Below are 71157 nucleotides of genomic sequence, written 5' to 3' on the forward strand. Positions count from 1 at the left end.
ACTTCCCCAGTGCCCGCAGAAAGCCTGCTCCGGGAACCATCTGATGAATGAATGGCTGGATGAATGAATAACTGAATGAATGAATGGCTAGACGAATAAATGAATGAATGCATGTTCTTGGGTGTGCGGATGGGGCTGAGGGCCACAAGCATAAGCCAGTTGAACCACTTAGAGGAAAATGAGAAATAAATCACCTCGGACATCATACAGCTTCACTCCCATTTCACAGAGGGGGAAACTGAGGCTCTGAGGGGTCAGGAAGCTGCCCACAGCCACTCGGCTCACAGATTCCAGCCGAAGCCTCGACTGCCGTCCTTGGTCCTTCCCCTTCAGCCTCAAACCCCGGGACAACGTCCAGTGACTGTGATTTCAGTGACCGGGGCGGGCTGTTGGCAAGTTGACCACTGACTGCGCCATTTTCCCAACACCGCGGTTCCAAAGGAGGCCCGGGGTGGAGTGACAGCCGCAGCCCCGGCCCCCTTATTATTCCTCTCAGTGTAATAAATGCATTTTAAGAGAAACAGATGCCGGAACAGTTGGACAGGAAGGGCCCGGGCATGGGAAGAGGAATCTGGTCTGTGAAAATCTGTCTATTTGCCAGACGGTGAGCAATATGGTGCAGCCAGCCAGGTCTGGGCCCGGCTGCCAGGCGGGCCGATGGGGCCTCCTCGCTGTGTCCTGCTGGTCCTCCCAGGCCACCCTCCTTGGGCGCCCAGAACAGCATCCGGCTATCATTCCTGCCAAAAACAGGCCCAGGATGCTGACAGCCACTCCTGAACAACTCTCCCACTGTGGCGGGGAGGGGCCCCTCCTCTTGGGAGCTCCAGCAGCTCCTGTAGCGGGTGGCGGGGCTGGGAAGGCGTCTTCTGACTCAGACCCAGCCCTTCTGGATGGTGTTTCTTACCAGTGAGCAGCTCCCTTGCCACCTGACCCTGCAGAAACGTCACTCTCGCTGTACCCCCCTCCCCAAGGGGGAAAAGAAAGGCTGGCGTCTTTGCAGAAGCTGCCTTGGCTGCTGCGGGGAGTGGGGTCCAGCTTCAACGAGGCAGAGGGGCTCCCAGCAGCCTTTTGTCCACTGGATCGACACCCACGCACCCTCTCCCTCAGCCTGAGCTCAGGGTCCCTCTGGATTTTGCCAGGAAGACGTGGCCCCCTGGGCAGAGGCAGGAAAATGGGACATTCAGTGTCTGGCCTGGCTTTTTGTCCTCACAGCAGGCGAGAGATGATCCCCCCATTTTGCAGATGAGAAAGTGGGGGCTCCAGGAGGGACCACGACCAGCCCAAGGTCATGCAGCTCAGAGGAGTCAGCGCTGGGTGGGCCCCGGGCGGCCGACTCTGATGTCTCTCCTCTTTCTACTGACCCGGCTGCCTCCCGAGGAACAGACTCCTGCGTGTCCTCCATTCTGCCAAAGTGCTGGGCGACACCTTGTGCCCTCCCCGAGCTGACCTACAGAGGGGGAGGAACCACATAATAGGCCTTCCTTCCAACAGAAGAGACTCCACATATTCTTTTCCATTGTCTCCAAAAAGATTAAAAAAAAAAAAAAAAGGAAGTCCTGGAAATTCAAGAATCCTGCATCCAAATTATATTTCTTCAAGGATTCCTCGCTCCCGGAAGTCATGTGAAGATATTTTCTGTGGTTGTGTAACTTGATTATTTTTTTGGACCGGGGGCACCCATCTTTTCTAAACCAGAGATGCTAACCGTCCCGCTGTCTATCGCTTCTTGAGGATTGAAGATCTTCCAGGCTCTGCACGAAGCACAGTATGCACATCCTCCTATGTAACCCTCTCAGCGCCCCCGTGAGACCGGCCCGCATTATCATGTCACAGGGACCATACGGGACCCAGAATTAGAAAGTGGCAGAGCCAGGACCTGGCTCCAGGTTTCCTGACTACGCGCTGGGCCCTCGGGGCAGCTTCACTGAGCTCCATCCCACCTCCTTGAGCTCAGAGAGGCCGAGACCAAGGACGGTATCTCTGGACTTCCTCGCAGCCAGATTCCGGATGCACATTTGTTCCTGCTCACGGGGGGCACGGAGGTGAGCGTCGGGGGCCCTGCTCCATGCTCCTGCGTCTGGGCTCTGGAGGCAGTGGTGTCCGATGTGTGCAGCGTCCTGTGTCCAGCGTAATTCCAGCGGTTGCTCTCCAGGCGCCTCTGTTCGGTGTTTTCTGGGAGTTATTCCAAGAGGCTCAGTCTCGAGCTTGCTCCTTCTGGCCTTCCAGAGCTTCTGTTTGCATCTAAATCCCTGTGTTAAGACCCTTCCTGCTTAAAATACCTAGACTGGGTTTGGCTTCCTGCATGAGCCTGAGCTGGTGTGCTGTGTGACAACAGGGACACCTATTCTGGGTCGCAAGCCTCATTTCCCTCATCTGTACAGTTCACGGGTCACAGAAGGGCCATAAAGAGGAAATGGAAGCAAGAGGACTTTCCCACCATAAAAGGTTCTGCCGACATTGCAGCCCCATTGAAATGTCCTCTCTCTAATGGGGAATGGGGGCCATGGTGTCCCCAGGAACTGGCCCCCACCCGCCCTTTACTCTCAAACCCTTTACAGAACCAGGTACCCGATGGGCTCGCAGAGGACGTGGAGGCAGCTGGGGGAGGGAGCCGGGCGAGGCCTGGCTTGTTGCTCAGGTTTCTCAGGAGCCCCCTCACCTGTAACTGTGTCACCTGTGCCCTGTCACCTGGGACCCTTATGCTGACAGGGCAGGAGAAGCTGCTCCTAGGAGCTGCACGGTCCTTGTCTTTCTGTCTTATGGGGGATAACGGCAGGAGGCTCAAGGAACAGGCTCCACCGTCTCTTTTCTCAAGATGTCACAGCCTCCAGAAGCCAACGATGTCGATCAGGGTCATGAGAGGAGAACCCTGTGTCTGCCAGACTGAGTTCTGTGTGAGAGAAGCTAGATGCCGGGGAGACTGAGAGGGTAGGGAAGCCCGTGGGTCCAGTCCATCATTCAGTGAACATTTTTGGACCACCTACTATGTTCCAGGCTGTGTGCTTACACCGAGAATTCAACAGGAAAGAAACCAGGCACAGTGTCAGCCCGCGCAGGCTGACAACCTGTCAGGGCAGAGAAGCCAAGGGGCATTTATACACAAGTGTGGTTAGTGCTGAGTTGAGGGAGCAGTGGGAGCCCAGGGAAGCCACATGACCCAGCTGGGGCAATCAGGGAAGGCTGCCCGGAGGAGGTGACATCTATGCTGAGATCTGAAGAGCATAGGGGAATTTTTCAGGCACGAGGAGATGGCAGAGTCGGGAGGGATGAAAATGCTCTTAGCAGAGAAAAAGCTCAAGCAAAGACTCGGGACTGAGGATGAGTTCATTAAGGACTCAGAGCTGTTCAGAGGGGCTGAGGAGCGTAGCTTTCTTATGAGGACCCTGGGAAAGCACAGGAGGATTTTAGGCAAGAAAATGTCCTCTAGTTATCTGTGGCTGCATAGTCACCTCCAAATTGACCGGCTTGAAATCACACTCCTTTTCGTGTTACCTCTCTCTGTTCTGGGCTCAGCCAGGTGGCTCCTGGGTGGGGCTTGGGTTCGAGTTGTCCTGAAGCTTTTTCACACCTTTATCAATGCTCCCTGTCGCCTGGGACCTCAGCTCAGGTTCCCGGTTGGAACGCCTACCTGGGGCTTCTCCACACTGTCCGGGCTTCCTCACAGTGTGGCAGCTGGGGCCCAAGGGCCAGTGTCCCCTCGTAGAGCCCAGCTTCAGAAGTCACACGGTCTCTCCTATGTGAACAACGACCCTGCCTCTCCCCAGGAGCCATGTCCGCATCCCGCCGTCAGGAAGACGGTGAGATGGGAGCGCTTGCTGGAGTCAGCTCGGAAAACCGCCATCAAAGGCAGATTCAGACTTTGCGAAACTAGTCTGAGCTGGGAGCGGGGGGAGGGGAGGCCGGTCCGGAGGCTGCGCTGGGTCTCGGGAGAGAGGATGCCATGCACACCAGGGGACAGCGGCAGGTGGAGGGAAAGAAAAGGTCGCAGGATTCTGTGTCCAAGACCCAGAGGCATCTTTAAGATCCTAAAAACACATCCCAACTGCCATTTCTACCGATGCCCACCTTCTGGGGTCAAAACCCAAATATGTGAATTAAAATCTGTCTCTTAACAGCAAACAACTGCTAGATTTCAGAGCTGGGGGGAGCCTTGGGAAAGGCTGGGTCGATTTTCTTCCTTGAAAATATGGGGAACTGAGGTCCAGGGTGGGTTAGGGGTTGAGCCAGGGTCAGACACGGAGGGAGGACCAGGCAGGAGCAGGTGGCAGTCCGCTCACTGCTGCCCGGGGCTCTCTTCCTGGTCTCCGTCTCAACGCACGAGTCCAGGACAGTCCGTTCTGCTCTAACGCTTGCTTTGAAACGATGAATTTGTTCCAACACCATTGAGGTATCAGGGAACAGTTTGAGCGTGACACAAATTTCACATTTGCGTGCGTGCAATTCTATTCGGGAGAAATACCACGTGAAGGCAGAAAACCGTGCCCCGTTGAACTTTGCTGCTAAGGAATACACGAAACAATCCCCCCCCACACACACACACACCCTCCAACAGCTACCTGCTACCTCAGTTTACCCTGTGTGCTACGAGCCACGCTCCTCACTCAATTTCAGATGCTGCTCCTTCCATCCGTCACCAGAGCTCGAGCAAATCCTCTGACACCCACTTGCACCGCCCACTTCAGGTCTTTTTCAAGGTGCAGTGTCAGATTTACTGGATTATTTAGGAGGTCTAAACCATTTAATGTGTAAAACCAGGCTACGGATTTTATTAGTTTCTTCTCTATTTTTTTTTTTTATGTGTTGCTGACGAAGATTTTGAATCCCGGCCCCCGGCCCCGTTTTCCCTGTAAGGCCCGTGGTTTTTATGGCATGACTTTGCATGGGCACCCAGTGGTGTTTAGGAATGTCTGTGTCACGCTAGAGTGGAAGTGACCATGTGGCCCACTTGGTACAACAGTGGCCAGAAAAGCATAAGAGAGATAGCATTGGGATTGGTCCCAGAGCCCTGTGAGGGCTGGTGGCCATGTTACCCTGATGGTGGTAACAGAGGATGTGTCCATTTTATCCCATCCATCAGCCAACCTCCCACAATGCTTTGGGGGAAGCCCTACAATGAGTATTAGGGAATTATCTCTCTGGCTCCGTAGGGCTGACCTAGATCCACAAGGTTAAGGCTACGAGGAGGCCAACTTCAGCTCCAACACCTCACAGCCTTCTGAAAATAAAAAGGGCGAGTCTGTGAGGTAGTGAGCCTCCCGTCCTGAGAGGCATACAAGCACGCTGGCTGTATGCTCAGTGCAGGGGGATGCTGTCCACAAGATTTCTGCTTCCTGTAGGCTTAGATTAAATTACAATTTCCAAGTTGAAGGAGTTGTATGTGTGTTTTTTTAAAACAGATTATTCTTTAGAGCAGTTTTAAGTTCGCAGCGACATTGAGCTGCAAGTACAACGAGTTCTCACATAGCCCCTGCCCACCCACACAGCCTCCCCATCATCAACATCCCGCTCCAGTAAGGCGCGTTGCTACAGTCAATGAACCCACAGGGACCTGTCATCGTCACCACAGTCCATAGCTGACATCAGGGTGCCCTCTTGGTGTCGTCCATTCTATGGGTTTTGGCAAACCTATAACAACACATACCCACCATTAGATCATAGAGAATAATTTCACTGCCCCAAAAATCGCCTGTGCCCCCACTGAGCCTTTTAAAGTAAGGATCGTGCAATCTCCCCTCAGACTGATGGAACCGGGATCCTTGAAGATGGGGCCCAGGACCCTGCATTTTAAGGTCCCCCCGTCCCCCCGCCCCAACCCACCTCCCTGCACAGGGTCAGACCTAGGCAGCCAACCCAGCCTGGTGTGTGTACAGAAACTTCCGGACGATCGAATAGCTTAGGCCGCTTCTCTTAAAGTTGTAGGACGCTTTGCCTTTGGCTGGAAATCCACTTCCCGCCGACTTTAGGCAAAACCGAGCAGGGGCCTCTGCACCCAGGGGCCTGGGTGAGTGAGCAGTGGTGAGAATGGTCTCCCTCGCTCTACGGGGCTTTTCTGCCCGCAGGTGGGGATCTGGGTTCTCGGACACCAGACTTTCCTGGGGGCACACTCAGCCGGACCCTTCCAGGGGAAAATGGGTGTGCGACCCCCAAGTTTAGAAACAAAATGGAGGGAAAGAGTAAAAAATATATATTTTCTGCAGTTCGGACTCTCCGTCTTTGCTTTAGTAATCAACCTTCCCAAAGTGCTTGGAACAGCTGAAGAAAGCCCATCGTATGCGTTAATGTGTGTGGTTCTCGCCTTGGCTAGAGTGGGAAAAACTACGGCCTGGATTAAAGATTGAAGACTCTCATGCACTTAAGCTCCTTAGAGGCCAGAGGTTTCATTATTTGTTTCTGCATCTGTAGAGCCTAGGAAGGTGCAGTGTCCAGGGAATGGCTTCGTGAGTGTTTGTTGAATGACTACATGAAATAGTTTAAATAGTAAATAGGAGAGTCTGCTCCAATGCCTGGAGCATAGTAGGTACTCAACGTAATGACACAGTCTTATTGTGTGCCCGCGATCAGGAGTCAGGAGTTGGGATCACTGGCCCAGCTTTACCTTTAACATGCTGTGAAATACTGGGACAAACTCTTTCCCTCTCTAAACCTCAGTTTTCCCACTTGCAAAATAAAGGTCCTTCCAGTTCAGTTTACGAAAAATATGAGAATCCGGCTCTGACTGAAAAAATAACAGTGGTTGGTGCACACAGTGGAGCACTACGACACACATCCAAGAACGGCTAAGCTTTAAAATACCGACAACAGCAAGTGTTGACGAGGATGTGGAGCGACAGGAACTCTCATCCAACTGGTGGGAAATTAAAATGGCATAACCGCTTTGGGGAAAAATCTTAAGTTTCTTGTAAAACTCAACATACCCCTCCCTCATGACCCAGAAATTCAGCTCTTTAAGTATTTACCATGAGAAATGAAACACGTTCACAAAAAAACTAGTTTTTGTCTAGTTTTGCTATAAATAAAGGTCTCCTATGGGCATTCTTATACAAGTCTTCTTTTTTTTAACTTTTTTGTCTTTGACATTTTTTTACAATAAAATGTCGGTGAAAAAGGAAGATCTGGAACCCACTGAAGTTTAGTACAAAATCCATCAGCTTCTTCAATCTCTCTTGATCTTTTTAGATCAATGACATGAAAGCTGAATTAATCTTAGGACCTCCAAGGGTACCTATAGACTCATCTCTTACGTAGATTTTTGTGTCTCTGAACTCCTGGAAAAGGATACTGATGACCTGGTAAATGATTCCTAAATCCTATAAGCTTACTAATCACTAAAGACCCCTGACTCTTAACACAAGCTCCCCAGACCAGCACGATTGGAATTTGGCAAACGGTCACTGAGCTGAACCACGTGCCGGGCACGGTGCCCCATGGCTCTTCAGTTTCATCTTCAAAACGACTCAACAGAGAGTAGACACTTGGTGATCTTTTCACAGACCTCAGACTGAACTCAGAGGTGTTAGAAATTTACACAAGGTCACAGAGCCACTGAAATGGCCTTTAGTGACTATATCTCTGTCGCCAGAAAATGCACCTGCTTTTGCGATCTTAAGATAAAAATCCTTATGACGTAACCACAGCCGGCCCTTTGGATCAGCAGTTCATCTGAAGGATGGACACAGGATGGTGATAGGCCGTCCCAGAGGCCTGGGGTTTTCTAAGCTGACGTGGTAAAAGGACAGCCAGCTCTTTCCTATAAATCTCAGGCTGTGAGCTCATAGGCTGGAGGATAGTAAGGGCGTCATGAGTCCTCGATGCGAAGAATACTCTATGCCAGGAACTCTCTGTGGACCATCCCATTCAAACCCCCCAGCAGCCCTATGAGATGAGAACTTTGCTTTCCCCATCTTACAGAGGAGGAGACCGAAAATCAGAGAGGCTAATTCAGTTTCCCAAGGGAACACAGCTAAGATTCAAAACCAGGCTTAGTCCCCATCTGATATGCCCAGAGTACTCCTGCACGGGTGGATGGGGTCTGCCTGGAGCTGCCAAGGCCCCCTCCCATCCGGAACGTCACTGGTCTGAGCTATCCACCTGCCCCCAACTGGGACCCTCAGGTTCACAGGGCCAAGCAATTGCTTCTCTCCCAGGAACCAGAGCATCCCAGCTGGAGGCCTCTGAGGGGGCCACCTGGTTCTCAAGCGCTGGATAACACAGCCTGCTCAACAGCTTCCCTTCCGGTGCAAACAGACGCGGAGCTCGAGACGGGGCTGCTGTTGTGGGGAAGCCAAGGGACGAACCCTCTGGCCATTGAAGATGCCCCCTCATTTCTGGGGTGTCTTTTTCTTACGCAGCCTCTCAGATGTCGGTGGATGACAGTGAACTGTGGACAGAAGACGTGGCAAGAACTGGCTTTGGGAGCTGGACCCTAGATCAGAACCCAGGCTAGACGGGGCCTGCTTCTCCCATCACTGGACCCCTAGAGGCAGATAACAGGAGCCTCGTTGCACCGATGAGGATGCTGAGGTCAGAAAATGCTTTTTAAACTAGTCTACAGGAATCCTGACTCCGCACCCGATGCAGCGCGAGGCTCTCCACGCGCTCTCCTCATGGACTTCCGATAACAGCCCCGGATTGCCACTACCCATCATTCCCATTTCACAGACGACAAAACTGAGGTTTGGAGACAACGGGACTCAGCCCGCAGAGGCAGGATTTGAACCGATGATGCTGGAGCCTGGGCGTCCGACAGCGGCTCAGCTTTCCAGGCTCAGCCCTGCTGGTCCCTCAGGATGAAGGGATGGACCACGGACGGCGCCGCAGGGCGTGCAATTGACTCCGTTATTGACATCTCAAAATCCGGCCTGTTTTTGTGTTTTAAAAGGCTGAGAAGTTCTGTGCTGCCTTCAGAAAAAAGGAAGAGAAGGTGATTAGGGCCGTCTCCTGGTCCGCCCCTCTTCTAACACCCGCCTGTTATGAAGCCCCCCGATGCACCCACAGGCGTGAGCTCGGGGCTTCCCGGCAGCCTCGAGAGCTGGGGTGCAGCCATCGCAGGCCACCGGGCGCTCATAACACCACAGAGTTCACGGGAAAGGAGGGAGGAAGCCTGTGAAAGCGACGTTTGCCAGCACTCTCCAAACGGCCCCGCCCGCTAAGTCTTACTGTGTAGACAGTGCCAGATCAGATTAGAGCCGCAGTTGCCACGTTATCCTGTCTGGACTTCACTCACGCTCATTAAGCTCCGAAAATCCCTTGGACGGTGTTTAGGACACCTCTGGAGGAGTTTGCTGTGTAAATATTATCCCACCATTAAATCCTGCAACAAGGCCTCCGTCAACAAGTGGGATTCACGACGGTTTTGCCGAGGGGGCCGCGCTGGGCGCCTGTGAAGTGCAGCCAAGGGGCTCAGCCGAGAGGCCAGCGCAGCCTCGAGGGCTCTCGTCCTCCCACAGAAGCCGCCTGCCCCTGGGCGTGGTGAGGCGCACGGCCACCGGGCGCAGTGTGGGCTGGGGACCAGCGCGGGGAGCCACGTGGGGCAAGGGCCTGCGGGCCAGCTGGTGCTCACGGAGCGGCTTCATCTGGAGGGGAGACCTCTGGGCTGAGGCCGGGGCTGCCCGCCCTCCCTCCCGCCTCGCAGCAGGTGTGGGCATCCTGGAGGCAACTCTTCCCAGCCGGAGGCGTCCTTGTCCTGGCCGTCCTGTCGTCCCCATGCCCACATCCTTCCTTTCTTTCTTTTCTTTTGTTTTCTTTCTTTCTTCCTTCCTTCCTTTCATTCTTTTTCTTTCTTCCTTTCTTTTCCTTTCTTTCCTTTCCTTCCTTCCTTCCTTTCTTTCTTTCTTTATTTTTTCTCTCCCTCCCTCCCTTTCCTTCCTTTCCTTCCTTTCCTTCTTCCCTTCCCTTCCCTTCCTTTCTTTATTTCCTTTCTTTCCAACATTGGCCCCTGTGCTAACCACTGTGGCCAATCTTCTTCTTTTTACTTTTCTGCTTTTTCTCCCCAAATCGCCCCAGTACATAGTTGTATATTTTAGTTGTGGGTCCTTCTAGTGGTGGCATGTGGGACGCGGCCTCAGCATGATCTGATGAGCAGTGCCATGTCCGCGCCCAGGATCGGAACCAGCAAACCCTGAGCTCCCGAAGCAGAGGGCGTGAACTGAACCACTCAGGCACGGGGCCGGCCCCTCTTTCTTTATCAGCTTCTGTATTTGGAGGAGGGAACTCGCGGGCGATGGGCCATCGATTGTCATGGACGGATAACCTATCTGACTCAGCAGATGCTGCTGCCGCTGGGGCTGGCGCGATGTCACTGCTTTTTGCTTTTCTTTTTCTTTCTTTCTTTAAAAAATTTCATTAATTTATTTTTAAGCTGATTTGCACGTTGTGCTCCTGGGATATGGTGACAGAAGGTGGACGATTTGAACATAGAAGCTCAAGACACAGCGCCTGGCCCGGCTGAGGGTGGGCAGTCATTGTGCGATAAATGCTTCTGGAATGTTCTGCTCTGTGCTAAGTGCTGCTCCAGGTGTAGGGACTGGCCTGGTCCCTGCCTCAGGAGCTCACAGGCTAGTGCTCTGGCCTTGCAGAATCCGGCCCTCTGGACACCAGGGGATGTGACCAGGCAGTGTTGGCAGGTCCTGGCGCACAGCGGGTGCCCAGTTAAGAGGGACTGAGGCAACGCATGCAGAGCCCCTGGTACACAGTAGTTGCTCAGTTAATGCTAACCATCTCTTTTCATCTCTCTTCAGGGATTCAAGTCCCATCTGAGTCATTTTTGTAGCTGTGTGACGTTGAGGTAACCGCTTTCCCTCTCTGAGCTTCAGTTTCCACATCTGTAAAATGGGGCTTATGGTAACATCTGCAAAATGCAGCTGTTGAAAAACGTCATTCAGCCACACATGGGCTTCTGTGACATGCAGTTATTGAGCCCCTACTGTGTGCTGGGCGCTGAGGGTTTAGAGATGAGCGAGACCCAGTGCCTGCCTCAAATCGCTCAGAGCCCCCTGAGGAGTGAACGAGTACATTGGATGGCCTGGTTGGTGCTGGGACAGGGTGGCTCAGGGGTGCTGTGGAAGCCTCCATGAAGGGCCCTTAGTGTGGCCTGGCTGGGGGTCAGGGGACAAACCCTCCTGGAGCAGCAGCCACCAACTGCCGGCCAGCCCACTGTCTGATTTTGTACAGTTCACAAGCTGAGACTGTGCTCTGCATTGTTTAAGTGATTTTTTTAAAAGTCAAAATAACATGTCACACAACGTGAAAATTATATGAAATTCAAATTTCAACGTCCACAGATGGAGTGTATTGAAACGCAGCCATGCCTTTTTGTGTATGGCTTGCCCACGGCCACTTTCCGTGCTACAACGGCAATTTACTAAGCATTTATTAGGTCCACTGCTGTTCCCCTAACAGTCTCATGTTCAGCCACCAAATGGATCCGAGAGACGAGATGATTAAGCCACTTCACAGCTGAGGCATCGGGAGCTCAGAGAGGTCAAGACGCCCGGCCAAGGTCACACAGCAAAATGCAGATCCGAACCCCACGCTGCCGTATTCCAAAATCCATGCTCCAAACCCACACCAACAAACCCAGGCATTTGACTGCCCATATTCTGCAATTTTTTTTAAAGCTATGCGTTGGTGAAAAGAAAGGAAAAAAATTTAAATGAAACTGGGCTAGAATCCAAAGTAGGATTTGGGCAACTGCTCCCTGTCCCCCACACTCACACATTCTGGATGTTGTTTTTTCCAGTTCCCCTCATCTCAGGCTCTGCTGAAATCCAGCCACATCGCAAGGAAGGAGAACGGGGGGGAAAGCCTGGCTTTCCAGAAAGAGCCAGCAGAGAGCTCTGTGAACTGGGTGGAGAGACGCGTCCTGAAGCCGTGGCGGAGCTGGCAGCCCCGAGCATGGCAGCTGTTGGCTGCGCTCAGAATACACACAGGCGGGCCGATGGGTTCGGGCTGGGGAGCCACCTCACCTCACAGGCTTCAGGCAAAACCGAGAGGCGCCGGTGACAGGTCTGCCAGCTGACGGGAACTGACTCAGGTGCGGGTTTGTGCTTTTCTCTGTTTGGCACAAACACGGGCCGTGGCGAGAGAGCTGGGTGGCTCCGGTGGCACTTCCTGTCTGTGCCACCTTAGCCGAGAGCCGTCACCCATCTGGGCCTCAGTGTCGTCATCCGTAAGTGGAAATAACGGCACCTACCTTTGGGGACATTTGTGCAGTGGACACCATGGGACACCGCCTAGATCCCCCTTCCAGGAAGGCCCAGTTGCCCCGGCGTCTGGGAGCAGCGTCATTGACAGCCTCAGCTGTCAGCCCCTTCAGGGTCGACCCGGCTCCAGAGACCCACCCGGCCCAGGGTCACGTGCAGTGACTGACCTCTGCACCATGTAAAGGCCTGGACTGACAACTCTGCGGCGTCAGCCTTGCTCTGGGGCTGTTGATCGAGGTTGTTGCCCTGCCCGCACCCCAGTTCGACTTCTCCCTCCGCCCCCTGTCCCTGTTCCCTCCCCCACACAGGGGTCGTCCCCGAGACTCTTGCTGATGAGTGACCTGCATCCTCTCTGCATCCTGGGCACCACGGTGGGGCCATTTGCTTGAGAAATTATTTGTGGAAAGGACCCACGGGACAGCGGGGCCTCGGTACCTGCACACGAGCAAAGGAAGATGCACGTTACAGAAACAACGTACTTCGATGTTTCCAAACCCCTCTCGATTTCAAAGACGAAGAACAAAGTGGGTCAGCAGAGCTTGTGTCCTCTTCTCCGGCTTGGTGGTGGGCGGAGACCTTGGCTCTGCTCGATTGCGCCCCATACCGAGGCCCAGCCGCCCGCTGGGCTCGTGCAAACAGCAAAGCTCATCATTCCCATTTGACAGATGTGAAGACAGAGGCCGAGAGCAGCAAAGCACCGTATCCGCAGCTCGGCGGAGAGCCCTGTGTTATCATCTTGTGCGTCCATTCGGAGAATACTGAGTGGGGGGCTCTGGGACCCCTCACAAAGCTCAGAGCGAAGGAGGGAGACAGGTAATGAGCCGGCAATGACAGTGACAACCGTCTGAGACGGCTGATGGCGGGCAAGTGCAGGGAGTGACCGGGGGAACCCAGGGCGGCCCCGGTGAGCCCAGAGCAGGGCTGGAATCCCGTTCTTCCCACTCTGCGCCCACAGCCGCCCCTCAAACCTCTCTTTCAAGGCAGGTCGGTTGGAGAGGCTGGGTCCTCAGCCTGGTTTTTCCCGACTCTGGCCTTAAGCGCCAGCCTAGAGGCCCCGACGCCCCACCCTCTCTGCAACCCAGGACCCCAAAGGCCCTTGCCCAGCTTCTCGTCCGGCTGTCCGGGTTTGAGCAGACCCCGTTGCTCCTGAGGCCAGATGACCAAGTTTGGAAGAGGCTGCGAGGCCTCGCTTCCCTGTGAGTCTCCTTCTGGGATCTGAGCCAAAGGGGTCTCCATTTTTCTCCTCTCTCGGGGTCTGGAGCGGCTGCTGCCTGCAGAAGCCCCGTCCTGCTGTCTGAAGCCCCACCCGGCTCTCTTTCCTGGCAGCACCAGGAGCTTTCCCAGCCTGGGGAGGAGCCTGGGAGGGTCACGGCTCAGGGGCGGCTGTTGGGTTCCTGGAAGAAGTCAGGTTCAGAGAGAGGGAGCCAGAGAGAGGACTGGCAGCCGCCCACGCGCTGTGCTGGGCGCAGGGGACAGGGCTGCCCCATCTCTGAAGCTGCAGCCTGGGAGGGCTCTCCCCGAGGCCGCCCGGGGCACCGGGGCTCGCAGGCCAACTGCACAGCTCCCAGGATGCCTGGCCCTGCCCAGCCCTGCCACCTCCGAGCCCACTGCTCTCTGTGACCCTCCCAGGCTGCTCTCCACTGTCCCTTCTGTCTGAAACATGGCTCCTCTGCAGGCCAGCTCCATGCGTTCTTCCAGTTTTAGCTCAAACGGTACCTCCTCCAAGAAGCATTCCCGGCCAACCCCAGGGTTTCACCGCCTCTCCCATGGGCCTTTCTCCATGTCACAGAGCTTGTCACACTGAATTCTAATTGGGGGTCAGCCCGTCTCTGTCCCCCATCAGCCTTGGAGCTGTTTGAAAGCTGGGACCACCGCCTTCCCGTCGTGCTGGATCGCCAGAAGCTCACTCAGAGCCTGGCACATGCTGGGTGCTCTATCACCCCGATCCACGAGGGCCCCCTCTGTCGCCCTCTCTTCAAACAGACCCCGAGTGGTGGCTGGTATGGCCACCAGCCTCCCTGAACTCCTCTCCCTCTTGCCTAGCAGCCCACCAGGAGGACAAATTCCAGAGAAGGTTCTCATTGGTCCAAACGGGGTCCTGTGCTTCTCCTGGAAACATTACACAGCCCAGAAAAAGGACGGCATTGATGGGCCAGGCCAGGTCACTTGTGGCTCCCGTGCCTGGGAATGAGGTCAGCCACATCAGCACCAGGAAGGATAGATTTCCCACCAAAGGGAGGGGGGCTGTGGCTAGTTGGGGTGTGGGGTGTTAGACCCCCAATAGCTCCCCTCTTGGTGTGAGACCAAGAGAAACCACAGGTCTCCACTATGAGCAAGGCAGCGGAATCTTAGGGGAAAAAATCTGTTTGAAAACTATCTGACTGTTTTGTGGAGTAACCGGTGGTTTTCCCCAGAAGGAGAGATTCAGAAAGTGCTCATCATCAGAGCCGCGGTGGGGTTATACCGCACCCAGCGGACCGTCAACAATTACTCCTGCGTGAGGCTGGCGGGATGGGCAGGGGCACGAGAGGCCTTGAATGACACTGTGCGAGGCCGGACCCCGTAACTCAGCGCGCTCTAGCCCTCAGGCCGGCCATCTGCATTTGTAAATAAAGTTTATTGTAACGCAGCCGCGAGCATCTTGCCTGTGACTGATTTCGCGCGACTGACACTCGCAGAGGTGAGCAGCCGTAAGAGAGACAACGTGGCCCGCAAAGCCAAAAATATCTAAAAGCCGGCCCTTTACAAAAAGTTTGCTGGTGCCTGGGGGAGAGAGAGAATTGGGGCTTTTATGCGCAGGAGGGTCATAATCGGCTTTACGTTTTAGGAAGACAGATTCCACACTCTGGGAGCAGTGAGGAGAGGTTTCAAAGATAGAGTCGATGGGTGTGTATATCGGGGGGCTCCTCAGGAGCAGACTCTGAGACGAGAATCTGTGCAAGGAGTCAATGAGGGGGCGACCTCAGGGATCATCATTGGGGAGGACAGGCTGTGAGGCAAGGAAGGGAGGGGACCTTCAGGCGGCCTCTATGGGCAGGTTACCGTTCGGGGTGACCAGAGCTACGCCCACTGAGGGGCTCTGTAGATCTCGTGCCTGGGAGGGAGCAGAAGCCGGGGTATCTACACTCCAGGTCCCCCAGAGCTTGGCTGTGCTGCACCCAGGGCGGTGCCAGCCCCCCAGCACCTGCACCCTCCCCTTTGGTGGGTCGAGCAGGGCTGCAGGCCGAGGAAACCAGTGGGAAGCCAGCGCTGGCCGCTGTGCCCCGCGCCCCACTCCCGGGACCAAGAAACCGGCTGCAGATGTTGTTTCTCAAGGCTGGTGTTCTCCGGCTTCAGATGGAGCTGGCTTTGAGGACAGTTTGGGGGATCCCTAGGGAGAGATAGGAAAGGCGGATCCCACTTTTGCCCTCCTGGGTCCCACAGGTGTTTCCAGAACAGCTACTGTGTGCTGATAAACCTGCTGGCCCATCCGTGGGAGGCAGAGGCCGTCCTGTGCTCGGTGCCGGCCGTGGGCCCGGGGCCACTTCCCACATCTCTGAGCCTCAGTTTCTTCGTCTAAAATAAGGCAGCATCATTAGCCTGACTCGAGGCTGGTTCCACCACGCGGTGAGCCCTCAGTTTTCACGAATGGGGTGCCGCTCAGCCATCACCCATGTTTCTAGGTTTCCCTCTGCCACCCAAACCGTCCACCCGGGGTCAGGCCTCCGCCAGGCGGATTTGGAATACGTGTGGACCTGGAGCCACAGAACCAACCCCCCATGTGGAACCTGAGAAGGCCGCTGCCCCCCTCCGGCCTCAGTTTCCCGCTCACGTGGGACTCGAGGATGTTATCCTTCCCGCTGCAAAGACGTTGGGTCTGAAGACGGAATGAGATCATTCCGCGTGTTCAAAGTGGGCTGTCAACTGTACGAGGCTGGATTTATTTTTTGTTTGTATAGATTTTCGTTTGTATATTTATTTTATCTAAGTGTTTCCCTCTCTAGATGGTGAGCTCCTTAGGTCCCAAGTAGCCAGCTCCTGCCACACAGGAAATGATTGTTTAATAAACGATTATGCTGGGTGCACGGGAGGCCTTACCACGTGCTCACTGAATGAACAAATGGACGACATGCATCAGGGAGTCAGTGAGCAAGCAAGACGGGAAGTGAATGGAGAGAGGGCGGAGGAAGACCCACTGAGGACTAAGATTCCTGGCTTGGGACCTAGTCTTTGCCTGTTTCCAGCTGTGGGGCCTTAAGGAAGTCCTTTTCCTGCCTGGGACTCAGTTTCTCTATCTGTAAAATGGGACAGTTCTCAGAATCCTCACAGCTCTGAGAATCCAGGACGTGTTCGCCTCCTCCCGTGCCCGGGCCTGACTGTAGGGCGACTCTGGCGACGTTGGCTTGTCTCCTCCGCCCTCCGGCCCCAGCCCCCATGTTCCTTTTCCCTCAGGATGTTCACAGCGTGTTCCCTGACTCGCCTTCCTGTCCAGTGTCTGGGCTTTCCTCCTCGAGCTGGAATTAACCCCATGGTGCATGTCTGGTTATGCGTCAGCGTCCGCCTGCTGGTGATTAAATGGGAGCCCTGGCCCCACCTCGAGACGTACCGAGTGGGAATCTCGGGGCAGGAGGGCCCTCGGCTCTGCACGTCAGTAGGCTCTCCTGGGGCTGCCAAGTGGCTAACTCAGTGCACAGGCTCTGGGCTCAGGCTGGCACTCCGACCTGCTGTGCAGCTTTGGGGAATCAGCTATTCTCTCTGATCCCTGTTCCCCTCTATCATAGAAATGGAGCTAACCATCGGCCCCACGTCACCGCAGGGCGAGGCTTCGAGGAGACACTGCGTATGCAGCTGTCCACAGATCTTCTCTATCCTGGCGACTGGCCTGAGCCCTGCCCGCCTGCTGGCTCAGCAGTGTGCGAGACCCCACAGCTGTTTATTTTCTATTAGTCCATTTAATCTCTATTTCCATCCCATCAGGCTGGAGAAAAACATAACCTTGAGACATTAAACAACCAGCCCCACCGTATCCCCACGGCGGGGCCACAGCCGGGGTCTCAGCTTTGAAACACCCACCAGGACCCCATGGGTCCTGCTGGCCCCTCGCCTTTACCCACCCCACAGGATGACCCTGGAGCTGACGACCCTCTCGAATGACGAGAGCAGACAGGAAAGATGGAGCATCTACAGAACAGGACACACACCCCCCCAACAATTCAGATCCGAAACACGACCCACATACCCTCCTCGCCCCCACCTCGCATTCCCTATTTAATGCGACCTTTCCTTCACCACCCAATAGGAGTGTTTTAGGGAACAGACACGGTTAAAGCACAAATTTTAAATAAAAGTAAAATCAAGACTCCAGTGCAATCACAAAATGACCACATGTCAAAGATGGCATTTCACTCAGTAATGAAAGTGGGAACCAGAAAGATGGCCCAACCACTCAGAGGAGATTTCAGACAGCCCCACGGACTCAGCAATCAGAGACGCTGGGGTGCATCCACAAGTAGGTGCGAAATCGGTTGATGGCTTTGGGGCAGTAATCAATTGCATTCCACTGGACAGGATTCATTTGCATTTCTATGGCCTGAATCACTCCCAGTTGCTTTTTTTTTTTTTTTTAGCTCAGAGTTATGAAACAGCTCAAAGACCATGAAAGGCCCCACAACCTGGAGGGTTTTGCTAGACTGAACATCCAGCAAACTTATGTATTTATTTTTTGCCTATACCAACGTCAGCCGCGATTTTTCCTGACCGTGCAAGGCTGCCGCCACCATCCCAGAAAGGAGGAGAGAGGCTGTTCTGTGCGGCCTGAGCCTCAGTTCCTTAATCTGCAAAATGGGCGTCATAAGAGCCCCTGACAGCCCGGGACAGGCGCCATGCGAGAAGTCACGCGCGTCGGGAAGGAGTTCCCCAGCTCTCAGTCACGTGTGCCCCCCTTCCCGATTTTGGTCACGTCCTGCTCTACCTTCAAGGAGTGACGATTTCCTTGCCAACAATCCGGATTTCATAAGACCCACGAAATCAGAGGATGAGGTGCTGGTTCTGTGGTTTTTTTCTAATACGTGTGAAAATAGACACACGGCCCTTGAGATTAAAAAAAAAGTAAGTCCATCCTGGTAGTAAGTAATCCAGCATTCCAAGGCATTAGGCAGAGTTGGGTGGGGATGGAGACAGGAGTACATGGGGCGCTGCCCAGACGCACAGCGGACACACGTCACCACCAGCAACGACAGCTTGCTCTGCAGATCGGTTCAGAGCGGGTGGACGTCCTCCTGAAACAGGAGGGAGGGCGAGGGAACCCCCATCAAGGAGGTCCCCGGAAACACGGGGTAGGACTGCCCGGGGAGGGGTTGGTTTATGTGGGCTGTGAGCCGCAGACCCCGGGCCCCCTGCACCTCCCGCCCCGGGCCCACCAGCCCCTCAAATTCCCTGTCTCCTCCTGCTCCAAGCCTGATCGGGCTGGAATGTGGGAGTCCTCACGTCCACCAGCCGAAGCCCATTAACTCCCCATCCAGGAGGAACGGGCAAGGCCTCCAACTAGACCGCCGTGCTCATCCCGGCCGCCGTCCTCCCCCGCCACGGGCGCAATCATTTCTGTCCAGAACACACCAAGGGCTCCGCTTCCCGGGAACTCGTCTGGCGTGCAAACATTTGGTGATTAAGCGAGGCTTACTTCATTACGCACTGTGTAACGACTCTTCAACCAAAGGAGGGTGGATTAGGGGTCCCGGTTGGCGCTGGCGATGTGAAAGGCGCCAGGCGCGATCTAGCCTGGGGAGCAGGGCGGGGCTCGGCAACTGTGATGCAGCCATTCATTCATTCACTCATTCCGTGTACTCAGGGAGCACACGGAGGAGCCGGGGAATACAGTCAATAACACCCATGAAAGAGTGCGGGGCGCTGGGCTGTAAGCCGGGTGATTGACGTCACCGTGGGTGGGACCAGGGGACTATTGTGAGCTGACTCCAGGAGGCACCGAGCTGCTGCCATGGATAAGGATCCTCATCATCTTCATCACGGACGCAAACCCTCAGCCAGCACCAGCTGCGTCTTACGTGGGAGAAACTCGCTCCGTTCTCTCCCCGATGCTCTGGCGCACCGTGTCGAGGCGTTGCTCCTGTGTTACAGATGGGGACACTGAGGCACACCCCTGTGAAGTGGTCCAGCTGGGCGGGGCTTCCGATGGATGGCGAGACCTCTCTCCCCACTGTGGTACCGCCGAGGGCGGAGCGGGTGGTGTCTCTGCAGCCACTGACGAGAAGATGCTGTGATGAACACCGGGTCCCTGAGGGATGAGGATGAAGGGGCTGGGGGTGTTGGCTTGCCCGAGGTCAAGCAGCAGGGCGAACCCGGGAGGGGACTTCCTTCATGCTGCTGGATTTGCGTCCCAGCCCGTATCACCGTCTAAAGCGCTGTGTGTCTGAACACTCCCTCAGAGTGTGGTCAGGGGCCCTCACCGCCAGTTGTGTGATGACTCCTGGTTGTAGCCTGCTTGGTTTTGTTCTGGCCCTTCTCGCCCTGGAATTGTGCTGGGCGTCTGACCTTTGCCTTGACCTTCAGAAATGCCCCCCTCTTTGTCACTATCCTCCTGTCTCGATGGTTTCTTGCCCATCAGTGACTCACTTTCCCCGTCTGTAAAATGGGCCGTTTGGTCTGGACCATCTCTAAGTCCCTCCACGGACATCTTTGGAGCCCAGGGTGTCTCCTCTGCTTTTGGGGTCCAAGAATGACAGCGGCCATTAGAAGACTTTGGCTCTTAGGTCCAATGTTGCCAAAGCTTCAGAGCCCAGCCCCACATAGCTTTGAACCAAGTAAGGCTGAGTTTCAGCTCTGATTTTCATAAACTATGTGACCTTCCGCAGGTGGCTTGCCCTCTCTGGGGCAGCTTTCAAACGGGATGACCCTTCTACCTGCTTCCGGGGCTGCTGTGAGTGATCTGGACAGGCCCTCGGGCTCTCGTAAAATGGTCCACCAGGTCGTGGAAGCTATCGCTTCTCAAACTTGGACCCACAGATAAACCCGAAAGTGTCCACCTCTCTTCGTGTTCTTGTTTTCTCATTTCTGCCGTAACCTGGAAGAAATGTCATTTCCTAAGTGAGGACATCCGTGCGACTTCGGCGTCTCATGCTTTTACGACTGTGAAGCGGCCTCGCAGGGTGGTTCCAATGAGACGGTGCAGGCGCTCGAAGAGCAGGATGCAGTGAGGAGCTGCCCCGTCACGAGAACTTGAGAGCCCAGTGGTCCCCGGAGAGGCGGTGGGGCAGCTCCCCAGTGTCAGCTCCAGACTCACGTGTGGTGGACGTGTCAGGAGCCCCAGGCCCTGCACAGGCCAAGGCGTGATCACCCACTGGCGGTGAAGGCAGGAGAAAGTACGCAGAGAAGCCCTTTCTCTATTCCTGACGCCGGCAGCCATCGCGCGAGGAGCTCATTTAATGACGAGATCAGAAATCAGGCTCGTGCAAGGCAGAGCACCTTCTGTATACTCAAGTGGCGCGACATTAGGATGAGCAGATTAACGAAATATGAGTCTGATCAGCCTGAGCTGACAGGCAAAGACTGGCCACGGCACATGCCGTTTGGAATACCCTTCTCTCAAAAGGCAGTCTCTGCTTTGCAATCATACAAGTTAGGAAACAGACTTAGACACTCTCCTACCCAAAGTCCATTCTCTCTTTCTTCCATCGTGACAGGTCCCATATTTTATTTGAGGGGCTGGCTGCTATGCCCAGCTGAAAGCTTGTATTCTCCGCTTCTCTTAGACATAGAGTTGCCAATGCGACATAAGCCAAGGTTGTTAGGTGGGATTTCTGAGTAGGTTATTTTAAAAGAGTACTTCTACCTGGGAGGCATGCTTTCTTCCTTCTGCTTTCTTCTTGTAGGGACCACAGATGAAATAGCTGGAACCACAGCAACCATCTTGTGACCATGAGGTACTTTGAACTAGGTGACCATGTGCTAAGGACATTAGCACAGAAGAGACTAGGTGTTTCCTGATTTCTTCAACACAAGAGAAAAATAAAACCTCAGTTTGTTTAAACCATTATCATTCTGGGTCTCTTTTATTAATCCTCATTGCCCTTCCTAACTGATACAGAGTTTACACATCAGAGCAGATCTAGAAACCATCTTTCTGTATTAAACCTGGCAGGGGCAGCTCAGATTCAAACAAACAACATTCTCTGTCATATTAAATTACCGTTGATAATTTAAATTTTATGCTTTCATAGTTAAGTTTATAATTATAAGGTGAAGGGGCTTCCTACAAAAATAAGACATAAGGGATTTATGTGTTGACTTACATTTGTATGCATTTAAAGTAAATTTTAAAATAAACTGAAGGCCTGGCCCAGTGGCATAGTGGTTAAGTTTGTGCACTCCACTTTGGTGGCCTGGGGTTTGAGCGTTTGGATCCCAGGTGCAGACCTACACACCGCTCATCAGGCCAAGCTGTGGCAGTGCCCCACATATGAAATAGAGGAAGACTGGCACAGATCTTAGCTCAGGGCCAATCTTCCTCATCAAAAAAAATGTTAATTCCTTAAAATAAACTGATTTAAGTAAATATTAGGACTCTCTTCATTTTAACAAGGGCTGGGCCTGGGACCAGCCTGCAGCTGTGGCCAGGCCTCCTTCTCCACCCCCCACTAGTCAGAGCAAAGCGGGAGGATCAGGAATTCTCATCAACAGGAGAGAAGAACTCAAGCTGAGAAGCCAGGCTTTGGCTTCAAGTGAGGACAGGGAACAAGAGAAATACGCTCAGGAGTTTTGAAAAAACTTTCCCACCCAAACAAGGCCCGGCGGTGTTCTCTTCTCGGCATTTCCTGGCCTGGAAAGCAGCGACTCCAACAGACCCAGGGAGAGGCTGTTTTCATAGCGTCCCCTGCAAGTGCGGGCCGGCCCAGGGAGGCAGGGGCTCCCAGGGAAACCCCGTCTGATGAGATTTCCAGCTCGGGGCAGGAGGGGTGGCTGTGATGAGGCGCGCTCATCACCCGCCGGACCAGGACCTGGGCTCACCCCTGCGCCGGCCAAACCGCGTCCCCGGGAGGCCCAACCTCTTCATCTGTGACATGGGACTGCGGGGCCAGCCCAGCGTCAGAGGGGAGTCCATAGGTTTCAACAACACTGCCACCGTGTCCACACAGGACAGGAGCTCTCAGAGTCGGGCGAGGGTTCCTGTTAGAGTTCATTTAGCTTGTTGAAGGTATTTCTTTGCCCTCCGAGGGGATATTTTTTTAACCCTTTGGTTGCAAATGACATTTCCAGCCTCGACATATCAGGGGCCCCAACACACTGGGGTGTATCTGAGCATCATCGTGGACCAGCTCGCCGGGCCAGAGTGCCTACGAAGGGCGGGACCCAGGCTGAGCCCACAAAGAGCTCAGAGGCGAAGGACGTCCCAAATAAACCTCTGCCACCCATCCTCGAGGTGAGGGCACAGGGTCTTTGCTCTGTGGGGGTCTGCGTGCACAGAGCTGCCTGCCGGACCTGACAAGGTAAACGGGACAAGAATAGCCCAGAGTCGTCCTACTGGGTCTAAAATGTCAGTGATGCCGGTGGTCGTCACGGTGTTTATTATCAGTATTATTTTAAAGCTAATGTGGGGCGTTTGCTGTGCGCCAGGCCCGTTGCCGAGCACCTGAGTGTATTATTTCACTTCCGAAGAGCCGGTGGATCCCCCAGCCAGGGGCCGATCCAGCCAGGTGAAGCATCAAGGTGCCGGGGGAGCTCTGGACGAAGACTGAGTCCCCCGGATGCCCCTCGGGTGAGCTCAGCTCCCTGGAATCTGATTTACGGTCCGTCTCTCCTGCTGGACTCTGAGCCCCAGGGCAGGGGCTGGCTCTGGCTGTTCCACCCCGAACCCACTGCTTAGCAGGCACCTGGCCCAGCGGCTTAATCCTTGAGTTAATCCTTGTTGCGTGAATAAATGCAGGAATGAATGAAAGCCAGCCTCCGGGCAGGTACTCAGTCCTTGAGTGGCACGTTAACCTCTTTGCAATTCCCAGCCCAACCTTGAGTCACGTGCTTGGCATGACTTGGGACACCACGGCCTTGTCAGCCAAGATGGCGCACGGGCCAAGAGTGCGGGTCTAGAGTCTCATTTCACGTGGGTTCGAATCTCGGCTCAGCCCATCTACCGGCAGGAAGACCTTAGGCGTGGGACTCCAGCCTCAGTTTCCTTCTCTGCAAATGGGGAGAGTGACTGAACTTGAAAGAAGTTGTAAAAATTAAATGATACGTATGCAACACCCTTAGCGCAGTTGTTGGCATAGGAGGCGACATGGCAAGCCAGTGTTTCAGGTACGATTATTGTGGGGTTGAGATCTGGGGCCCACTCTGCGACGCTCACGGTTCTCTGTTAGTTTCACCTTGTCGGATTCGGCCCATTCTCCGGTCACTGGGGCGAGATCCTTCGGGGTCCTGGGTCTGTTGGGGTCCTTCTGCGCTGTGGCTGCAGTTCCGCAAAGGCAAAAGCAGTGGGATGATCGAGTTTCATGGAAAGGAGCTGTCCTCACTTACCAGGCAAAAAAGGAGCACAGATTGGGCCCAAGTCCCCGGAGAAGCTGGGATCACGATCCACTTTGATGACGCCCATCTACATGCCAGGCTTTGTGCGACGGATTTCGAGCACGCTGTCTCATCCAATCGTCGCAAAGGCCCCGGAGGTGACTTCTGTTATTGCCCCCATTTTAAGGATGAGAAACTGAGACTCACAGAGCCAAGAGTCACTCAGGAAGTGGCCAGGTGGCCTCTGGACACAGTTCTGTTAAGTTGAAGCTTTTAACCCAAGGCTTAAATCGTGCCTGACACAAGGGTTTTATTAGATGTTGGCTACAGTCCTGGGGGTTGCAGGAATCCGGGCCTCGAAGGATGGAATCTGGGGACGTCCAGAGTCCCACCTTGGAACTCGCCCCCAGCCGCTCCCGAGGGCTCTGCGCTCCACAGGCTTCCGGGGAAACACTGATTTCCCAGCTGTGTGTCCCCCTGGCTTCGCTCACCAGCCTCTTACGTGGACGAAGTGACAGTCCCCTCCAGGGACCAGCACAGCCACTTGTCAGGCTGTGTTCAAGCCGTGCTCAGTGGTGAAGCCCGATTTCCCACTCTGGGGCAACGTGGAGCATCAGAGACGAACGGAAAGCTTTCGGGGGATGGAGCCCGGCCTCCGTGCCGCTGTGGGATGCTGGAATGCTTATCGCCATGGGGTCTAAAGATGAGAAAGAAGAGATGGCCCAGGAGCTTGACAATAGGGAAGTTTTCACATCAGCCGCTATTTTCCACCTATTTAAACATATCTGCATTCATTTGTTGCATCTTCTGTTGATCCATTTGTTCAGCAGGTATTTATTGACGCTCTACCCTGTAAAGAGCACCGAGTGAAACCCTGGGGAGGTGGCAGGGGACAGGATGGCCATGTCCCCGGCCTGGGGGAGCACCAGCAATTACTGAGCAATTTCAACCCGCACGCGGTGAGGCAACACAGGTGGCCGTGGGATCGCGGCGCCTCCCAGCATGATTCCAGGGTCCACTTAATGACCTGGGAAAACTCTTATGCTAAAATGTTAAGTGGAAACGCAGGCTACGGAATTTCTCATGGAGCGTAATTCCAGCTTTATTATAAAAATATATGTGTACTTGAAGAAGGAAAGAGGCTCATAAGGAAATGCATAAAAATGTCAACAGTGGTTATCGCTGAGTTGTGGGAGTTAAATCTCCTTCCTTTTACCTTAATTCAGGGCTCGAATTCCCAACCACAAGGAGGTATTCATTTCATTTTATAGGTTTCTATACATTTTAATTATAAAGTAATTTATACCTGTTGGAAATCTCAAAAGTCTCTAGCTCTCCTCTCTTGACTCGAAACCCCGGTATTTTAAAGCGCATTGTGGCTCCTTCAGGCCTCACACAGACACACAGACACGCACACGCACACACTGCTCCTATAGCATCACCTTGGTTTCTGTTTGGGTTTGTATTCTGTTTATAATATGGCTTGCTTCTTAATTAAAGAAATACATGTTTGCATCTGTACTATATGTACATGGACAACTATATATACGTCATTTCTGCAACTTTCCCTTAGTAATATATTTTGATCACCATTTCCTAACGGTGCACACAGATCTACCCCCATTCTCATTATTCCAAACTGTGACAGTGGCGCCGTTTCCGTTGTCACCCCCGGTGATGGACATTCTCACACAGGTGTCTTCGCAGACCTGTATGGACATTTGAGAGGGCCAATTGCCACAACGGGCCTCCTGGCTGGGTCAAGGGGTGTGGATGCTTAATGAAGTATTACGTTAGTATCGAAACAATAGAGCTAAAAACTCACCATAGTACTTCCACATTCCGTTTTACAGATGGAGGAACTGAGCCCTGGGGACGTCCATCCTGGCCAAGATCACACGCCAAGGAGTGCAAGGTCAAATCTAGAAGTCGGGACTCACTCTCATTGGGGGCTCTTTTCTCCCCCCACCCCCGCCATCTGCTTCCCCCGGGCCGGGACCCCGGACAGCTGTCCACGGACCTCCCTCCAGGCTCCCCTCTCTTTGGCCACAGCTGGGTTATTGACAGCACTTTCCAAGAATGGCCTTGTGGGTGGAATTATTGGCCCGTAATTGAATTGAAAACAAAAGGAGATTGAGTTTTATGGGGAGCAGGAGGCCTTGGGAGGGAGAAAATCAAATCCAGAACAAGCACGGAAGGTTCTCGTGGAAGATCGGCTGCAGGTGGGGGTGTGGGGTTCCTCGGATGTTTATGGAGCCGCCAGGTTTAAAGTCAGCCCTGCCCACCCACGGGCCCTGTGTTCTCGCTCCCCTGCCCCGTGGGACGCTGTCCTCCCTGATGGTAGATGACAAGGCAGAGGCCATGAGAAGCCTGGACTCCAGGCAGCGGGCTGAAGTGGGGCGCTGGCTCCCAGGGACTCCCGTGTCTTGGGTCTGGCTGCCCCAGGCGACCGAGGGAGGCCAGGCCCCCAGCTTCAGGAGTCTGATTCGGGGAGAAATCGCGTTTGCGTTTGCATCCTCCATCATTTCCACACCTCTGCACAGGCCGCTGAAGGAGCGGGGGACAGGGGAAATGAGACTACAGAAGTCCCACCATATAAGAGCCCGCTCTGGACTGAGCTATGTCCCCCCAGATTCGTATGTTGCAGCCTTCACCCTTGCTGCCACTGTGTTTGGAGACAGGGCCTACAGGAGGCCGTCGAGGTGAAATGAGGTCATAAGGGAGTCCAAGCCCTTGATTTGGACTTCCAGCCTCCAGAACTGTGAGAACATAAATGTCTGTTATTCAAGCTGCTCCGTCCGTGGTGTTTCGTCAGAGCAGCCTGAGCAGGGTAAAGTGCAGCCCATCCAGGGCTCGATCGAGCTCAGGGCCCCGCATCGCCACGCCCAGTGCGTCCCCCTCTGCATTTTCATCCACACATCCTCCCGGGAGGCATGTGTTTCCACATCTGCAGACTGACCTGCTCCGAGCCTGGGCTCCGGGGCTGCAGAGTATTTATTTCTGTTTCCCGGTGCTCGGCTTCGGGCCCGCACATGCTCCACGCTCGGGGAGCTTTGATAATGAATAGATGCGTGTTCGTAGAAGTAGGTAAATACACGTGGAGCCGAAAACGTCGCTGGCGGTGGGAGGATGAGGAAACGTTTACTAACGGGAGACGAGGTGTGGGCTCAACCGGCACCATGGGCTGGGTGGACGGGCTTTCCAGGAGGAGCGAAGGTGCGAACAGAACCATGGGACTGGCTGCTCAGTGGCTGTTCCAGGTTAAATAGCCAGTGGCTTTCTGATCGGCTGGGGAAGGAGGGGAGGAGGTGACGACCAGAGGGAGGCAGAGGCCGTGTGGGGGGCCCCCACATGCCAGGCCAAGAGGCTGACTTTGACTCTGTAGGATCCGATTCTCAAACTCATCCTGCAGTATCCCAAGGGACACGTGGCATATTCTTGTGGGCACGCAAAACCGCTGGATAAGCACAGTGCCTCTTCCTGGAGTGTTCACTAACTTTGCAGAGTTAATGGTTTTTAACTGCAAGATTTGTGGCCTTGCAGACGGTTAAGAATACGATCTCTGGAGTTACTATCTGACTTCAAATCTTGATTCAGATTGCTGGCTGTGTGACCTTGGGCAAGTCACTTTGCCTCTCTTGCCTCAGAGACCCCATCTGTTAAAAAGATAATCCCATGAGAACCTGCATCTGAGTCTTTGCAGTTCTTTATTTACAGCTGTCCCAGAGTGGCAACAACCCATTATCCTTCAAAGGGTGAATAAAGGATTGCGGTACATCCATACAGTGGAATACTATGCAGCAGTGAAAAGGAATGGACTACAGACACCCACAACTTGGATGGGTCTCAAGGGCCTAATGTTGAGTGAAAAAAGACCACTCAAAGGTTACATGTAGGATTCCATTCATATAACATTCTTGAAGTGACAAAATTATAGTGATGGAGAACCGACAAGTTCTCCAGGGTTGGGGTTGAAGGGGGTGTGTGAGAGAGTCATTTGTGGGGTCAGAGCTGTTCTGTATCCTGAGCGTAAGGCTGGCCCTAATGTATACGTGTGATAAGATGTCATAGGACTGTAGGTATATATGTAAGGAGCGTACGAACCCACTGAGAAAATCCAGGTAAGATGCACGGCATTGTATCAAAGTCACTTTCCTGGTTTTGACAACGAACTGTGGCGACGTAAGAGGTTATCATCCCCGGGGTGGGGGGCTGCTCTCTGGGTAGATGGGAGCTCTCTGTACTATCTTGGCTACTTCCTGTGACTCTTAAACTATTTCGAACTAGACAGTTATTTAAGAAATGCAGATAATCACGCTTCCCGCCTCGCGATGTCGATGACGAGACGATTTGTAAGCATTTTCTGGCAGCCAGTAAATATTCCACGCCCGTTAGCCGCTGTTACCATCTGCCTTCAGAAAGAGAGGCGGTGGGGATGGGATTCCGGGACCTTCACTGGCGTGGATAGAGTTTCCTGATGGAAACTCTTCAGGCTGAGAGAGAATTCAGATTGAATCTCTCCAGAAAAAAAAAAAAAAAACAAGGCAAGAAAAGAGCAGCTCCGGCTTGTACGTGAGGCCACTCTTCTCCGTCCAGCGACGCCTCCAGCCACTCTGCAGGCTCCTCGGGCAACATCTGTTAATCCCGTGATGTCAGGGCCCGAGCTCCCCGAGCCTGGGAAATCGCTGCTGTGTTTTACCGACTTCCCCAGAGCTGGCAGTTTCCCTCGGAATCGCCGTGCTAATCAGAAACACGCCATCCGTATTGTCAACACTTTGTTTAACCACTTCTATAAATTCAGCATTAGTGTTGGAGCCGTCCCCGGCTGATGGATGGAGTCCTCGGTGGCCCCGGACAGCCCAGCCCCATAAAACAAAGTCCGGGGCGAGAGGCTCGAAAGCTGGAGACTCTAGACATTCACCGGGATGTGTGACATGCTGATGACTCACCTCTGGGCTGGAGGGGACGGCGGGGGCCCCCTGGGGAAGCGGCTGCAGGAGCAGGGAGAAGTGAGAGCGGGAGGGCTCCGGGGGGAATCCTGGCAGGGAGTTGGTCTACGTCTCTGCCCCCCGGATTTGGGAGACGCCTGGAACGAGGCCGGGGAACGAGAGGGAACGGAGGAAGCTTCGGGGAGAAGGGAGGCCATGAGACAGGGGGACTGCTCCGCGCTGAGCAGATAAAACCCTTTCTTTCCAAGCACATGGCTCTGATGGACGGCTGCCAGGAGTGAAGCTGGGTGGGAGGCGTGTGTCCCCCGTGTGGCCTCCTCACAGTCCTAAGAAGAAGGGAGAGAAGGCATCTTCGTCTGTCTGTCCGTCTGTCTGGGATCTGCCTGGTGTCGTGTGCTGAACACAGGCCCGGGGTCGGCAGACCAAGTCTGAGCTCTGCCCAACTCTTGGGCCGGGACCCACACGGCTATGAGCCTTGCTTGGGAGATGTTTCCATTTTCTTATGAAGCACCTACTGTGTGTCAGGCCAGGTGCCAGGGCGACCAGAGCGAGCACGAGGAGTACAGTTCTCCTCCTCGTGCCCTCGGAGCAGGTGCAGGAGACGCACATTGGCCAAATAACTAATGCAGAATGCTAGAACAGTGTGTCACAGAGGCGCCCCCCGCTCTCAGTGTGGCATCCAGGAAGGCTTCCCGGAGGAGGCGATATTTGAGTGACACCCAGAGGATGAGGCAGAGCTGGGTGAAGAGCTTAGAGAAGGATCCAGGCAGAAGGAAAGGCCTGGAGGCTGGCCGGACCGTGGGATTTCAAGGCTCTGAGTCAAGACTGGAAAGTTGGAGCCCAGCGCATGAGGAAGAGAGCGGCGTGCGGGGAGGTTGGAGGGACAGCCTAGGGTCGGGCTACACATAAACTTTCAAGGTATTTGATTCCAGTTGGGAAACTGAGGCCCACAGTGGGCCAGGGTTGTCAGGGCAGCACCCCAGTGACTTAGCCCATGCCTGGCAAAGCTAACCAAGATGACAGCTCGCATCCGTGGTCCTCTCTCCTTCCACCATCCCTGTTCCAGAGGGGAAAGGCTGGCCTGACGAGGCGTATTCGAGAGGGAGGCAACAGAGACCTCAACTAACTCTTGTCTTCACACAGCCTCCTCTCTCAGACCCTCAGACGGGGGCCAGGCCTTAGAGAGAGGCCGCCCGGGGACGCCGGCCTCCTCCCCCATCCCCGGCTCCCAGGGCCAGCAGCTCCCCGCTCCACATCCTGCCTGCCTCATCCAACTCTTTCCAAGCGCCTGTTTTTCCAGAAACACGAGTTGAGCAAAACAGCTTCCCTCCCCGAACTTGAGTCTGAAATAATAACCCAAGAAGCACACGCGTTCTTGGAAACGCCTTCAGAGCCTCCTGCAGCCTCTGGACGTGTCAAAGCTGGGCTGTTAAAATAATAATCTTTAGGAACTTGGAGCCGTAGGCTGCCAAGAGCCTTGCATAAGAGCGTCACGCACACACCTCTGTCCCCGACCCGGAAAACTGGGCCACAAGCTCATGTAGCCTGATGTCCAGAGTCGAATCACTCGCTTTTGTTCTTTCTCCTTTTTTTTTTTTCCAGGCACAGATGGCCTCCCGGTTTTTGGTGTGAAGCAGCCGGGCAATGCACTCATGGAGACGGGCTGCTGTTGGGTTGGAGAGGGGAGGAGGCTGACCGGGCTGAGGCTCCGGGAATGGTCAGGCCCACGGACTTGGCGTCACTCAGACACTAGCGTCCGGCTGGACGGCAAGGGAGCATCCAGCCCAGCTGACCAGCTGGGACCAGGGCTCCCCCGGTTGCCCGCTTGCCAGGGAGCTGAGGTCACCCTCTGCCCAGGGCAATGCCACAGTCTCCAGGACCCTTTGCAGGGAGAGACTCATGCCTCCTGGCTCAGGGGATGGTGCGTGGACTTCTGGCTCTGGAATTGGTGCCCTCGGGCTGGACCCCGGGCTCTGGTGCCTGCCCGCTGGGTGGCGTGGGTGAGGGACGTTGGGTCTGTGAGCCTCACCTTGCTCATCTGTAATGTGGAGGAGCTCAGAGCGTTCGGCTCCAGGGAAGGTTCCGCAGGATGAGGGGCAGAGAGAGGTGAGTGCAGAGCCGCAGGCCACACGGTGGAGCCGGCAGGGGGACGGGATGCTGAGGAAGCTGCCCGCTGCCCTGCTCTGGCAGAGGAGGCCTCTGAAGGGGGCCCGGAGCCGGCACGTAGGCTCCGCTGGCCCTTCCTCGCTGACCTGAGCAATGGCTGAGCTTCCACCCCCGAAAGCTCCTTGTCAGCTGCCTCCAGGAGCCCCTGCAAAGTGTAAATCCCCCGAGAGGGCTGGAGCATTTACGGAGCATCAGTCAGTAACTCCAGAGACGGGACGTCATTCAACCCTCGGAACAACCCAGGGGAGCACGGACCATGTGTGCCCCCATCTTAGAGATCAAGAAACCGAATCCCAGACAGTTTGCATCCTTGGAGGGAAACCACACAGCTGGCGAAATAAGGCCGGGAATCTGATCCCAGAGGCCCTGGGCTAACCACTGAACTTCACTGCCTCCCACTGCCTCCCAGACAACTTTTATCCCCGCAGCGCAGCCTGTGTTGGGAGGGGCACAAGCTCTGGCCTCAGCGCTGGATCCTCATCCCAGCTCTGACCAACCCCTGCTGAGTGGCCCCAAGCAAGTTGCTTTCCCTCCCTGAGCCTCCACTCCCTCGTCTTGAAACTGGGGATGAAAATAATGCCTCTTCTTGAGTGGGTGGAGGGACGCGGGGAGACGACTCCTGTGAAGTGCCAGACACTCGGGAGGCGCCTTAACTGGTAATTTTCTTTATCCAGGATGGATGGCGACACGCGCAGCCCGACCACTGAGTGGGAGTGTTTCTGCCCAGCCCCGTGGCGCCTCCCTCCCCTTTTTTCTCTTAAACCTCTGCTCAGACGCTCGCTAAATCACAGCCCAGTGCGGGGCCCCGACAGGCCTTGCCTACAGCCAGCCGCTGGCGGACGCCCCATGAGCTTCATGGGCCCCCTCCCTCTGCAATTAGCACCTCGGCCTGGGGGATGTGAGGGCCTGAAGGCCCCCGCAGTGTCCTCTTCTCTGGGTGACGCGGGCTCCTAGAACCCACACAGCCGCCCCACATCCTCACCCGAGCCGACAGAGATCCGGGGCACCTCTCTTCACAGCTGGCCACCCTTTTGTCAGTTTTTGGGGAAGAGTGCCTGGCTGGGCATCCTGTGACAGGTCCGATCATGTCCCTGCTTTTCAGCCTGAGGTATTATTACTGTTGTTCTTGTCGTCATTATTGTTTTAGCAGAAGGATGCGTTGAAATGAAAGGAGATTACATCTGCCAGGGTCGCTGCCGGGAGGGGCTCAGTGCCCTGCCCACGTCTGTCTGTCACTCACTGTTCCCAAGCCCGCTGAGCCCATAGCTGGCTGCTACCTCTGCCCCAGGGCTCCCTCGGGCCCGCCAGGTGCTCTGGGCCTGTGCAGTGGGTGAGCCGGGGACGATGGGGAGCTCATTTCCCTGGGAGCCGCCATCAACCAATGACTGACGGGAGCTGGAGGATAAATACCCCAGCTCCCTGGTCCTGGGTGGGACCCCTCTGTGGTGTGTCCTACAGCCCCTACAAGGCCCTAGCGGGACGGGGGTTCAGTGGTCCCCAGCAGCACCTGTGCGTCAGCACGCCCTGCACTGGTTTCTCCCCCTCCCTGTCTCCCTGCTCACCCCCCTCTCAGGCTTCCTGAGGTCACCTCCCAGGGGAGCCCCCTGCACTGGAGTCCTTGTCTCAAGCTCTGCTCTGGAGGAGCCCAAACCAAGACAGACCCGTAAAAGTGATCGTAACGGCTCCCATTGATTTTGTCGTTTCTGTGTGCTGGGAGGCATTGGACTAAGTGATCTTCATGGATGGAGTCATTTAAAGATTACGGCAGTCCTAGAGGAAGGACTGGCATCGCTCCCATGTTATCAACAGGGAGATGCAGGCCCAGAGAGGCCAAGTCACTTGCCCAAGTTCACACAGCCTGGAAGTGTCAGAGCTTCTCTGTTGGAGGCAAGAGTGGGCGCCTGGACTCCACCTGCAGACCCCACCTCTCCATCTCTGAGTTACCCCAGGTCCCTCCAGCGCTCACCTCTGGGATTCAGTGACCCCTTACTGTGGGCAGCAAGGGACGTCTGCGGCCCCCTCTGGAGTGGGAACAGCGCGCCCTTTGTTCACAGGGCTGATGGGGGTGAAATGAGACACAGCTGGCGACCTGCCGGGTGGCCCGTGTGTACCTGCTTGGGATACATTTCCCAGTGACCCTCATTCTATCTGGACGTGAGGCTCCTGGGGCAGCCCAGGGGCGGGAAGGAGCCAGCCTGCCTGGTCTGAAGCATCGTTCAGCCACGGATGAGCTGTGGAACCTCGGGCAAGTCTTGGGTCTCAGTTTCCCTGTTTGAAAAATGGAGCTAATCGTCGTAGGGACTGTTCAGTGCCAGCTCCTCGTGGAGTCGGTGCGGGCCTTCCAGGGGGCTGCTTCGTCAGGCTCCCAGAGCAGCGCTCTGACCCTCGACCGTCTAGGTCTCCGCTTTTCCAGGGTTTAACCTCGCCGCGTCCTGGAAGTCACAGCAGTAAAGTGGGGCCGGAGACTCACTCACCACACCGAGCGCTGTGACACAAACAGACTCGTAATTCGAAGGGCGCGCCTAGAACGTAGGAGCTGCTCAGTAAACGATGTGTTTTAATGTTAAGATTAACTACCCTGTTGCTCTTGCCCTCAAATGGATTCTGACTTCTGGCGAGCCCGGGCACAGCCGACCTGAACCCCGCCAGGCTTTTGCACCCCCCTCTCCTCTTCCGGCGCTCTCGCAGACGATGCCCACGCCGCTATTCATAGCGTTTTCATGGCCAATATTTTTCGCAAGTGGGTGGCCAGGTCCTTCTTCCAATATTAACTAATAGTAGCTAATTAATGAGTTCATATGAGTATTTAATATTTAATATTTCTGGTCTGACTCTCATACAAATGACTACCAGAGTCCGATCACTTTCTGTGGAGTGTGTGTAGCATCATTTCACTTTATTGTTACCAAGCTGGGGTTGCCAGATCAAATACGGGATGTCCCACCCAACTTGAATTTCAGAGAAATAAAGAGTAATAGCTTAGTATAAGGATGTCCCAACTATAGCATGGGATATATTTATGCTAAAAAGAAAATGGATCGTTTCTCTGAAGTTCCAGCCTAACAGGGTGTCCCGTGTTTTTATTTGCTACACCTGGCCACCTTTTAACTGCTGACCAAGAAACAGGGATGGAAAGAGCTGGAACGACCTCCCGAGGCCGGCAGAGGCAGACCCCAGCCCCGTCTCTTGGGCCGGGGGCCCTGGGCTCACTCACTCCCCCGTGTATAGTTAGCCGGGCATCGGTTCTCCTAGAGTCACCTGCTCTCTCGGTGGACTGAGCCACCCTCCATCCGTCCTGTCACATGGGGCGCAGTCTGCAGACGGCGTAGAGCCTGCTGGTGTTGGGAGGGTCCGTCTGGGTTTCCTCTCTTCCCCTCAGGACCCCAGGGACAACTCAGAACCCACTGCTGTCTGTGCAGGTCAGCTGCCGGTGGGCTGCCCTCTTCTGTGCCCCCCACCCCCGGGCTGAGCTCCCTGGATCCCGGCCGTGAAGGGAACAGGACCGAATTCAAGGCTGGCTGGTGTCAGGCAACCCAGCGGGAAACAAACAGACGCCAGTGGAAAGGAGGAAAACATCCACCGATTACTTCATGCTTTCCTGGTGGCCAAACGCTTCGCCTCGTGTGAACTGAGCGCTGGGACTTGGCAGGAAAGCAAGAGGGAGCAATCCCGGGGAGCTGTTCCACACAAATCCAGAGCAATGAAATCGCGCTTTCGCATCCAGCGAGGAGGATGGGGCGTCCTCCTCCCAAGACATCTTGAGGTCAAAGCCCACATCAAGGCGAGGAGCTGGCCCACCTGGACACGCACGGCGGGTCTCCCAGCCTAGTGCCAGCCGCCCTTTCCTGCTGCTGCTGGCGCTCCAGCCCCACTTCCCTCCCACAGCCTGACCTCCTTCCCGCAGCCCGACTTCCCTCCCGAAGCCTGATTTCCCTCCTGTTCCCCTCCTGTCTGGACCCAGCTTCCCTGCCTTTGCCTGAACCACATGCCCCTCAGCTGTATGGACTTCCCTCCTCCGTGACGATGTCCTGGAACATCCCCAGAGTCCCCGACACTCAGACCAGGGCGTCTGGCTGCAGTTCCCACTTTGCAGATACAGAAACTGAGGCCCAGGAGGGAGAAGGGGGTTCCCCCAGGTCCTGTAGGGATCCACAAACCAGGTGTCTGGCCTCACACACCAGGGCCCTCTTCCCGGCCAGGTGTGGTCTGTCTGACAGCAGAAGGGCGTGGAAGCCGGGTCCAGCTTCTCACCTGCTGGAGGAACCTCAGGCGCCACGTTCCAATGGTGACCTAGAAAGCACACTGGCTGGGAAGAAATGAGATCCAGGTTCTTGTGCCAAAATTCATTTCTTCTTCCTTCTTTCCTTCTTTCTTTCCTCCTTTCCTTCTTTCTTTCTTTCTTTCCTTCTTCCTTCCTTCCTTCCTTCCTTCCTTCCTTCCTTTCTTTCTTTCTTTCTCTCTTTCTTCTGCTCTCTCTGTTTCTCTATTCATTTAATAAATGCCTCTGGGCTTGTCTCTGTGCTCCTGGTGCCCTGGGGCCTGAGCACACAGGCTGAACGAGACCCCACCACATCTCCAAGCACCTGCCAGTCCAGGGGGAGAGGCAAACAAGCAAACGGACACGGACAACCTCCAGACAGACCCACGAGGACTCTTAGTGGGGGGTCCAGCGGGCTGTGGGACTCCAAAGGGGAAGGCCTCACTCTCCCCCAGCCCATGACGGGTCACGGAAAGCTTTCCCAGGATCTGAGCTGGGATCGAGAGCTGAAACATGGATCTGGATCATCTGGGTAAAAAGTGAAGGGAAGGGAATTTTAGGAATAGGGAACAGCGTCTGCAAAGGCGCAGGATGGCCAGGCTCATTCTGGGATGCACACAGAGTTCAGGCTGGGCTACAGAATGGAGAAGGAGGTGAGGAAGGGATGGACCGGGAGAGGGGGTCTGACCCTGCAGGGTCTGGAGCGCCTGCCAATCCTCTCGGGCTCCATCCGGAGGACTCAGGGGCCCCAGCTTTCTCACCAGCTTCTCCGTGTGTCCTCATTGGGTCTCTGCTCTTCAAAACCGATTTGGACCCGATTGGAGTCATCAGACTGTGGGGTTCCAGGCTGAGACCGCTGGCCCAGACCAGCTGTAGCTCAAAGGCTCTGGTGGAGAGAGGGGTGCATGGGCCCCCGCATGCCACACACGGGCAAGGACGAGATGCAGGAGCCCAGAGCTGCTCCACAAGCTGCAAAGCTGAGTGGGAAGAACGTTGTAGAGGGCCTTGCTCTCGAGGAGGGATCCCCCAGCTCTTTCCAAGCCACTGGGGCCTGCGAATTAATAAGTTGTAAAAAAGAAGCCACATCTGATTTCCCCCAGCGGTTCTGGCCCAGCCCTGGGCCTCTCCCCCCTGCAGGCCCACGTGCAGGCTCCCACCGTCCTCTGGAATTCCCAGGAACAGCCACTGTTGCCAGGCACCCTGCTGCCTGTGTGACGTTCCCAGAGAAAGGCTTGCAAGTGTTGCTAGGCTCCACCTTACGGGAGAGGAGACGGAGGCTCAGAGAGGTGAAGCGACCTGCCTGGGGTCGCACAGCAAGCAAAGAGTTCAGCAGGGGTTAGAAGCCAGCCCGTCTTGTTCCAGAGTCACCAATTTCCCCTGAGCCACCGTGGTTCTTGGATAATGAACTTGGAAGACGCACTCAATGCTGGGAATCTGAAGCTCCAGGGGGATGTTCAAAGGCATCGAAATAATTCCCCTGGAGAAACTGAGACAAGAGTTTTCTCTTTCCCAAGGGGGAAGGACTCTCAGCTCCCTGGGGACCTGGATTTGTAATAAGCATCCTCAGTGCTCCAGAGGCAGGTTCCAGCAGCTATCTGGGAGCTCAGCAAAATGCCAGAGTGACCCCAGGCTGCAGGGGAAGGTGGGACCTCGGTGGGGTGATGTGTGGGTGATGGGAAACCCAGAAGACACCCTGTGTGTGCACATGCATACACACACACTCACAATCGCAGTGCACTTGTTCATAGAGGCGTCACCTTGTTGCCGTCACAGTTCGCCTGAGGGCCATGCGTGATGGACGTACCTCCGTTGGCCCCATTTCCCAGAAGAGGAAATCGAGGCCCAGCAAAGTTAAGGATTCAGGCGGTGGAACCAACGACAGGGCCCGTGACCCGGCACCGTGTTCCCCCTCTGACCGCCCCGTCAAGTCATGCATCTTCAGCGGACGAGGATACTGGCCTGGCTTCAAGTTTCCCTGTGACCGGCAACATGCCTGAATCCAAGGAAATTCTTCAGATGGACCACACACAGTGGGGACCAGGTCTGCCCTGTTCACCCCATAGTCCCAGAGCCTGGCCCAGCGCCTGGCACAGAGTAGGTTCCCTGTAAATACTTGGGGATTTGAACTGAACTGAAGGTTTAGTGATTTAGTGAATGAATTAATGAATTAAAATGTAGAATAAATAGACACATAGTTAGGCAAATAGGTTCTTTAATTAATGTCAGGGCACTGGGATATTGAGATGGAATTTGAAATGTGCAAACAGATAATGGATGAATATGGGATGGGTGGATGGATGAACGGATCAATGAATCAGTCTAAAGGTGTAGGACATCCGAATGAATTAACATAGAAATAAATGGATAAATAAGCGACAGAGAATGAATTGACAGCTGACTGGGTGGAAGGATGGATAAATGAATAAGCCGGTGGTGGTACACATGTGGGTGGGCGACCCCTTTCGAGCTGTCCAGAGAGAGCAGAGCCGCCCCAGGCCTCAGCAGCCCCCTCCCAGCTCCATCGGAATCCTGCGGTCAGTCGGGCTCTTTGTGTCCCCACTGCGAAGGGGAGCTATTTTGTTTGCATACAGGGCCCTTCCTCCCATGGGCGCCCTTTAACTGTGCACCCCCCTCCTCACTCCATCAGGCATCCAGGAACAAAACCAAGCAGAAACCACAGAAAGTGCAAGAAACCAAATGCAAAAAAATGGACAAGGGAGTTGGGCACGCTTTCCTGCCCTCTCCGGGGAGCTGGAGACCCACAGAGGAAGTTTCTCGGGCTGAGCCCGGAATCCCTGGCTGCTGCTCACTCTGCCACAGTCCTTAGGGAGCCCCAGGTGCCAGGCTTTGGGGACACAGCAGAGCGTCACATGGACACAACTGCTGCCCCATGGAACTTGCCACCTAGACGGAGAGAGAGACAAAAACCAGTCAAGAAAGCTACAGTGTGGCATCAGAGTAAGGGCAGAGGGAGTGCACGAATTATCTACGGCTGCATTATGAATTACCCAGAACCCAGTGGTGCGGAGCGGCTCTGGCTCAGGGCCACCCATGAGGAGGACGCCAAGATCAGCCAGAGCTCCCGTTTCCTCTGACGGCTCAACCGGGGCTGAAGGATCCCCCAAAGGCGGCTCGCGAACATGTCCGGCCAGTCAGCACTGGGTGCCGGCAGGAGCCCCAGCTCCCCTCCACGGGCGCCTCTCCAGAAGGCGGCTGAGCATCCTGACAACGTGGTGGCTGGTCCCACTCTCGTGAGTGACCCACGTGAAAGCGGAGGGAAGCTCGGTGCCCTTTATGACCTAGTGTGGCACACTGTTCCCTTTGCCACATTCTGTTCATTGGGAGCAAGTCACAAAGCCCAGCCCACACTCGAGGGGGAGGGCAGTGGAGCCTCACCTTGGGGAGGGAGGAGAGTCAAAGAATGGGAGGACGCATCTGAAACCACCCCTGTGAGGGCCAGGAGGCCCAAATTCTGTGACAAGTGGATGCTGTGACGAGCTCTCCAAGGAGAGGACCAGGAGGGACAGAGGCCTGGGGGGTGGGGGGTGAGCGTGTCATGTTTAGAACAAGGAGGCGTGCACGAGGCTGGGGCGTGCGCAGGAAGCAGGGACGGGAGAAGGTGAGGTGCAGAGACGGGGGGAGCGGGGCTGTGTAGACCAGTGTGCACAGTGTGGATTTTACTCGGTGCTTGCCTGCGCCTCCTTGTTAACTGCTCAGGGAGCTCCCATTGTTCCTCCCAGCTTAGAAGTCAGGACACAGAGGAACAGAGAAGTTGAGGAAGGTCACACAGCGCCCTGTGAGTCCAGAGCTAGATTTACACCCAGGCAGGCTGATCCCCAAAGGCAACAGCCCTGATGTCCTGTAGAAGGAATGTTGCATTTAGCACAGAGAGAAACTGGGGTCAAAATGCCTCAGAAGAGAAAGAGAGAGACCCAGAGAGACAGGCAGAGAAACAAAACTCAGGAGAGAAGCAGAGGACGGGAGACGGAGATCCCCAGAGAGGCAATGATGGAGAAAGACAGTCAGGGAGATAGAGGAGGGTTCAGAACAGGAAACCTTTAGGCAGACAGGTACAAGGAGGCAGAGAGGAAAATAAAGCAAGAGGCAGAGACGTGGATATGGGGAGGCAGAGAGACGGGGGGAGCCGGCATGCGTGTGGTGCGAGTGTGAGCAGCGTGTGTTTGTGTGTGTGCACTGTGTTTGTACTGGGCGGTGCCACGGCCCTGGCAACTCAGACCATCCATCGCTCCTGTCTCCTTGGAGAGCCGGGGGAGGGAGAGGAAGCTGACAGGAGCCGGGGCGGTTCCAGTAATTCCAGATGAAATAACAGCCAGGACGCTTGCCAGGAAGCCGGGGTGGGGCGGCCAGGGAGAGGGAGGGAATGCGCACAGAAAGTTCAGCAAATAGCTTTAGATTCCTTCCTCCACACCCCCAAGCCACCCTAGACACGGGAGGGGTGGGGGATGCCGGCCCTGGGCTGGGAGCTGGAGTAAGGACAAGGACGTCTGGGAGGGCGGCGGTGCCCATAGAGAGGGGAGCATTTGTCTCCACCAGCCCTTGCGAGACTGGCAGCTCCCAGGAGCAGGACCCTCGCTGGGGACCACAGAGCGACAGCGTGTGCTTCAAACGTGGTCGCCCACTCTGCACGCGGGACAGTGAGGTGCTGAGGGACAAAGAGAAGGATCTGAGCTTCCCCGGACACCTACTGTGTGCACGGCGGGTACACGGTGTCTGCCCCAAGCCCCATGTGCCGGGTGCCCCTTGTCTCATCTACACGCTTCACCCCAACCCCCCGCAACATGAGGTGCTCAGGAAGGTCCCGACACGCAGACAAAGAAAGTGGAGTCTGGAGAGGACCAGACACCAGCCCACTGCCACACAGCTGGAAAAAAACGGCGGCGAGTGTTCAAGGGGTCTTAAACCATCCAGCAACGTCACCCCAGCTGTCCTGATTGAGCCCCTTAAATTCCAGTGACGGAGACAGCGACACCATTCCCCTCGACTTTGAAGTTAGATAAACACCAAACATACAGAAAAGTGGTCAGAACAGTGCTTGTTGCTCTTCACTTCATTTTGCCATTTTTGCTTTCTCTTTCCTCTTTCTCCATCCCCGGCCACCCACTTACAAGTAAACTGCAGACTTCAGGATTCTCTAAGGATCCCTGACCAGGTCCCACCGAGAAGAGGGCACTTCTGTAATCACGCCACCACGACCGCACCCAAGAAACCCGTCATCGTCATCGATGCAGCAACATCATCTAACAGACATTTCACGTGCGCCCAGTGGTCCCAAACGTGTCCTATAAGCTGTATTTTTTTTTTTAATCCAGGATCGCGTGTCACATTTGGTTTTCACAGCTCTTTCGCCTTCTTTTACGTGGAACATCCCCTCACCATTTTTCTTCCTCTGGGCCATTGCTTCAAAATAGGCATTTTTGCAGCGTGCGGACCAATTGTAGAATGCCCCACAAGTGGGGCGTGTCCAGCCATGTCCTCACGCTCAGATTCAGGGTAAAGGTTTGGGGCCATCACGTCACAGACATATGTGCTTCCCATCTCATCTCTTCAGCGGACACAGGGGGCCACTTGGTCCCATTATTCGGGTGCTAAGTAGGTCAGCCGGTGAAGGTGGGGTCCGCCAGGTCTACCCTTTTCCTAGTGTAAATGCTACATAATCTGCGGAGGGACACCTGGGGACTGTGTCAACGTGTCATTCCCGGCAAACTTTTTGGCATCCATCAACGCCCCTTGCAAGAATCAAATGTTGCAGTAGTGGTTGCAGCATGGAAATATTTTTTAAATTTATCATTCTTTTTTTTAGACTTATTAGTCGATATTCTTCGGTAAAGGAGAGCTTCCCACTGCCCCCCTCTTTTTTATTTCATATGTTATCCATTAGTTTTTTTCTTATGCTCAAATTGTCCCAGATTTGGCCAGCAGGAGCCCCTTCAAGCTGGCCCTTGGGGTCCTTTCTCATGTGTCTCCCTCCTTCTTTGAGAATTTCCTTACTTTTTGCTACAATAGAATGTTCCAGGCTCATCTCGTATTTCTTTGCTCCAACCCTGGATTCAGCCATCTCTCCAGGACCTCCTGGTTCCCTTCAGTGGAGAATGGTCTTTAGAAACCAAGGTATGAGTCCGAGGTGTGCCCATTCCCGCCAGGAGGTCGCTGTTTCTGGATCTTTCAGAGAAGAGCAGATACACACGAGCCCATCGTGACGCCTCTGATTCAAATCCAGCGTCACGAGCTTCTTGCTCTAGTCCCCAACCCCCCGCAACATGAGGTGCTCAGGAAGGTCCCGACATGCAGACAAAGAAAGTGGAGTCTGGAGAGGACCAGACACCAGCCCACTAGTCCCCATTCCTTACTCCCGCCTCTCGGATTCCGCTGTGAGAAACCTATTTCCCCAGCTGTCAAAATATTTCCTCCTTTGTTCTGTCCTACAAGCCACACGAAATAGTTTCAGAATTCTGCCAATGCAACCGTCAACAACCACCTATTTATTACAGCTCAAGATTTCTTTGAGGTTCTTCTTGACTTAGGAGCGTCTTCAGTTAAGAGGGTTCAGTTAAAGGACTGTGTTCAGAGGCTGCTTGAACTAACCCCTTTCTGTGTGGGTAGATTCTTGGATTATCAGTTGCTGCTTAACAAACGACCCAAAACTTAGCGGCTTAAAACACCAGGACGTGTTAGCCTGTGGACGCAGGTGTGGCTTCCCCGGGCTTTCTGCTGCAGGGTGTCCCGCAGGCCTCAGCCAGGGTGTCGGTCAGAGCTGGGACCCTCTGAGGGCCTGACCGGGTGGGGGAAAGTCCACCCCCCTCACGTGACTGTTGGCAGGACCCAGTGCCTTGAGGACGTTGGGCTGAAGGTCCCGGTTTCTCTCTGGCTGTTGGTCAGAGGCCACTCAGTTCGTTGCCGGGTGGGCCTCTCCATCAAGATGAGCAGGTGCTCGGAGCCACAAATCAAGAGAGCCCACAAGACAGAAGTCACAGCTTTCTAGAACCTCCTCTCTGAAGGGGCGTCCCATCACCTGTGTCATAGTCCGTTCGTGAGAAGGGAGTCATGGGGTCCTGCCCTCGTTCCAGGGGAGGGAATTATACAAGCACGTGAGTTCCAGGAACCGGAGGGTCTTTGGGAGCCAGAAGTCTGCCCCCCAGAGTTATCGATTGATAGATAGTTAAGTTCCTTTTTTTATTCGTGTTCAATTTTAGGGGCTACTGTCTTTGCAACGCTTTTGATTGAATTTTATCTTTGAATCTGTAAAATATTTCTGTAGTTCAAGAGTATAAATTGTATAAAAAGAAATCCCAGGAGAAGTCTGGCGCCCAGTTCCCACCCACCTCCTGTGGTTATCACTTTCATTCTCCTCTAACCACAAGGGCATCCTACCAGTTTTTCTTTTTATAAATTTATATTCACATATTTTTCTTATCTCCTCATTTTTCTTTGATAAAAGAAGGCATTCTATAGGTACTGTTTTTCACTTTGCTTTTTAATTTACGGATATATTCGAGAAATCACTTTATTTCTGCTCATAGAAATTACCTCCATTTTTCATAGCTGCATAGTACTCCAGTAAGTGGATGTGCCATAGTTTATTCAATCAGTCCCCAGTGAGTAGGCATTTAGGGTGTTCCTAATATTTTGCTATTACAAACAATGCCATAATGGACAACTGTACGTGTTTGCTATTCTGGGCTTGTGGAGTTATATCTTCAGGGTAAATTCTAAAGAGTGGGATTGAAGGGTTAAAGGATCAGTGCATTCGTGATATACGGTTTATCCATAACCTACTGCTGTGTAACACACCAGCCCTAAATGTAGTGGCTTAAAATGACAAGCATTTCTCAGCTCAGGGAGTCTGTGGCAAGCTGGGCTTCTGCTGGTCTGGCTGGGCGCCCTGTGGTCTGTGTTCAGCGCAGATGAGCAGGGCCCGGGCAGCAGGTCTCCCATCCTCCGGCAGGCTGGCTCCGGCCAGTTCTCACGGGGACAGCAGGGTCCCCACGAGAGAGAGGGGAAGCGTGCAAGGCGTCTTGAGTCCAGGCTCGGAACTGACACAGTGTTGCCTCTGCCGCATTCTGTCCATCAAAGCCAGTTAAACGCCCTTGAAATTCAAGGGGCAAGAAAGAGACCCACCTCTGGATAGAAGGAACGCAGAGCCACGTCGCCAAGGGCACGATGGAGAATTGGGACAAAGTGGGGCCTTTAACAAAAGCAACTTCATGCATGTGCTCCCCCGCTAACAGGTCCTGGTGAGGAATCTGGACGTTACTCTAAGTCAGGCTCTGCAAACTTTTTCCTTAAAGGGCCGGATACTAAATATTTCAGATTTTACGAATCATAAGGTTTTTGTTGCAACTACTGAACTCTGCCGTTGTAGGAAGAACTATAAAAACCGTAAACAAACGAGTGTGGCTGTGTTCCAGTGAAAGTTTATTTACAAAACAGGCTGCTGGCTGGATTTGACCCTTGTCCAAAGTGCATTGAGAAGCTCTTAAAAGGTTTTTAGGCAGGCAGTTGCTGAGAGTAAATTTGAAAATCCCCTCAGGCTGGAGAATGGGTTGGGGGTGGGGGCACAGTGGTAGATACACGGAGGCCCACAGGAGTCTGCTGGAGGGTCCAGGAGCGAGACGGCAGTGGCCCTGGATCCGATGGTGGCAGCAGGCCCAGGGGGCACTAGAAGCATTGGAAACACACGTCAAAGTGGGACCCGTCCACTGTGCCAAAGGAGGGGTCGAATGTGGGCGGGGGGGCGCAGCAGCAAAGGGGCGCAGGGAGATGCCATTTGCAGAGATGGGCATGGGTGGGGGGGGTGGAGAAGATGAAGTTAAAGTTAGCATCTCTACTTCAAGGAGCTCATGTCCTAAGAGGGGACTAAAAAGTCCTCTTTGTGTCAGAGAAAGAGGACAACGTATACCAGAGACTCATACTGGGGAAACTGAGGCCCAGGGTGGCCAGAAGACGTCTCCGAAGTCAGACAGCGATCGGTAGGGAAGCTCCAAACTGAGACCTGGTCTCCAAAACGCATTCCCCCAGAGCGCATCGCTCCTCCTCGGTTGTCATCTGTCACCCAACTCTTGAAAAAAATAAAAAAAGGAGAAAAGCCTCCTTAGTGGATTTGCAGGCGACGACTCGAGCTATAACTCGCCTCCACCAGGTGCGATGGGCATCTGGCTCAGCCCTGAAGAGGGTCCTCCGTTTCTGGAGGCTTAAAAGAAAAAGAATTTTGAGCTCGGGGGCTTAGCATCAAGAGGAAATAAAGTCCCCTGCAGAATGAGAGGATCAGATAAGTCGGGACAAAAATGGAGTTGCATAAAGCCGAAATACCCATCTGGATGTTTTTCCCGCTGACGGCTCACAACAAGAAGTAGTGGGAGGTGCCCGGGAGCCATGGTCCAAGGACCAGCATCTCCCCATCTGCTCGGATTCCGGGAGGCTCTTGACCACAGAGCGGGCATTTGAGATGCTGAAGGGGGGGTCTCCAAAACACAGTCTTCCCCTCCCAGACTCGGAAGAGATGCTCGCGGGATAACCACGCGGAAGCCTGGGCTCCTGCGGAGGGGACTCCCAGGGTACCGAGCGTGGCTTATAAACACTCAGGAAGAAAGGCATGCTGTGATCCTTGGACGCCAGCCCGTCTACTGCCTCCTCCGGTCCTAGGAACGAAAAGGCTGTCAGGTGTGGAGAAGGCACCCCGCCCGTCCACGCAGAAAGGAGCACACGGAGGCATCACTCCAGGGTTACGCAGTTTGGAGCAGAGTGCCATCTCTGTGTGACCTTGGGCAGGTCTCTGTGCCGCTGAAAGCATCAATTTTCTCTTCCGGACGCTGGGGATCATCATGGTACGCACTTGTAGACTGACCATGAGGATTAAATAAGATGTTGTGTGTAAAATGACGACACACGGCGGGCGCCAAAGGGACAACAGTTTGAATCATCCCTTTTCTAAGGTCTGATGGTTGAAAAACAAGGAAATGGAAAGAATTGGAAAATAACATATACTGAGAGCCGATTATGTGCTAGATATTTCAAAAAACTTATTTCGTAAGGTTCTCGTGTGACTATCCTCTGAGAGGAGTGAGTGCAATAAAGATAAAGACTCCCAAGGCCCTTGAAAACGGCCAGTGGAGAACCACAAGCCCGTACGAAACAGAGAAAACCAGCCCGTGCTCCAGTTTCCAAACGCAGCGTACCTCCTAGACAGGGTCCTCAAACCAGCAGCCGAACCCGCCCTGCTGCCTGTTTTGTCAGAAAGGTTTTACGCAAGCACAGCCACAGCCACGCGTTGGCTCGTCATCTGTGGTTCTGGGGTTGCAATGACAAAGCCAAGCAACCATGACCAAGATGGCCCAGCTGGAAAAGCCAGGCCCCCCACAGTAAGTTTAGTGGACTCCCCATCTAGGGCAATGACAGCAACGACCCCACCACGGACGGGCATCCTGGGCCGGGCGCAGTGCAGACGGCTGTCTGCGCACCGCCACGGTGACCCCTCCCAGAAGTCCCAGGAGACGGACGCGGTTATCCTTGCCCTCAGGGACGCGGCCACCTGGGTGTGGGGAGGTGAACAGATGGGAAGGGGGACCAACAAGGGTGAGATCTGAACCCGGGTACAGATTGACTCGAAAGTCCCGCACTTAACCTTTGGCAGGAGATAAACCAGATTTGGACGCTGGTCGCCTCCATCACGTGGAAAGGGCCAAGCGTGCTCTCGACCCTGCCGCTCACCAGAATCACCCAGACAGCTTTAAAGACCAGGAAACTTCCTTTCCCACAGCCAGAGACTCTGACCTAATTTTAATTGGCCTGGGGGGGGTGTCACATTTCTTTTTTCCCAGCTCCCCAGGTGATTGTCACAAGCAGTGAAGGGTGAGCTCCATGGAGCCAAAGGACAGAAAGGTGACCGGTGTCCCCCAGACTCCAGAATGATGGACAGCCCACTTGAGCCCGGCGTCCCTCAGCACGGGCATCATTGAGCTGCCCCCGTTAACTGCTTAGCCCTCCCGTCGTCGATGCTGACCCGGGACTCTGGAAGAGGCGAACCCGTCCTGAGCCAGGCCCCCCAAAACTGTGACATCTCCCTCCCATTACAAATAAGTGGCCCCAGGGAGCACACATTGGTCTTGTGTGGGGTTAATTCATTGGTATAAGGCCACCCCTAAGGGACTGTGGGAAAAAAAATCACTCTTTTGGCCCAGCAGAATTCCCCAATATGGTCTCCTCCAAGGATCGAGAAACTCTCTTCTCTCTGCAGATAAAGATGCAAACTGCAGGGCCGGCCCGGTGGCTCAGCGGTTAAGTGCACACGTTCCAATTCGGCAGCCCGGGGTTCGTGGGCCCGGATCCCGGGTGCAGACATGGCACCACTTGGCAAGCCATGCTGTGGTGGGCGTCCCATGTATGAAGTAGAGGAAGATGGGCATGGATGTTAGCTCAGGGCCAGTCTTCCTCAGCAAAAAGAGGAGGATTGGCAGCAGATGTTAGCTCAGGGCTAATCTTCCTCAAAAAAGAAAAAAAAAGATGCGAACTGCGAGACGTGCTGAATGCCTCTCAGGCCTGGTTCCTGGCCCAGCACTGTGCATTCTTTACTTTATTTAATCCTTCAAGCAACTCCAGGAGGGAGGTTCCTCTACCAACTAAGCTTTACTGATGGGGAAACTGAGGCCCAGAGAGGTGCAGCCAGGTGCCTGGGTCTCCGTTCAGTAACTGAGCATGCTGCTGCTGGAACTCGGGTCTCCGGGCCCCCAGCCCCGGGAACATTCTTCCAGGAGGGGCCTCTGATTGCTGCCCGTGACACCCCCTTGGCTGGGGAAGACCTCTGTTCTGGGGGTGTGAGCTGGAAAATAGCAGGCCAGGGCCTTGCTTATCCCCTTGATGGGGCCCTCAGCATTCTCGGGGGGCAGCTGAGTGACGAGGAGGGGGTTATTGGGCAGCCAGGCCCCCTCGCCGCCACAGGTCTAATAAAACAAAACTCCAGCCAAATTGGGGACATATTTCATCTAATGGGAGGAAATAGATGTGGCATTTCTGCCTGGCGGTTGACCTGCTGCATTAATGCACAGAGAGAGGGTTCGATACATCATGGGGCCGTTACGCACTGCTTAAAGTGGCCTCCCGGGTGGGCCAGGGACGGGAAGAAAAAGCTCAGGCTGGGATCTCCGTCTTCCTGCATTTCCACGGCCTGGCGCCCCAGGGCCACTGCTTCCACGGAGCGTCACACGGTTCTGGCGCCGGGAGAAAAACCCTGGGAATCCAAAGACCGGGGTTACAGGCCCCGCCAAGCCACTCATGGCTGTGGGTCCTTGAGCCAGCCCTAGCCTCTCTCTGAGCCTCGATTTCCCCATCTGTGAAATGGAGAGGTGAGGACCATGCCTTCAAAGTGGACTCAGCAATGATCCAGAATTGGGGGTGGGGGCTGATTTCTAAGACCACCTTGGTGAAGCCCGCATCATCCAGCTCGCCCACCCACCGGGGTCACGCTGCTGTGTCTGCATAAGCAGGGGTGTCCAAGCAGCTTCACCTCCACCCCCATAAATACACACACACACACACGCACACACACGCATGGGCAGATACATATGTATGAACGTATCTACATGCTTATAAATTTCAATCATGCGCTACTGTCTTCACAGATTACGGATATTGTAAAACAGACACCAAAATGGAAATATTCAAAGGAAAAGCTTAATTCCATACAGAAGTTCTATGAAAATTCTAACACCCTCTCCCGCCCCCAGATGCTCAATCTCTCTGACCCTTCTCAGCAGGTTTCTTTCCTTATCACCTTCAGATAGAGTCTGTCATTTGTGATTTACAACTTCCGCATTCTCGGGCCGGGAGGGGAGGCTGGGAGAGGGAAGACCAGGTCCCTCTCCTCCGGGGCTGCGCCTCCTCCTGGAAGCCCTGCGTTTCCCCTGAAGCACGTTTCCAAACAGACAGGTTCCTATAACAGTGGGAAACAGACAGCGATGCCTTCAGAGAATGTACCGAGGGCTGTTCATGGATTAATCTGGAAACGTTAACCCAGGAGTGGATTCTGCCTAAAGCTCTAGCCGGGTGATTGCATCCACCCTGTAAAACTAGCTTTGGAGTTGTGGCCGATGTGTGGGGTGAGAGGGAGAGAGGATGGGCCAGATCCTACTGGGCGTGGTCACATCTCTTGCTTCATTTAATCCAGAGCAGGTGGATCCTGTCAATCTTCCCATTTTAGAGACGAGGAAACTGAGACCAGGCCCCCGGGCAGGCGGAGTCCTACTTCAAACCCGGGCCAGGTTGATGCCCCACCGTTCCCGCGTTGCCATGTCCCTTGGCCGACGTGAGCGAGGCCAGGTGCCCGGCCGGCCCGGTTGCCCCGGAGGGTGCGTCTTGGAGCTGAGCGCCTGTGTCCGGAGGCAGACAGGATGGAGTGCGGGCTGCTGGGCCACGGCATTGGCGGGGCCCCGCCCTGTGCTGGCCGCAGCTGGAGGAGCGAAGCGTCCACAATTCAGGGCCTGTCTGGATGGACAGCTGACAGTGATGAGCACGGCCTCCGGGTGCCCCACGTGCCTGGTCTGGGACGCCTCAGGGGAAGCGGCTGGGTGGAATGCCCGGGCAAGACCCCTCCCCCGGCCCCTCCCTGCTGCCTGTGGCCTCCTGGGGACCCCCAAAATCATCGGTGACCCCTTGCCACAGAGAGCTCTGACTCCTCTCCCCCAGGCTGCCAGGGCTAGGGGGCTTGGGGGCCACTCATCAAAGACAACATAAGCTTCGGGGACATGGATTCCTGCCCAGGACTGTGGGGACACCCCCGACCCCAGGAGACATTCCCTGGCCCCCTCTTGCTTATTTTCTGAAAGTGAGGGCCACCTCCAACCCCAATCTGTTCTCTACGCTGCACAAAGTCTCTCAAACTCTCATCTGATCACGTCCTTCCTCTGCCTACAACTTTCCATGGCTCCCCACTGCCCTGGCTGGAAGATTTGGCCCCTGTTGGCCTCCGTGTCTCCTTCCTCCATAACACCCCAGCCCCACTCCTCTCAGACACGCTCACCAGTCCCTCCCTCGCTCTATCTTTTTGTTCCATGAGAGTCTATATGGTCCCCCCTACCCGGCTGTCTCAGGGGCCTCCTCGGGGCTCCCCTCGCAGCCCTGATCACTCGGGTGGAAGGCTGTCTCCTCATCCCACCTGCCAGGCAGGGAGGTCTGTGGGAGCAGGCAGGGCGCCCCCTTGTCCACACGCCCTCAGTGCCTTTACGGGGCCTGCGCACAGCGGGAGCCCAGTCCATGTCTGTGCTTGGCTGTGGGTGGCAGAGACCTCATCCCAGCAGGGTCTGCGACGACGACTCCGGTCTGTGCGCGCCCCGCTCCACAGGAGCAGTCGCAACAGCAACAGCAACGGCAACAGTAATAGTAATTTGTCCTGAGCCTTGTTCTAAGCACTTCACACAGAATCAATACTTTCTTCTTCGCCCTGGGAGGAAGTCCTATTAGCATCCCCTGTTGACAGAGGAGGAAAGTAAAGCCCAGAGAGGTTCAGTCACTCACCCAAGGTCACACAGCTGGCAAAAGGCAGATCCAGTCAGGCTGGCCTTACAGCTGATGATATCACCACCCACCACCCACCACAAGACCAGGAGGCTGGGATGAGCTCTTGGTGATGAGCAGACGAGGCTGGGGCTCACCTGCACCAAAAAAGTCCAGCATTAGGAATCGGACAGCGAGGCTCACTGTCTGCGGCCCCAGATTTCACCAGCTCATCAGAGCAGAGTGTAATCAATGACCACTAACCACCGCCCTGGGCTGTGTGCCCCCACGGCTTACCTGCCCTCCACAGGCTCAGCTTAGGGCCTGGATCTGCCCACGACGGGGGAAGCTTGACTCCAGCCTCCATGGGGAGGCCACACAGCTAAGAAATGGTCTCTGGTTCAAACTCCAGCTTTGCCACTAATTGGCTGTGTGACCTTGGGCAAGTTACTTAACCACTCTGGGCTTCAGATTCTTCCCTTGAAAACTAGGATAATAATAGGGCTCTAGTAGGGTTTGGGGGAGGATTAACCAAGTTAATACCCATCCATCTTCTAGAACAATGCCTGGCACACAGTTAGCCTTATGTAAGTGCTGGCAACAGCCAGGTGCCCAGCTTTCTCGTTCCCTGCCCATACGAGAGCAAACCACATCACACATTCTAATTACTCCCTGGACAAGTGGAGTCATCTGCTCTGCAGTTGAGACGCCCAGGGCTACAGAAGAACCTCTGGGAGGACAAACACGCAAGCCTGAATCCCAGCCCTGCCCCTTCTTGCTGTGTGCCCTTACCCAAGTAGCTTGCTATCTCTGGCCATAATTGTCCCATCTCGGGCAGAGAGAGGCCCCAGGAGCTGGGATTGGCAAGGCCGCCTTGTCTGAAGGTCTGGGGGACCTTTAGGCCTCATTCGGTATCTTGCCAGGCCCAGGGACGGGCAGCCCAGCGGCTCCAGCTGCCTCCTGCCCACTGCCCCGCGCCCGGCTTTGTGGGGCCTGAGCAGCCTCCTCCAGGACTCGTTAGCCAGGCTGCTGGCTGGGCCTGGGCAGCCCTGCTCCCACCCGGTCCTGGTAGAGGCGTTGGCTCAACACCCTGTCCTGGCCAGGAGGGGCGGTGCCATTTCCCCAGCTCTGTCCTCCCCCTGGGAGAGGGGCAAGCGGCTCATGAGGCATCTGGAGAGGACGCACTGCATGTCCCTCCTCCCCTCCCACCCGGGGTCCCATCTCGCATCTCCCCCCCCAACCCCCTCACCCTCCCACCCTGTTCCCCGTCAGCCCTTGCATCCTGGCAGTGTGGGCCTGGGCACGGGGCCACACAGACCCGCTTCATTCCTGGCTCTGCCACTTGCAAGCTGGTCGACTGAAGTGCATGTCTGGCCCTCTCTGAGCCTCAGTTTCCACATCTGTGAAATGAGTGTGGTAACTCCCATCTTGCAGGTCCGCTGGAGCGGAGGCCCAGCTGCACCGAAATCCTTCTTCATCATTCTCTCCCGTTCGGTTCGGCTCCTCGCTTTGTTCTTGCCTCCTGGTTCCAGGTTCCTGCAGCCACTGATTCCGCAGCTTCAGAGGCCCAGGGGTCAGGGGCTGCCTCTTGTGGCCTGAAACAGTCCCGTGCATCTGCCGGGCTCTCCTTGCAGCCGTGCGAGCCCTGCCTCTCCCCCACTCCGTCTCTCTCCCCCCGACCCCGTCGTCTTGTGCTCATCTCCTGATGACCTTTCAGCCCACTCACCTCCCTCTCATCTTGCTGAAGCATTTCCATGGGCCCAGAGCTTTTGTGACCCAGGGAATTTTTCTTCTGCTTAAGGCACCTGCCGTCTTTCTCTCTCTCACATGCGCAGAACAAGGCACATTGCCGTGGGCGCTTGACCAGGGGTATCTGGCTGGACGAAGGGACAGAAACAGCGTTTCTCACCCAAGTAGGACTCTTCTCAGATCCCAGGACCCTGTGCACACTGTGTGCCAAGCCTGATGTCGTCTGTCACTGTCCTCAAACCAGACTCTGGCTCAGTGGAACCCCCAGGGGAGGAGTCACATGCCATCCGGCGAGGGCATCACTTCCTGTCTAGCAACTGCGTCCCCGATTAATAAGCCACGTTTTCACTTCCAAAGTGCCCCCACCCGGGGAAGAGCGAGGGAACAGAGCAGAGCAGCCAGGAGGACAAGACAGGCGCACACGGAGATCTGGCAGCTTTGGAGCCAGCAAAGGGGGTGAGGATGAGCCCAGGCTTCCGGGAAAGGGGGCCTCAGGCCGGGACGCCAGGAGGGTGTATCTGGTGGCAGGGCCTGCGGAGGCGTGAGAGGCGGGCAGCTACAGCCAGGGAGGGGGACCCTGACGGGGAGGGAGCAGATGCCAAGAAGGTGAGGGGGAGAGCCAGGAAAGGGAGCTGGAGGCCGCTCTGGAAGGACCTGGAAGGCCAGACTATGGTCACCTCCTTGGGGAAAATGTTCCTGAAGGGCTCCCATCGCCAGGCCTTCGCTCTCTCCCAGGACAGACTCACCAGCCCAGCCGTCCCCAGCCCCGGGCCGGCTCTGGAGCTGATGGTCCTGCAGAAATCACTGCAACGGTGCAAGCTTCAGTTTCCCCATCTGCAAAATGGGCACGTTAATAACAGCAATAATGCCTGTTAGCCTGGCTTCTCCAGATAAACAGAACCCCTTATATAAATAGAGAGAGAGAGGGAGAATGAGAGGCAGATTTATGGTAAGGAACCGGCTCACGTGATCAGGGAGGCTGAGAGGTCTGAGACCGGCAGCCAGCAAGCTGAGGACCGGGCGAGCCGCTGGTGGGGGTCCAGCCCAAGTCCGGAGGCCGGAGAACCAGGGAAGGCGATGGGGGTAAGCTCCAGGCTGAGCCCGAGTCAGAAGGCAGGAGAAGACGAAGTCCCAGCTCCGAGACCGCCAGGCAGAAAGAATTCTGTCTTCCTCAGCCTTTCTGTCTGTCCCGGCCTCCAGAGGCTGCAGGGGGCCCACGGCATCAGAGATGGCATCCTACTCTGCTCAGTCTACGGATCCAAGGTTCGTCACCCAGAAACATCCTCACAGACGCACCGGAAGTCACATTTACCCAAACACCTGGGCACCGGGGCCAGTCCACTTGACGCATCACATTAACCATCACATAATCCTCGCCAGTAAAGTGACCGCTGACCAGGGGGGTGAGCGTCGTGTTCCGATGCTGAACGGCTCTGTCGCTGATGCACCGTGGGCGGTGGGGTCGCGGGCGGGTCCCCTGGACCAAGGGCTGGCAAACTGCAGCCTGAGGGCCCACGCTGGCCCGGCTCCTCTTTTTGTAAAGCAAGTTTGATTGGAACATGGCTGCCCCCATTCACCTCTGTATGGTCCGTGGCTGCTTTCGCACGACCACGGCAGAGTCAAGTGGTTGTAACTGATCCCACGTGGCCTGCAAAGCCTAAAGGGATTTACTATCTGGCTCTTTACAGAAAAAGAGTGCCCACTCCTCACTTGGACACACAGTACCTCAGTTTTCTCCTTGGGAAAATGGGCACAGTGATCGCACCTTCCCTGGGGCATGGTCGGGAGGATTCAGGGGCTGGTGAAGGGCCTGGCATACAGCAGGCGCTCCATAACTGGCCAACGTCAGTGTGGTTGTGGTTATGCTGTTAAGTGCGAGTGTGACCACTGGTCACGATTGTCAGATGCACCTGAGAGGCCGATTTGGGGCTCGCCTCTGGCCCTTCAGGACACGGATGCTGCCGAGGAGGGGGCAGCGGGCGGCCCCTGGCCCGGCTGGGACCCTTTCCACCACAAAGGAGCCCTCCCCACCCATGAGGACTCAAAGGCCGGCTGGGGAAGTCAGGCCGAGCGTCCATAATTGCCTGTAATTTGGACTGAGCCTCTCGAGGCAAAAGGATTTTCTCAAAGGCTCTTCACGGTCCGGTTCCCCCAGAGCCCAAGGTCTCTTGGACCGAGCCCTCTCTGACACGTATTTATTATCAGGTGGAAACGGCACTTGGGTTTCTCCCAAGCTGCGTGCACATGCGGTCTCGAGCCGCCGCCAGCTCCCCAGCCGGCAGACGTGGCAGAGATATGGCTGGAAGGGGGGCTGGCTGTGGGAAGGGCGTGAGGGTGAACAGGAGGCCGTCCGCGGGGCAGCTGTGTAGCCCACCTGCGGGTCAGCTTCCAGGCTGAGCCTCGGTTTCTCATCTGTAAAATGTGGGTAAGAAGTCCCTGGAAAACGTCCCCTGCACCTGGTGCATGGTGAGCACCCATCCCTTGCAGCTGCCTGCTTACTTTCATTAGCACTTTCCTCCCGGTGTCGGAACCCACGGGTGAGACCCCAGCACAGCGGGTGGGAACGCGGGCTCTGGAACCAGGCAGAACTCAGCTCAGCGTCCAGGTGATGCTCAGTAGCCGTGGGGCCTCGGACAAGCTCCCTGACCTTAACCTCAGTCTCACCTGCCAAGTGGGTCAATACAGCATCAACCTTAGACGAGGGCTCCAGAAATGGCCCGTCCCTCGTTGAAGGAATCCATGCCCAGCATCGTTCCAAAAGGAACGTAAAAGACTAAAATGAGCAAATAGCGCGGAGACGAGAATGTGCCCAGAGGGCACTGGCTTTTTCAGAGAAGAGAGACGTGTTCTCCATCCCCACCCAGGGGGCAGCTGCGGGTCGAGGACAGGCGACGCCTGAGAGGGACCTCAGGCAGTGTACCAGCGTCATTGATGCTCCGCGCCCTGGCCCAGAAGGGTTTGGGTTCTAATCCTCCCCGGGAGAAACTGAGCAGATGGCTTCACTTCCTGAGGCTCTGGGTCCCCTTTCATTTCTTCATTCTTTGCTTCATCCAATATTTTATTGAATGCCTCCTACGCACCAGGAGCCGTGCTGGGAACTGGAGATATAGCAGGGAACAAGATGGACAGGCTGCCCACCAAGTGTGTGAGACAGACAGCAAACGGACAAATATTGAGCATATTGTGATTAATGCTAAGTGACAAATGAGAGCAGGGTAAGGGGATCAGAAGGGAGGAGGTGCTGTTGTAGATTGGGGGTCAGGGGAGACCTCTTTGCAGAGGTGACACTAGAAAAATAGAGGTAATAATAGTACTAACTTCAGGATATTGTCACACTCTAACCAGCTAACTAGATAAAGCCCTTTCCATGTTTCCTGGTACACAGTCGGTACTATATGCACACGGGTTGGATGGCAGGTGGATGGATGGATCAATGGATGGATGGATGGACAGATGGATAGATGGATGGGTGGATGGATGGATGGGTGGGTGGATGGATGGATGGGTGGATGGATGGATGATGGATGGATTGGTAGATGGGTGGGTGGATAGATGGATGTTTAGATGCATTGCGAGAGGATGGTGGTTAGATGGAAGGAAGGATGAATGAGTGTATGGATGGAAGGGATAAAATTTAGAAGCATGGATGAATGGATGGATGGAAGGAAGGATGGGTGGGTGGATGGACGGATGGATTTGCATTAATGGGTGGGCAGTAGATAGATGGGTGGATGGGCGGATGGATGGGTGGATGTGTGGATGGATGGATGCATGCATGCATGGATGGTTGAAGGGATGGGTGGATGGATGGATGGATGAATGAATGGATGGGTGAATGGATGGATGATGGATGGGTGGGTGGACAGATGGATGTTTGGCTGAATTACAAGAGGATGGTGGTTAGATGGAAGGACGGGTGAGTGAGTGTATGGATTGAAGCGATAAAAGTTAGATGCATGGGTGAATGGATGGATGGAAGGATGGGTGGATGGATGGATGGATAGGTGGGTGGACAGATGGATGAATGGGTGGGTGGATGGATGGATGGATGGATGGATGGATGGGTGAATGGATAGATGGATGGAAGGATGGGTAGATGGATGGAAGGATAGGTGGGTGGACGGATGGATGAATGGGTGGATGGAGGGATGATGGATGGATGGGTGGATGGATGGATTGGTGGATGGGTGGGTGGATAGATGGATGTTTGGATGCATTGCGAGAGGATGGTGCTTAGATGGAAGGAAGGCTGAATGAGTGTATGGATGGAAGGGATAAAATTTAGATGCATGGATGAATGGATGGATGGAAGGAAGGATGGGTGGGTGGATGGATGGATGGATTTGCATTAATGGGTGCACGGTGGATAGATGGGTGGATGGGTAGATGGATGGATGGGTGGATGGGTGGATGGGTAGTATCTCAGTCAGAGACCCAGTGGGAAATCAATGACTCTCAAATGGTTTAACTAAAGAGATATTAATGAAGGGAAAATGCACATAGATGTGGGCAGGGTTTAGGGAACCAAGGAGAAATGCCGAGGCACCCAGGGCCTGGCAACAGAGTAAGATGTTAACTCCTGTCTCGAAGGGCAGAGGAGGGAGAAGTGTTGCCAGAACTTGCTCTGTGGCCTGACAGGAGTTATGACTATAAGTGGAAAAACTCAGTCCCCGCTAACAGAAGAGCCCAGGAGGGAAGGAGGAGATGATAAACACTGACTCCTACTCCCCTCTGCTCTCTGATCACCTGCCCCCACCTGCCATCGACCCTGCTCACCAAGAAGCCGGAGGCTAAGGGAGCCCAGATGTTGCAGGCCACAGAGCTGAGCCTGTCAGGGATAGAGCAGAGCAAACAGGGGTAGAGAAAGGATCTGGAGACAAAAGGAAAATGAACGGCACTGATGGGTAGAAGAGTCTAGAAGACGCTCCATCCACAGAGAGGCCTCAGCGACAAGCAGACGTTCCTTCTCAGACCACGAGCCTCCTTACAAATATCATGCTTATTAGTCAAGAGGGGTGAACACATTTGCAATTAAAAAAAGATCCTAATAACTGAACATAACGAACATGTGTTTCTCAGTCATGGCACAAGTCAGGGGCCGTCCTGCAATGGGTGACACAAGGGGCCAGCCCCCTTCTTTGCCGGGATGCCACCATCTTTCATCAGCTGGAGAAGAGAGAGCCGCCAGACGCACGGGCTCTTAGTGGCCTCGACCAGGAAGCAGTCCATCACTTCCTCTCACATACTATTGGCCAGAACCAGTCGCATGGTGCCACCAGCTCCAAGGAGTCTGGGAAATGCAGTTTCCTTTCATGTCCCAGAAGCTCAATCAGGTGTGGAGAGCAGCTAGCGGTCTGTTCCCATTCTTTCAGGACTCACAGCCGCCGGACACAAAGAAATCAGCCTGCTCCGACCTTAGGCAGCAAGATTTAGAAAAGGGGCTGCAAGCCTGGATCTTGGAGTCACACAGACCTGGCCTTGGATCCAGCGTGGCCCCTCGCCAGTTGTGTTAGACCGGATGCCGCTTGCTTCTCCTTACCTTTGATTCACTGTCTCTAAGATGGAGAACGATCAGCCCATTGACAGTGGTCTTGCACGGTGCCTGGCACAGAATAGGCGCTCAGAGGTTTGTTGAGTGAGTTTACAAGCGTAGTTTGAGGATTGAAGCTGGTGAGGCAGCTGGAGCAAGTTACACAGGGAGGCGCACCCTCCACACACAGGAGTCTGGTCCCATAAGCGGTCAGCTCCGTGGTTCCAGGGACTGCCCGCTTGCAGTGAGCAGCTGATAACAGCCCTGGAGAGGAGGGGCTACGCCTACTGAGACCACATTTCACGGTAGAAAAATAAGGATGAGGGCTATTTCCCTGATTTGTGAATTTCTTTATGTGCAGCATCTTACATGGGTATAAAACTGACATCCCATCGAGTTACTCATTTCTCAACGGCCCTTGTGGAAGAGAACATGACTGTGGGGTGGTCTGGGAAAACCAGACTCCATTTGCTGCTGCTGCTGATGGAGGTTCCATCCTGGTTGCAAGAACTGCTGGGGTGACTGCGTTCTGGGGACACCCTGTGCTGGCATCACCATCCCCAGATAAAGATGCTTAGGGGTGGTCTCGGGCTATCAGGAGGGGTCGGTTAAGAGCAAGGACTATGAAGTCTGAATGCCTGGGTTCTGAACCATACCCCCATTTCCTGGCTGTGTGGCCTTGGACATGTTCCTTAACCTCTCTGTGCTTCAGTGTCCTCAACAGTAAAAGAGAGACAGTTGTGGAACTGACCTCCCAGGATCGTAGTGAGAACGACACTGAGTTAGTACACATGAGCACTTTGGTACAGAACCCGGAAAATAAGTAACTCCCAAGAAATCTGTTTATTATTTGAGAGGGTGAGTGGTTTAAGAGTCACTCAACAGACATGAATCAACCATCTACTGGGTGCTGATGACCAGAGTGAACAAGACAGAAGCGGTCCCGAGTGCACATCCTGGACACGGAGATGGACGTGGAGGGACAATATGGTGCCTCTCTCATCGTGAATCCAAGGAAAAGTCTGGGGTGAGAGGCAGCTGGAGTCTCTGCGGGCCTCACGTGGACTCCGGGGGCCCCAATCTTGTGACCCGAGGGCTCATGGTCCCGGGACCTGCAAGGGCATTTCGGGAGGCAGCGCCCTCGGCCAATGAGCCCACGTGGCGCTAAGGCAGAGACCTCAGGTGTCAGGGCCACAGAACCAACACCGGCCGACGCGGGCCACGTGGCTGAGCGTGAGGAAAGGCCTGGATGGCTCCCGCCTCTCACGGCCCCTCGGAGCCTCTGCCTGTGTCGGTGACTCCCCGTGACGCGTGCGGGAGAGGATGCTGCCAGCATGTTCACACCCCATGGGCCAGGCAGAGCGGGAAGCAGAGTGCAGGGCGCCTGCGCGGGTGGTCAGAGACCACGGTTCAAGTCCCAGGCTCCTTGTTGGCTCTGCAGCCTTGGAGAAGCGACCTCTCTGTGTCTGCCGCGTCGCCATCCTCCATGCGGTAAAAACAACAGCCCGCCGCCTGTAGCCGTGGGACTGATGAGACGAAGCATTTGCAAGGAGGCTGGAGGAGCAGCCCGTCATGGAAAGCAGCAGAGCAGGTCATCAAGGGGCAGGACCCGCTCTGGAGTGGCACCAGGCCCGGCTCAGAACCCGCCTACCACGAGGCACTGGGCACATCACCAGACCTGGCCTCCCTGGGCCTCAGTTTCCCCATCTGTAAAGAGGGATAATGGAAACAGTGCTTGCGCCTCTGGTCTGTTGAGGGTGAAAAGAAATACTAGATCAAAAACACGTGACCGGAGCCTGGAGGGGGACAGGGCTCTCTGAGTGGAGGTGACAGACGTCCAACTGTCAGTAGGGATTTTTTGAGCACCTACTAAGTGCTGGCCACTTTTCTAGGCACTTCTGATAGAGTAGGGCGCAGCGCAGTTCACACAGAGCTTACAATCCAGTGGAAGAGAGAGGTGCAGATACGACGGAATCAACCACGTACTAAAAAATGAAGCGCCTCGGGGGAAAATACAGCAGGCAGAGGGGAGGGGGGTTTGAGGGGGTTGGGATTATAGTGGGATGAAGGGAAAGCCTCAGTGGGAAGACGACATCTGAGTAAAGCACCAAAGGCAGCGAAGGAAAGAAACATGGAATCATCTGGGGCAAGAGCAGTCCAGGCAGAGGCACGGCCAGTGCAAAGATCCTGGGGTGCAGCCTGGGGGCTGAGGAGAGGGAGAGAAGCAGGGGATGGGATCAGAGAGGTGAGGCAGGGCCTTGTGGCCACATAAGGGCTTTGGCCTTTTCTCGGAGAGATGGGAGCCATGGGAGGGTTTTGAGCACGGCAACCATGTGATCTGACACGTTCTAAAAAGCGCACTTTGACTGATGTGTTGAGTACGGACTAAAGGGGAGGCCATGGTCCAGGCCAGAGGTGACGGTGGTGGCTGTTGACGGGTGGCGTACCCAGCCATTGTGCGTATGTTGGCGCATGCCAGGGCGCACAGTAGGCGCTTCCCCCATCCTCCCCAATGGCCCATCCCGCCTGCAGTGGCGGCCCCCACCCCCCAGCCAGAGTCCCGCCTCCTGCCCCCTCTCCCACGTCTCCCAGACATCTGTCAGCCGCCCTTCTCGCCAGCCCAGCCCAGCCGAGAGGTGTCGGCCCTTTAATCTTCCTCGGCACCGATCTCCCTTCTCTGCCATTGCGGCAGCCGCGGCCGCTGGCCCCGTTCCAACACGTCTGCAACTGTCTGAGACCGAGGGGCCCGGTGACCCCCGAACGCTTGAGGATAACCGCAGGATGTCCCAGCCGGGAGGAGCCTTGGGGAGCCCGCCTGCTGTCCCCGTTTCCTAAAACACTGAAGGTGGGCGAGGGCCGCCTTGCTCACTGCTTAGTCACAGAGCCACCCTGGAAACTCAAGTCCCAACTCCGTGTCTCCAGCTCAAACTGCAAGGGTCCAACCCTTTGAGGAGCTTTCGCCTCCTCCAGTGGAAAACATCATTTCTCCACTCTTCGGGCCAACGTCCCCCCTCTGCAGACCTGAGGAATGGTGGGCTGTCACCGCATCTGATGGTGACCCTGGGGTCCACTATGACCGCTGGATCTGCTCACCTCAATTGGCTGTTGGATGGCCAGAATGTTCTCAGTTTAGCTCTGCCGCGCAGGAGGAAGGACGCATCGAAGAAGCCAGGTGGGACACAGGGACCCCGGGCAGGAGCTGGCACGGGCGTGGGGATGGGTCTTTTGTCCCGCCCAGCACTTCTCATGACCCCACTGGGCAGCATTTCTCTTATTACAAGGGAGGGTGAGCATCTTGTTTCAGGAACGTTTTGTTCTCAATTCGTGCTACTTCTTTATGGAGCAAAATAATTAGACCTTTTTCTGTGATTTAAATTTTAAGTGTTTTCCTATTTGTCTTTTTTTTTTGGCATAGATTTCGCTATACAGATTTTTTGTTTGATTTAGTTGAATTTATTGATATTTTCTCCTATTGTTCCCAGATCATATTTTTATCTCCTAATTTATTCATTCACTCATTCATTAAAAAATTTTTTATTGGGCCTGGCTTGTGGCCGAGGGTTAAAGTTCCATGCTCTCTGCTTTGGCAGCCCTGGCTTTGCAGGTTCCAATCCCAGGCGTGGACCTATTCCACTCACTAGCCATGCTGTGGTGGCATCCCACATACAAAATCGAGGAAGATTGGCACAGATGTTAGTTCAGGGCCAATCCTCCTCAGCAAAAAAAAAAAGTTAAAAAAGATTTATTTATGGTGCACTGATTGACTGTCAGGTACTGGCAACACAGAATTCAATGAGACAGACAGGTTCCCTGCCCTCATGTAGCACAGAGTCAGGGAGACAGGAGATGAGCGGGAGGCTCACATTTAGATAAGGCATTTTCAGAGCAGCAAGCGCAATGATGGAAATCAAGAAAGTGACGTCAAAGAAGGCAAATGTCGGGAAAAGATCCATTTGCGATTGTATTAGTTGTCTGCTGCTGAGTAACAAGTTACTGTACATTTAGCAACAGAAAACAGCATGCGTTTATTGTGCAACACTATCTGGGGCTGAGGTCTAAGCAGGACGTCGCTGGGTGCACCCCTCAAGGTCTTCTGGGCTGCATGCAGCTGTGGGCAGGGCTGTGTTTTCATCTGGAGGCCCAAGTGGGGACCGGCCCCTCCCACCTCATTCACATTACTGGCAGAAGTCGGTTCTTTGTGGCTGTTTGGCGGAAGGCCCCAGCTTCCCGCTGGCTCTCAGCTGGAGACGGCCCAGAGGTCTCAGAGGCCACTGCGCGAGGCAGCAAGGAGAATCGCTTGCCTCAAGAAAGGCCTGGTCGCTCTTTCAAGGCCTTTACCTGATGAAGTCAGGCCCACCCAGAGCACCACCAGCTTTGTCCCATAGCATCGCCTCATCACCTTTGCCATGTTCACTGGGTAGCAGTAAGTCACAGGTCCCGCTCTCACCCAAGGGGAGGCAGTTACATGGGCACGCACGTCAGGAGGCAACGTAAACTGGGGCAGCCACTATGGAAAACAGTAAAGCTAAAAATAAATCTACTGCAGCACCTGGCACTCCCACTTCAATTCCACATGGCATTTCTCCAAGGAAACAAAAACACTGATTTGAAAGACACACCTCCATGTTCATTGCAGGATTGTTTACAACGGCCAAGACAGGGAAGCAGCCAAAATGCCCGTCGGTGGATGAATGGGTAAAGGTGTGGTATATATATATATATATATATATATATATATATATATGTGAAATATTATTCAGCCATAAAAAAGGAGAAAATCGTGCCATTTGCGACAACTTGCATGGACCCTGAGGGCGTTATGTTAAGAGAAATATGTCAGAGAGAGAAAGACAAATACTCTATGATCTCAATTATGTGAAATCTGAAAAAAGAGAATCAACTCACAGGTACAGAGAACGGATTGCTGGTTGCCAGAGGTAGAGGGGCAAAGGGGTGGGAGAAATGCATGAAGGGGGTCAAGAGGTACAAACTTCCAGTTATAAAATAAATTAGACCTGGGGATGCAATGTACAGCCTGGTGCCTATCGTAATAACACTGAATTGCATATTTGCAAGTTGCTAAGAGCAGATCTTAAATGTTCTCACGACAAGAAAAAAAATTGTAACTGTGCTGATGGATGTTAACTAGACTTATTGTGGTGATCATTCCACAATATATACAAATATCAAATCATTCTGTCATACACCTGAAACTATAAATGTTATATGTCAATTATATCCCAATTTCTTAAAAAATAATTATTGGGGGCCACCCTGGGATCTGTCCGCCACATAGATTTTGTTGAAGAAGGTCTTTCAGAAGGGAGAGCAGTTCAGCTAAAAACTGAATGAGAAGGAGACAACCACGCAAAGATGTGGGGAAACAACTTTCCCAGCAGAGGGAACAGCAAGTGCAAAGATCCTGAGGTCAGTATGAGCTTGCACAAGTTTAAAAAGTCGGGTGTGACTGGAGTGTATGGAATAGAGGGAGGGCGGGAAAACATGGGAGCAAATGCAGTGCACCACGCAAGGAAATTAAATTAAATTAAATTAAACTAGTAGGAATCAGGGCTGGGAGCACAGGATCAAATCATGAGCTCAAGCCTCCAATCCAAGGCTAGCCCATCGCTGGTAGGTGAGCCCGGGCCACTCCCTTTCCTCTCTGCCCTGATCGTCCCCTCTGTGGACTGAAGGGGATCGAGTCTGATGGTCCTGACAACCTTTCTAGCTGGAGCAATGGCAGAGTCTCCCAGGACCTCATGGACACCTACAACTAGTTAGCCAATGCCACCAAATTAATTAAGGCCTGGGAAAGTGATCGTCTCCACCTCCTGCTTTCTCACCCTTCTTGGATGTCGTGAGGGGAAACAGGGGGACCGTGCACCCTCGAAGAATTTGAGAACACCCAGAGGGACAGGAGCGGGGGCCTTCAGTCTCCTGAATCAGTGCACAGCGTTCTGCGTCCTGGCTGGAGAGCCGCACGTCTGCACAAATCATTAGGCCCCCTCGCTGGGTGGGAACACAGCCCGGGCCCCATCCTCCTCGCTGACGGTCCACACGGAGTAGGTTTGGCCCCTTGAAGCACCAGATCCGATTTCTCTGCTAGTCCTTGCCGCGGAAGAGGAGACGTGCAGTGGTGGCTGTGGGTCCGGGGTTTGTGGGGATTTTATTCTTCATTTTTTGCAGCATGTTTCAGAGGAAACAATGACTTTCAGCCAACCTGACGGACGGACAGGGTGGGCCCCCACCAAAGTGGGAATCCATCCAGGTCTTCTTGCATCTTTTTTGGGGGGAGAACAGACTATTCCTCGCCGAGATGGGGGTGGGGGAGACGGCCAACGGATGTTCGGAACACGGGGTGCTGCTGTGTTCACCTCGAAGGCAGGGAGTTCAAAGAGGGGCCCGGGCCACGGGGAGGTGTCGAGAGCCACGGCCAGGAATCAAGGCTTGGAAGGCAGAGTTGGGCCGCTGGGACCTTGTCCAGCCAGGGGGCCCGGGATCCTGACGGCCCTCCACTGGCAGGAGAGGGGCAGTTTGGCAGGAAAACATCCCAGGGTGGTGACAATTGCTGTTGTTTTTGGAAATCGCTTTATTGTTTTTGTAAAATCGACACTTTCCAATTGTGTAAGCAAGCAGAAGGGAGGGAGGGAAGAAGAGAGTGAGAGATGAAGAGAGGAAGGAAGGATGAGGCCGGCACCCATGGCATAGTGGTTAAGTTCACACACTCTGCTTTGGCGGCCCAGGGTTTGCAGGTTCCGATATGGGGCACAGACCCACACACTGCTCACCAAGCCATGCTGTGGCAGCATCCCACATACAAAACAGAGAAAGACTGGCACAAATGTTAGTTCAGGGCCAATTTTCCTCAGCAAAAGAAAAAAAAAGTGCAAAGAGGAAAGTAAAAGCCATCCTTTAGTGCCTCTGGACTGGTCCCTCTAGGCTGGAAGCCCCTTGAGGGTAAGAGGGAATATATCTTATCCCGCCTGTACCCCCAAGGTCTCTGTTAGGAAGGAAAGATGCTCCTGTGGGGAAAAACATCGGAGCTCAGGGATTTTCCTAGGAGGACCACCCATATCCAATTGGTTGGAAACCACGTCCAGCCTAGAGAGGGAGGCAGGACCCCAGTGTTCTCACCCTCCCGCCTCTCTAGGATCTGGTGCGGTGCTGTGAATGTGGCGGGCTCTGCCAATGGTGCTGGAGTCCACTTCCTGTAGCCCTGGGAGCTGCCGGGTCGGGGGGAACAGCGGAACCTGGTCTCTGGGATTCACAGAAGAAACTGCTGGGTGGAGGAGAGTGGACAGGGGTGTGAGATGAGGGCACAGGGTCTGGTTTTCATTTGTGCCCTGGGGAAGCTGGTGTCACTTGTTTTCGGTAGGTGGAAAGGCAAGTGGCATCTGGAGGCCCAAATAGGGGATAATTTTCTCCTCGCTGTTTTTGTCTCAGATGATAATCTCCTAATTAGAATCTGATCTGTTCAATCACGCAGAGCGAGAGCATCCAATGGCGGAGTGCTCCAAGGCACGGTGAATGCTCACAACGGGCTGGGGATTTGAACTTCCTCTTCCTCAAAACTGAGAAGACTGAGGCTCTGGGAGTTGAAGCGGCCTCCTCAAGGTCACATGGTCTCCCAGGGGCAGAGGAAGGGTGAGCACGCAGACCCCCTCACGTCCGGTCTTCACTCCTGTCTCTCCAGCTTCATTTCTCACCCTTCTTCCCCAGGGCTCCTCCCACCCTGAAATTCCTCATCTTCACACGGCTGCCCACGCTATTCACTCTCTCTCTGGAAGTCCGTTTCCCCTTCCGGCAAGTTCCAAGTTGTATTCAGAGACTTGGTCCAGACATCCTCCAGGCTGCCTTCCCTGAGATCCTGCAATGGTTCCTGTACTGTATTTGTGCCATTTACACTTATTGTTGTAATCTTCTGGTGTGTCTCTCCCATTACACTGTGTGCTTGAAGGCGAGAGCTATGGTCTGTTTAGCTCTTCTTCCCTAGCGCTTCACACAGGTAAATATCTATTGAATGGATTCATTAATTAATTTGCATTTCTAACATTCTTCTCATAACTACATGTCAGAGTAACAACCAGCACACTAAGCTTCCTCCTTCGGCACCAGGAACAGAAACAGAGACATGTGGGGGCCCGCGTCTTATCACAGAGGTGCTCAGATGAATTGGACAGTGCCCTTTATGCTCTTCCACTCCCACATGACCCCACCACCACCCTCCCATGAAGCCAACGGGAAGGGCCTACCCTACTCTCCCACTTCCAGGAAAGCAATGTGCCCTCCCTCCCTCGGGCTGTGTCACCAGCAGCGTGAAGAAGCTGATAGCTCCTCAATGATATCTTTTATCATTGAAATAATAATTATAAATATTTCTCCTAATTTTCTCATGAAATGCTCTTGTCTCGAAGGCTATCAACTTTGGAACCAGGAGGAGACAGAGATGGTAAGTCAAAAATCCTTAGAGATTGGAGGATTCAAGGGGGGCTCCCTCACCACCCCAGATGTTGGCCTCAAGCTGGGGCACCTGGGTACTTGTCTTCACAGCCAAACACTTGCTGTGTGCCCTTGGACCCATGAGTGACCTCCTCTGAGCCTCCATCTCTCCGTCTACACCGGGGAAATAAATGCACTGCCTTCCTCACAGGGTGGCCAAGCAAGGCCTCCACACAGTGCAGGCATGTACCGGATGGCGACAGTTATTCTTGGGGTTGTTTTTGTTATTTCTAGAGATGCTGCAGCCTGAATGCCTGGGTCTCCACCTTGGCCACTTAACTGGCTGCGTGACTTCAGACAAGCCACCTGATGCTTCTGAGTCTCTGTTCCCTTGGTCGTCACAGAGGAATAATAATAGTTCCCACCTCACAGGATTGTCCTGAGGATTAAACGAGATAATAAATTAATAAATGTGAACCAGCACCTAGATTAGTGGCAGACACATAGGAAGGGCTCTGTAAATCGTAGCCACGTTGGGGTGACTGTGGCCTTCATTAACTTTTTTAAAGTGGTCTATTGGTTCTGTTTTTAGAATTAAAATTCTAAAGTATCAGGACCCAAAGAAACCTTTGGAATCTCAGGAAGAGAGATTCTTCCCATTTCTCATCTGGGTAAACTGAGGCCCGGGGGGGGGGGTGAGGGCACCTGCCGGAGGTCACGAAGCCCAGATAAAAGCAAAGGCTTCCTGGCCCCCAGCCTCCCCTTCTGAGCCCCGAGTGCGAGGCGGCTGGGTGGAGGGCGGAGTCGATTGATGGGGGAGCTAACCTTGACTCTTGCCTGGGATTTCTCTTCCACACCTTTCTGCCCCAGAGGAGCCACAGGCTGTCATCTGTCACCCGGTGATGAGGACATGGTACAGAAAGGAGCTATTCCCTCCTCCTGGTGTCATCACTGTCCTCCCCACCCCCAGGGCCCCAGAGAGAGCTCCTCCTCCAGGGCTAGAGGACCGATGAGGGTCCCAGGGCAGCCCTGCCAGCCACCCCGAGGACAACTATGACCCTGGGAGGAAAGTCGACACACAACTGGAAGGGGCAGTTCCTTGAGCGCATTCCAGACAGGGAGCCAGACAGACCCCCTGCCCCGCTGGGAAGCACAATCCGTCTGGGAGACGGCAGCAAACAGTCAACACTGAAATGGTGATGAAACAGAGGGAGCTGAGCGCCAGGCCCTCCAGACCAGAGACTGGAGAAGGCTGTGCGACCAAGTGCTCTCACACAACGCCCCAGGCCCCCATTGAACCCCCGAATGGATTTTTCCCAAGAGCCCTTAAAGTCAATATGCAAACGTTTGTGGGGTTTTTTTTTTTCTGTTTTATCTCCCCCAAATTCCCCCAGTATGTAGTTGTATATTTTAGTTGTGGGTCCTTCTGGTTGTGGCATGTGGGACACCACGTCAGCGTGGCCTACTGAGCGGGTGACATGTCCACGACCAGGATCCCAACCAGCAAAACCCTGGGCCACTGAAATGGAGCACCGCGAACTTAACCACTGGGCCACGGGGTGGGCCCCTCAACACGCAAATTAACTCCTGGAGCTCCGCCCACACAGCCCAGAGAGCGGAAGGTGAGTTTGTAGACCGGCTCCCCATCCGACTCAGAGAAGGCTGCAGCAGCCCAGTGTGTCTGCATTCAAATCCCAAATCTCCCTCCACCCAGCTCTGCAGTGTGACTTTGGACCACTTGCTTAACCTCTCTGACCCGGGGCTGCTTCTTTGCTAACATAAGGTGGTTATTATGATAACACCTAACTCACACAGTTTCAATGAGATCATATATAAGAAAACACATCGCTGCGCTTCAGATACGTTCCCCATTATTTATTCCTTTTCTTTACTCTTTCATCCGTCCCCTCCTTTTTCTTTACTACCTCTTCACTCCCTGCCCCGATCTTATACCTCTTTCTCCTCATCCCTGTCTTTTCTTTGCTACATACTCCCTTTTCTCCTCTTTCTCCTTTTCTTTCTCGACTGGTCCTCTTCTCCTCCTCCAAAAAATTAGCAGAATAGATTTTCCCGGAGCGGAATTAAGGACACATATGCCCCCCAACTGTCTCCCAGGGACCAAGGCAAGAGCACGTTCCGCCCAGGTGAGCAAAACAAGAAAGTGTGGCTGCGGGACGCTGGCGGCCGGCCTCCTGGCGGCAGGTGGGCAGAGGGCTCCTCGCTCCATTTCCTGGGCACCGAGCTGACGGCTGGGTCGCCCCCCGCTGCCCGCACGTGCCTCCTTTCCTCCCGCGACTTGGAAGATAAGCACAGTGTGGCCATATTGTGGCGGGGCGGGGCGGGGCTTCAGGGTTCCTCTCGGAGCCAGAAACAAAGGCATATTGCTTCTAACTTATTTTAGCAGTTTTCAGTAATATAATTTTCAGTTCATTTGGTTATCAAAAACACTCTTTTTCCGCCCCCTTTCTTCTCACCGAAAAGGTGAAGCAGATCTGGGCCGTGCCGGAGGTGCCCGTGGCTTGATACTCATTTTTTTTTTCCTCCCTTTTTTTATATCCTCACTAATTTCTCCATGCTGTGGAGAATTTGTCACACGCGCAGGTCTGTTTGATTTCATTAAACAGAATATTTAAGCATAAAAATTGTTTAATCGCCTTGTGTCATTATGAGATGAATTTCATTTTGCATACATTTGCATATTTCATCCGAATTAAGGCTGCTAATATGCAAATGAGGGACAGGTTGCGGCTGAGGTGTTTATTGTAATAGCTGCAGGCTGTTCCACTTGGACAGCTTTCTAGGTGGTGGGGAAGGAGGGGGAGGGAGGACTTGGGGTGGCTCGGAACACACGCCCGGGACGCCCGCGGGGCTCTGGGGCTTGGCCTCCTCGCAGCTAAGATGGGTGGGCGTGGCCTGCCTCCTGCCCTGGGAGACTGGCCAATCAGAGCAGGCGGGCTGGGGAGGAGGGAGGAGGCCCAGCTGCCTGCCCCAAAGGCTCCTGGGAGCCCGTGGGTACCAGGGATGGGGTGGGGGACGGGGCGAGCTTGGGGCCCCGCTGCTGGCCCGGGCGCCCCTCAGCGCGGGCAGCTGACATCCTGGAGGCATCCGCAGCCTTCGCTCCTCTGTTTGTGCCGCTGTGTCTTCCTCGCCCGCTGTTTTGCTTTCCCTTTGTTTTCTCCATGGCTTTGTTTCAAGACCCTATTGAGTTTCTTCTTACCCTTTATTTCTTGTTTTTCCTTTGCATGTTTCCTCCTGCGCGTCCCTCCACCCCAATGGGCTGGCGGCCTTGTCTATTGTCTTTCCCCTCCTGTGCTTCCTGCCCCTTTTGTTCCTTTCCCACCCTGCCTGGCTGGCTCCCTTCCTCTCCTTTGCTCCCGCCTCACTTCCTCCTTCCTCCAGCCCGGCCCCGTTTCCTCCTCTCCCCACCGCTAATTCTGTGAGGAGGGAATTAGGCGAGGCCCCACTTGCGCAGTCCCCCCTCCACCTGAAATCCTCGATGAGTCCCTGTCCTCATTTGAAGGTCAGAGATAGGTATATATCGTTGTCCTCTTGAAGGCCTGCGCAGCTGGGCCCCCGGAGAGCCGGTGCGAGTTGCCTCCCAGGCACAGACCCAGGAGAGGAGAACCCGGTCCTTGGTGCATGTTGAGCCGGCTACGAGGTCGCGGAGGGGTCTGATACTGACCTCGCTTTCAAAAGAAAGTAGCACGCATGCCACCCCCTCCCGTTCTGTACAGCCGGGGACAGGTGGCACCACGCCCAGAGAGACAAGAGGGTGATTCGGCAAAGGGCCATTCCATAGGGAGCAGAGTGCAAGGCAGCTTGAGCCAGGCCCTGGCCCGAGCAAACCAAGCCCCTTTTCCAGGCCTCAGTTTTCCCATCTGTCTCTCTTGCGATTCCCCCAGAGACTGTTCTAGAAGGTGCAGGCAGGAGATGATTTGGAAAAGGGCAGGATATGTTCATTAACTCGATCACTATTTATTGAGCACCTACTGTATACCAGGCACCAAGTGAGCCCCCAGACAGCTGTGAACAAGACAAGGCCCCTGCCCTCCGGCGGCTGACATTCGGGTGGGGAAGGGAGGCCAGATCATGTCAGGCGGTGATAAATGCCTGCAGCGGGCGGCGGACGCTGACTAGACCCCACTTCACCCCTTTCCACCGCTCTCTTTGGCTCCTGCTGGTGGCCACGGCTTGGTGGCTTGGCTCCATCTTCTGGGTCACGCCCCCGCCGGCCAGGGGCCCCTTCCCTCCCGACCACCCGGAGGGCCCCGCCGAGAATGGCCGTCTCTTCTCAGACTCTCTGAGCATCTCCCCAGGGCCGACGGAGCGGCATCTGCCAGGCGAAGCAGCGCCCCCGCCAGATTAGCGGCTCAGGCCTGTGTTTGAGAGCCGAGCAATTAAAGCAGAATTAATTGGCGAGTCGGCAATCACTTTCCCGCCCAGGCGGGGAGAGCGCGGGGCCGGCGTGGTTTGCTGAGTGGACAAACTGAACACAATGCTCATCGACCGGGAGCTGCGCAGAGGGGGGGGCTCGGCAAGCTGGGGGGAATCAGAGGCCCCCCACCCCCACCCCAGCCAAGTACGATGGCCAGTTACCGAGATCTGAGCATCCCTGTGGGGAAGCCAGCTTCGCTGGGGTGGAACTTTCTGGAATAGAACTTGGCTTTCCCAACTTTGCAATGCCCAACCCAGGGATGTTTAGAAATTTGATTTAATTTTTAACATCTTTATTCTCTTCCCAATGGCAAAAGCAATACATTTCCTATTGATTTTTAAAAATCAAAATTTGCAAATATGTGTGGCTTGTAAAGCCCTATAAAAAGATATGTCCGCATATATATTAGCTTTTGATAAGAGGCAAAATCTTCAAGAATTCACACCAAACTGTCCACAGCACTTAGCCCCGGTGCGTGGGAAGGGGGAATTGAAGGAAGCTTGCTCACACGGAATAGATTTAAAGGGAAATTGAGTGGGGTCTTGTTGTTGTTATTGCGGATTATGTTGTTTTGGTTTTGGTATTATAAAAATCAAACATGTTCACGGAGAACAAAAAACTGCAGAAACATAGAAAAGGCTCCTAAACTCCGGCCTCTGATTGCCACCCGCGAGTGGTGACGGAGAGGGAGGATGGTCTCTCTGGGCAGGAAGAGTGTGGCTCCTGGGCCGGTGTTGCTCTGCCTGCTGGCTGTGTGACCTTCTCCCAGTCACTTGCCCACTCTGGGCCTCAGTTTCTTTATCTGTAGCATGGGGAGCAAACACAGTCGCTACCTCAACCTGCTGAGAGATTTGTTCATCTGGAACTTGCCACACTGCCCGGCGCACGGTGAGTGCTTTACGAGTGGGAGGTGTTAATATTAGCTGCGGACGATCCTTTGGACAAGGGGCCAGGCACACAGGTTTTAAAGGAACTCAGGTTATTGCATCAAAACCCCTAAGATGCAGGGGCCACCAGCGTCTCCCTTCCCTGCTCCGTTGCGCCCAAGTAGGATGATAAAAATAAGGTAGTTCTGTTCCCTGGAAACCCAGTTTCCTAGTATCTGAGGAGGTGTTAGGAAATTCTCAAAAGATGTTGCCAAAAGACAGCCCAGAACCCAGAATGGAGAAGGGGGAGGTGGTGCGGACAGACTGGATTGTGTCCTTCAGCCCGAGCCTCAAGGTCGCAGTTCAGTTCCCGGCCTTGCCAATCCCCCCCCTCCCCCGCCCCTTATAAGCTCCGGCTCATGCCTTTCTGCCTCTGGGGCCTCAGTTTCCCCATCTGAGATATAGAGCAAGAGCAAGTAGCTAATGCAGCCCCCGTTAACGGATGGAAAAATATTTTGAATTCACGTCATTTTTCTCCTTTTAGGGAACTTGCGTGTCCAGTCGTCAGGGTCC

Source organism: Equus asinus, chromosome 8 (assembly GCF_041296235.1).
Source record: "Equus asinus isolate D_3611 breed Donkey chromosome 8, EquAss-T2T_v2, whole genome shotgun sequence".
In the NCBI taxonomy this organism is placed as follows: Eukaryota; Metazoa; Chordata; class Mammalia; order Perissodactyla; family Equidae; genus Equus; species Equus asinus.